At 50.1% G+C, this 70,248-nt stretch overlaps 2 protein-coding genes and 1 pseudogene across 2 annotated transcripts in view; 2 read left to right on the top strand and 1 right to left on the bottom strand.

Annotated features, from left to right (window-relative positions):
* LOC128067002 (liprin-alpha-1-like) overlaps window positions 1–7,848 on the top strand; it is a 21,021-nt gene extending 13,173 nt beyond the window's left edge. Inside the window, exons 13-16 of the mRNA XM_052660130.1 lie at window positions 1,577–1,808; window positions 3,865–3,894; window positions 6,521–6,663; window positions 7,512–7,848. Of these exons, the coding sequence (XP_052516090.1) occupies window positions 1,577–1,808; window positions 3,865–3,894; window positions 6,521–6,663; window positions 7,512–7,848 (742 nt within the window). The remainder of the gene's footprint in view (window positions 1–1,576; window positions 1,809–3,864; window positions 3,895–6,520; window positions 6,664–7,511) is intronic.
* Window positions 7,849–27,552: 19,704 nt separating this feature from the next.
* Window positions 27,553–30,481, bottom strand: LOC128066828 (elongation factor 2-like; annotated as a pseudogene).
* Window positions 30,482–48,253: 17,772 nt separating this feature from the next.
* On the top strand, window positions 48,254–69,980 carry LOC128067001 (liprin-alpha-1-like). Its single transcript, XM_052660129.1, has 17 exons — window positions 48,254–48,370; window positions 48,511–48,621; window positions 49,466–49,567; window positions 50,038–50,208; window positions 50,767–50,782; window positions 51,105–51,153; window positions 51,865–51,967; window positions 52,189–52,392; window positions 54,296–54,442; window positions 55,836–55,952; window positions 57,161–57,265; window positions 61,002–61,225; window positions 63,025–63,256; window positions 65,315–65,344; window positions 67,970–68,112; window positions 68,964–69,136; window positions 69,952–69,980. Exons 1-17 carry the CDS (start codon window positions 48,254–48,256, stop codon window positions 69,978–69,980), a joined length of 2,073 nt encoding a protein of 690 aa, XP_052516089.1.
* Window positions 69,981–70,248: the final 268 nt, after the last annotated feature.

Below are 70,248 nucleotides of genomic sequence, written 5' to 3'. Positions count from 1 at the left end.
GCTCAGCTCTGGGCCCCAAGGTGGGTGAGGTGCCAAGGCGGTGTCCCCTGTGGCCCGTGTACCCTCCAGCACTGAGGGTTCGCCCTCGTGTGTCCCTCGGAGCCTTCTACGTTCTGGTGAAAAGCCACCTGGAACAGAAAAGCTGGGGTTCTGGGCTTGGCAAATTCCCACTCAGATCTGCATTTTCCTTTTGAACTTAATACATTGTGAAGATTGGCTTGTTGTAAGACAGTGATCCAAGGACATGTGTTTGAGTTTTTCTCATCTCATCAGTATATTTAAAATGTTTTCTTTAGACCCAGTCTTGGCAGTTAGAACAGTTTACAAAACAGGATAGAACCCAAAGGCCCGCCTCGTGGTGAGCAGGGGGCCCTGGGTCTGGGTGCAGCCGGGTGGCTGGGGCCCCGAGGCCTGCCTGGTGCCACACACGCACAGCTGTGCCTCCTGTCCCGAGTCCACGTTCAGAGTGGCCGCAGGCCGGTGACCCTGCACAGGACGGGGCAGAGCTGCTGCTCAGATTGTTCTCATCCCGTCACCCCTGGCGAGGTGCCCGTTCCTGCCGGTCGAGTGCAGGGGGCTCGGGGAAAAGGCACGGGTGAATGGCACAACCAGCAAACGCAGATGGTGCCGCCTGTACTTTTGACGCTGAGACAGACTGCTTTGTGGGCCGTGTTTGAGCACAGACAAGCTCAGAAAGATTGTCTTTCCTCATCCCCATAGGAAATTGGGAACACTTCTGTATTAATATTTTTATTTTTAGAGCAAGTTGTCAGGTAAAAATGATTTTTCCTTATGCAATAAGTTGACTTGATGTAAATGGTAAATTCTGTCCATCAACTTGTCAACAGTGAAAAACTTTCAAGATGTATAAGTAGAAGTGAAACTGGAGAGTTTACTACCTGTAAGAATCTTGTATTTTAATTGGAAAATCATTTTATTTGCATAATCATGCATTTAATCTGTATATAAAATCATCCATGACATATTAGGGGAGAAGAGCAGTAACTGTGAATTCTAGGTTAAGGCAGCACATTGACCTGAATCCAGAAACTCACACAAAGCTGGTGGAGAACTTCATCAAGTGATGCATTTGCACATACACAAGCTTAAAACAAAATGAAAAGTGCAACTCAGCACTTCAGCTGGTCTGGAGACGTGTTTAGAAACTCCAGCTTGCTCGTGAATCGCTGTTTTGGTTATACGGAGTTCCGGATTCCCAGTGGAAAAGATCTGAGGCACTGACGTGCATCTCTGCCCTGAGAGCAGGGAAGGTGAAGGTGGTCAGCTTCAGGTATCTCCTCACAGGGAGAGTCAGCACCCAGGCCCCATCAGAATGTTAGAGTAAATAAGTCAAATCAAACGTGAATGATGAGGGGCCACTTTGTAAGACTCAATGATAAGTTATTGTAAGTTTGAGACTATTCCAAAGAGGGAAAGCTGAACCTTTTTGCTGAGATGTTAATTGAGCAAGTCTTCCTGGAATTTGCTGATCGTGACACAGAATGCAAGCCCAAATTCGCTGTCCAGACATGTTCCTCTGCTGACAAAGGCAGGTGATGATTTTATTCTGTTTTAGGTTGAAACAAAAAGACAAGGAGAACACGGATCAGCGGGCGGAGGGGATTGAGAGCAGGGTGGGCAGTGAGAGCTTCAGCAACCTTCGGCGCTTTCAATCCTCGGACTCCCTCAACCTGGATCCCGCCTCCTCGCATGCCGGCTCCTTCCCGCCCAGCAGAGGGCGCTCCATGCCCGAAAGGAGGCAGCCCAGCCCTGAGCGAGAAGAAGACAAGCTGGGCTTCATGACTCTGGTATGTGTCTGCCTCCTCCCTGCCGCGTCCCTCCCCGAGCACACTGGTTTTCTTTTGTTTGTTTGTTTTTTCTCTTTTTACCCAGAAGAAAATCAGGTACGTTTGCTACGCTCAGAGGTCTAAGATTTTTAAAACTGCCTAGTCTTGAATCGGGCTTCCCTAGTGCCTCAGACGGTAAAGCGTCTGTGTGCAATGCAGGAGAGCCGGGTTCGATCCCTGGGTTGGGAAGATCCTCTGGAGAAGGAAATGGCAGCCCACTCCAGTATTCTTGCCTGGAAAATCCCATGGACCGCGAAGCCTGGTCGGCCACTGTCCATGGGGCCACAAAGAGTCGGACGCGACTGAGCGAAATCATTCCATAATCACACAGCGACAAATGAGTCTTGATATTTGGACCCCTGGCTTAGGAATCTCAACTGGTCTGCTGGCTGATGCGCCTGGCCACACGCTCAGGCCAGCTCTGCGTGTGAAACCAGGTTCAAAGCCCGGTGCCCCAGGGCTCTAGTGAAGAAGTCTGGCTTCCTCACTCTTCCGAGTCTGAAAACGGGATGACGACCTAGGGCTTTTGGTGACAGAGTGTGCGGCTCTAAAGCACATGTTCCAGCTTTCTTCCATGTTTAGCTTAGGTTTTGCGAGTGCATTGCTGTTTACCCCATGAACTCATGTTTACAACACTCTGCTTTGTAACTGCACTTGTATTTTCACTTTTTTTTGGTTACCACCCGTTTCGTGTTAGCTGCATTGTTAGTCGGCATATAATTAAATTAACTGTGAATCATTTAGCGGCATGTGAAGTGGTAACTAGTCCATTTTGTGGTCTTTGGAGACACTGTTTTTATAATTTGCTTCGTTGGCTTAATTAGTTGATATTTAAAATTCTTTGACGATTTCTCTGTAGTTTCACGATTGATTTCTTTCCGAGTGTTTGTAAAAGAACAGTTCTGTATATTTTGTCCTGCTGTTGGAGTTCTCTGACGGTGTGTCTGCTTTCATCATTGGTTTTGATTTCCTGGCTCATCCTGTTGTCTGCTCAGCGGTTGTCAATCCAGACCCCAGCTTCCCACCACTGCCCCGCCTCGCCCCCGAGGCTGCCGTTGACCCATCCATCTCCCCTTCCCCGTCCTCCCACCTGCTCTGGTCATAGCAGTGCTGTGGTCCACAGCAGGCGTCCCCTTAGTCGGGTTTGTGCTTTGTCTTCATGTCTCATCAAATGGTGTTTTTCCCCATAGCAGTAAGTTTGAATTAGCGTATCACTATGCAGTTACAAGCATAATGTAGATGGATCCTAAACCGCATATCATGTGTCATTCATAAATGAGATTATCCTTACCTAAAGAAATGATCTTCTTAAGTGTAGAGTTAATGGACTTTTGACACAATATCCTTTCTGTGTTGGTGCTTGTTTTTAAGACTATAAATCTCATCAGCTTTTGCACAGTGAATGTCTCTATTAGACTCTTTAAAAAAGCATCTTGTATGGTTAACAAAATATAAAGACTGCACCTGCTATTATGCTAGCTTTCTTTCTTACATATTTTCACCGGGAACCTGCTTTAATACATTTATTTTGAGAACTTTTAAATCAAATTCTAGGTAAGCATTTTATGTTCATGTCCAATAGATGGTTCGATTTGTTCAGTGTTCAAATAGGTATTATGGTAACTTCCTCATCAGTTAAATTACTATTTTAAAGTATAACATGTTTTTTATGAAGAGAAACTAACTTATAGAGAAGTTTGGCTGAGCATAGACAACTGTTAGGGGCCTTTATTGTACAGAATGCTGTGCTTTAATAGATCATGATGTTGTAATAGAACTGTATCTTCCTGAGTAATAATTTATAGTGTTTCTCTAGTAAATCTTGAATAGCTTATTTAATTTCTGTGGTCAAAAGAAATGTTCTGTTTCCAGTTGCATGTTCTCTAAATGTTCATCTCACTTATATGTTTGCCATCATTTTTGCTATACTGTGTTTGTCTGTACTGATTCTTGAATTTTTAGCTTCAAAGTCGCAAGATATCTGGTTTCTCTTCATTTCTTTGCATGCATCTATCAGCCTAGTGATTTAAGGAAGCATTGTCGAAAGGTAAACTATTTAGTAATTTAGCATGCCTCTGTTTCTCTGTGAAGTATTAGAGAGTCCTTATCATTTTACATGAATGAACACTGTGTGGTTATGTACTGGTGAATAATTGACATTTTCATGGAAGTAATGAAACTCACCCACCACTGGGTGCTGATGGTTCTGTTGGAAATAGGTCATTTGTTGGGACAATTGTAACAGTGTGCCTATCTCCCACTTGTTTGCCTTCTAATCATCTCATGCTTATTTATAATAGAGATAGTATTATTTATTATTTTAAAATTTTTCTTTACTTATTTTTTGGCCATGCTGCACAGCTTATGGGATCTTAATTCCCCAACCAGGGATCAGACCAGTGTCCGGGCAGTGAAAGTGCCAAGTCCTAACATCTGGACCACCGTGGAATTTCCGCTTAGAGTTTTTTTTTAAACAAATGACTGAATCAGAGCCATAGAAGTTAGATTTGGGGGAAGCCAATTTAATGACAGTGGGTAGCAGTGTGCAGGAGACTCTGTGCGCCAGGCACCGTGTCGAGTGCTTTCCGAGTCTGTCATCTAATCCCGCAGATGCCAGGTGAGGTCCAGGCTGCTGTTATCCCCATTCAGCAGACAGGGACACTGAGGCTTAGAGAGGCCGAGCACCGTGCCCAGGCCCCCACACCCAGCAGTGTGGTTCGGACTGGTCTGATCAGAGCCTGGACACTTCCTGTGGTGCCGTCCAGCCCGCTTTGCTCCAGAGGCTCTCGTGTCCATCACGGCATCCCTGATGGAGGGAGCATCAGGAGGAAGCTCGCTGCCTCTCCCGTTTGGTCACTTGGTTGAGCCCCTGTTGTTGGAGTCCAGTGCCCCGAGGGCTGGCCTTCCTTGTCCCTCTCCCACTCCCAGCCCGCCGATGGAGCACTCCTGGGGCCTTCCTGCAGGACTCGGGCAGCCGTGCTCCAGTTCAGGCAGCTCAGTGCCCGGGAGCCCTTCTGCTGGGCACAGCAGAGCAGCGCCATCACCCTGGGGTTGGTGCCCTGGGAGTGCCGCTCGTCCGCTCTGTGGCCTGCTTTGCCCTCCTGGTAAGTGAGGACACGGCACTGCCCATCCTAGTCATGTGGGCACCAGTGGGGCGGCTCCCATCCTGGGGGAGGGCGGCCAGGCTGCGGACCCAGAGCCTTCCTTAGGAGGAGGCCCGGGGGAAGGGGCTGGCCGTGGTCCCTGACTCTAAGGCAGGTGTTTGTCTCCACTGAGTCCATAGTCAACCCAGGTGTGTCACTTCCCTGCTCTGTTCTTTGTTGTTTTCTGATTTTTATAAGTGCTTATTTTAACTTGAATTTGAGATTGATCCCTGTTCAGTTCCATGTGGATAATTTCTAGCCTTTGTAGCCTTCTGTTGTCTGAGGTTTCTTGGTAGAGGTCAGGGGAGGGTGCCCAGTTTATCCAGCTGCTGTTAAATGAGTTCAGCTGTATTTTGCACTAAGTCACTTTGTTGTCACCAAGCTCCTGTGGGGCTGCACGGGACCAGTATTCTTTACAGAATCCCATTAAAAAAGGACTGGTTAGTTGGTTAAAACAACACACTCATTGTTTATAAAAATACTTGCCATGCATGTTTCCTCAAACCTCCCCTGCTTAACCACACACCCAAATGTATAAGTGAGACCTGTCTGGACCCCGAGTGGTTCATCTGTTCCCCACACTGTTGCCACCAGTGTCTTTCCTATCTTCAGACCCAGGACTAGCGGAAGAGCTGGGAGTCCAGGCGAGATCATCTTTTTCCTTTTTTAAATTAGTTTATTTTTTAATGGAAGGATAATTGCTTTACAGAATTTTGTTCTTTTCTGTCAAACCTCAACATGAACCATCCATAGGTACACATGCATCCCTTCCCTTTCGAACCTCCCTCCCATCTCCCTCCCCATCCCACCCCTCTAGGTTGATACAAGATTATTTCTTAGTGAAGACCTAGGAGAGCTTCATGTAAACCCCAGGGAGCAAATGACACTCAAACTGGGTGTAAGCACTTCAGTGTGTAGCCCCCGGTCTGTATGTTACTGAGAAATACAAGCCAGACACATGGTGGTCGCATGGAGGGCTTAGGTACCTTTTCTGTGTTTCACTTGTTGTCCTGGGCTCAGTAACCTGCATCATCACTACAGATGATCTTGGGTGGTGGTACAAGCTGTTTCCTTTCCTCCTTCAAATCGAAAGGTCTGGACGGCTTTGCTGAGAGGTTTCTTACTCTTGCTAGTGGTGCTTCTGAGCAGCATCTGGCGATGAGCACAGTCCTTTCATCAGGGCAGTTCATGCCATGCAGGGTTCTCGGTGCTGGCGTGGCTCTGCTGTCCTGCCTGGCAGGGCCATCTGTTCACTGGATTTCAGGGAGTGCAGAGCCCGGCTGCAGGGAGGCTCCTGTCCATGGTCTCGGCAGTCAGTGGGGTGCTCTCGCTGCTCCACGGCCCCGCTTCTCTTGAACAAACAGTCCTTTAAGATGGCATTAAGCTAGAACAAGGCATTTTTTGTACTTGGCGGATAGCATTGCTAATATATTTTCAAGTAAGTTTCTGGTTATAATGTAAAGCCTGTGTGATTGCCTTTTTCGACACAGTCTATTGTTAGCCAATTTTACACTTACCTCACTCCCTCAGCTGCCAGCCATACAGGAAGAGGTAGAAGATGACACCATCAAATGTGAAACCTCGACCTCCGCCTCGCTGCGGTCCTTTCGGCTGGACCGGATCACGGGCTCACTGCGCACAGCCAGCGATGAGGATATCAGGGACGCCCGCAAGTAAGGGGCCTGCTCGCCTCGTCGTCAGTTTCAGGAGCCCTGTGGCTCTTGTCTTGAAAGAGTTGCAAGGATGGTTGTAAAGGAATCCCACTGGATTCGGTGCCTGTGTTTAGTGGTGAACTTCAGGTGCTGGGGTAGAAGAGCTCAGTGACCTCAGTGATTTTAGAGAACATCTGTCTCTACGTGTTGACTCCTGTGGGAGGTCTCTTCCTGCTCTAGCTACAGGTCTGCCAGGCCTGGGGCGCGTTCCTGATGGTCACGGCTCCGTGCCTCTCGGCTTTGCTCTTGAGGGTCCCTCCCTTTTCCTCAGGGGTCTCCTCTCAGGAGACTGTCTGTCCCCTCCTGTGACTGACACTGTCCTCATTCAGACCCCCACCTGCTGAGCTCCCGTCGTGAGCCAGGCAGCACTCGATGGAGGGCACATGCGGTCACCTGCCCAGCAGCCCTGCACAGTGACCGTCGCTCTCCTGCCACGGCTGAGGACGGTCACCCTGCAGGAGGCGGGGGGAACTGCCCAGAACTGGGGAGCTCGCCTTCTCTGGGAGCGTCGTCACCTGCCGAGCAGAGACCCTGAGGGAGGGTCGGGGTGCCTTCTGCACCAGCTCGTCTGGAGTGAAGACCTCCCTCCTTGGGGGAGGGCTCCAGTCAGAGAATCTCAGCTTCCTGGGGCCATTGGTTGTGGCTTCCTGCATCGCTCGTGTGGAGTGTGGTTGGTGAAGGAGACTCCACTATCTGCTGCGAGGTTGAGGCGTGGGTGTTGCTAGGTGTCCGGTTCTATCAGTAGGTCTTATGGAGGGGTGTGTGTTTGTACAAGGGTGCCAGTTAAAGGTCATTTTCTCTCCCCGAAGCGCGACAGGCTCTCAGGACGGTCTCGGGAGCAACCCCAGCAACAGCAACAGCAGCCAGGACTCGCTGCAGAAAGCCCCAAAGAAGAAGGGCATCAAGTCCTCCATCGGTCGTTGGTTTGGCAAGAAGGGAAAGGGCCGGCCTGGACACACCAGCAAGGAGGCGTTAGGACCAGGTGGGTGCTTCACCGTTCAGAGGGAGGAGGGTCTGCGTGTATGTCCCTTCTGTGTCTCCCCCACTGTCCCCACGAGGCTGCTGTCACTCACGCTGGGTGTCCTCCTGGGAGGAGCGGAGGAGGCGTCTGTCTTCTCTAGGGTCCGAGATGATCAGATCAGTTGATGAGTAGATGGGTGGACGGGTGGATGAACAGATGGCTGGCTGGATGGGTGGATGAATGGAGCATGGAATGAGTAAAGCAGATGCTTACTCCAATGAGAAACGTATTCTACGAAATGGGTTGAGTAGGAGCCGGGCAATGACTGTTTCCTCCAGAACAGTGACAAGTGTTTGGAAACGGCCTAAGTGCTCATCAGAGAGGAGTGAGGTACAATCTGTGGGCACCCCACAAGGAACAGCATCCCCTCCTTCCTGCCACTTTCCCCATCCCCAGGGGCTCATGAGGGGTTCTGCCCATGCCCCCACCCCAGCCCACAGCCACGCAGGTCCTCCTGGGCTCTCCTCATCACACAGTGTTATCATCAGGCCCCCGTCTCGCTCGGCTTCATCTCCTTAAGGACAGGGTATGTTCCTGCCTCTTCAGCCAGATATTTGTTGAGTGTCTTCTTTTTGCTGGGTGTGGGATTTACAGGGTGAGTAAAACAGATGTGGTCTGGAGCACAGTGAAGGGAGAAGAGAGAAAAAGGAGCAGATTGTTCAGTGCTATCCCTCTTGTTAGTGAATACAACACTGAGCTGGATAGTGCATTGATTATATACCAGATGCTGTGTGTGCCCCTTACCAAGCAGGTGCTGCCACCTGCTGATTTACAGGGGAGCAGACGGTGATGGTCACGCGGTGAGGCAGTGGTGAGGGCAGGTTCACATCCACGCAGTGGGACCATGCACTTTGCCGAGCCCCAGCCACCTCTCTGGTGGATGCAGCAGGAATGAGATGGTTCTATGGCATCACAGATTCGATGGACATGAGTTTGAGCACACTCCAGGAGACAGTGAATTACAACAAAGCCAGGAGTGCTGCAGTCCACGGAGCGGCAAAGAGTTGGACACAACTGAGTGACTGAACTAAAAGCTGAGTGTGTGCTCAACTGCTTCAGTCGTGTCTGACTCTTTGTGACCCCAGGGACTGTAGCCCAGTAGCTCCTCTGTCCGTGGGATTCTCCAGGCAAGAATACTGGAGTGGGTTGCCATGCCCTTCTCCAGGGCATCTTCTCAACCCAGGGATCGACCCCACATGTCTCATTATCTCTTGCAGTGGCAGGCAGGATGTTTACCGCTAGCGCCACCTGGAAAGCCCCAGGGAACGCTGACAACTAGGAAATGCAGAAAATCAGGGGGCTGCTCCTAAGTTAAACTGGAAGAGCAGCAAGCACAGGATGAAAAGAGGAAAACACACGAAGAGCGACAACAGTGCCGACAGAGACAAGCCGGGATGTGTTCACCCACGAAGAAAATATCTGTGCCATTTGGAGGAGGAGCCCGCCAGCCCTTGGATGGACAGTCGGAACTGGAATGAAAACCGAGGCCATGGTCAGCAGTGCCCACCCACACGGCCAGGGTGGCGTGGTGTCACTCACCGGCTTCCTGTGTCCCCAGAGCTGCTGGGGTGACATCTGAGTGCTGAGGCCAGGCAACGTCCCCAAGTGAGCTAAGGCATCCCTGCTCTCCTTCCAGTGCTGCTGTGGGGCTCTCTGTGGGCGGCCACCCTCATCGCCTGCTCTGCCACCTGCTGGGGCCCGGCTGTGCCCCTGGGATCCTTTCAGCCCTTGAGCTTGGATGTTCCCAGCCCTCTGCCACGCCGGACTGGGACGCAACTCAGGACTTGGGCTTGAGATATCAAGGAGACCGTGAATCTGGAAGGACACAGCCCTGGGGCCCTGGAGTGAGCATGTGAGAAGAGCAGGAGAGCAAAGCCCCCTCGGGGAGGCAGCAGAGCTGGGGAACGTGCCCACACCCACCGCTGCCTCCGGCAGAAGTGCCTCTTCTTTGCCTCTCCTTGGCCTGAAACAGACCCCAGCTGCTGCTGCTCCGCAGGTGATTCCTAAAGATGCACATCCTGCAAGAGCTATTGTCCTGCTGCTCTGGGGCTGCCTAAGTGTGCTCAGGAGCGTCAGACAAGTGGGGCTGCCACGCCTGATGCTGGGGGAGGGCCTGATGCTGGACTAGGGTCTGATGCTGGGGGAAGGTCTGATGCTGGACTAAGGCCTGATGATGAAGGAGGGCCTGACGCTGGGGTAGGGCCTGATGCTGGGGGAGGGTCTGATGCTGGATGAGGGCCTGATGCTGGGGGACGGCCTGATGCTGTGGGAGGGCCTTATGCTGGTGGAGGGCTTGATGCTGGGGGAAGGCTTGATGCTGGGGGAGGGCTTGTTGCTGGGGGAGGGCTTGATGCTGGGGGAGGGCCTGTTGCTGAGGGAGGGCCTGATGCTGGAGGAGGGCCTTATGCTGGGGGAGGCCCTGCTGCTGGGGGTGGAACATCTGATGCTGGGGGAGGTCCTGATGCTGGACTAAGGCCTGATGCTGGAGGAGGGCCTTATGCTGGGGGAGGGCCCTGATGCTGGGGCGGGAACATCTGATGCTGGACTAGGGTCTGAGCTGGGGGAGGTCCTGATGCTCGACTAAGGCCTGATGCTGGGGGTTAAACGTCTGATGCTGGTGGGAAGGTCTGATGGTGGTGGGCAGCCTGCTCCCAGATGTACACAGAGTTGTGATTATAAATCTCTATGAGAAATCTTTTTTCCATACTTTCCTGACCACCTTGCTATGTTCTTTTTTTCTGAAGCATAACTGCTGTGCAGTATCGGTTTGATTTCTGCCGTACAGCAACATGCATTTGCCATAGGTGTGCGTGTGTCCCCTCCCTCTTGAATCTCCCTCCCACCTCCCCCTGCTACATTCTTGTTTCTGTGGATATATGAATAACAAAGACTGTTGACCAAAATAACATGAAAAGCTCCCACACACAAGCGTGCACACGTACACTCCCTAGTGCATCATTCGCGTCCACGTCAGGGTTGCCCTCGGCCACCCCACCCTGGGATCCACGGTGAGCCTCGACACCTGCACTTTGTTCCCACCCTCGGCCCGCTGCCCACGCCTCAGCAGCAGAGGGGCCCCGTCCCCGCAGGTGCTGAAGTGATGGAGTCCCTTGCCTCCAGATCCAAGGACATGAATTCCAGGTTGGTTGTCCTTTGGGGACACCTATACTTCCGCCTTCTAGCCTTTCCATTGTATCCATCCGTTTCTCTTAACAGAATGTCCGTGTGATGACACGGGCTCCCATTACCAGCTGTGGTCTGTTCTCATTGAGAATACAGCTTACCCTCGGCACTCTTTATTGGCAGTGGGAAATTTTGCTTCAGTACTTTATTGAAAGAAAGCAATAAATAATACTGTGATAAAAAATAGTTCAAAAGTAGACTGTACATACTTTGTCACATATTCAGGAAGTTCACAAAAGATAGAAAATTAGAATGTTAACAATGAATTGTACAAGGAAAGTAGAACACACATGTAAAGAGACATGCCGTCTGTGTCTGCTGAGATATCAGCTGCATAATAAGGCACCATGACCTGAATGCATCTCTTGCTGGCTGCTTTAATGTGCTGCTGAAGAAGTAAAAGTTACATTTGCTACTTATACTATCCAAAATGGTTATGTCATCAAAATCTAGAAATGTATGCCTAGGTCCATTCTTTAAACATGTTTACAAACAGATGTAAAAAGATGATTTCCATCAGAAAAATAAGGTCTTTGTCAGAGCTGCACTATGCTGTCTGTCTGTCAGGGATGTGGCGTCCTCACTGTCCAGCTCGATGGCTCCACAGCGGGTGCAGGGCATCGCGATTGGTCCTCGAAGAGTCTCACCGGAGAGGAGGGATTTGGGTCCACAGAGACTGGGTTACAGGAGAGATTTTCATAGTCGTCTCCTAGTTATCCTTTCAGCCCAAATTTCATTAGAAGCTCACAGTTAACACCCAGTACTTTTAAATGGCTTCACGCTGCAGACAAAAAGCAGTTCTTCCCAGAAACAAAGTACAGTTTAGGTCAGTTGTTAAAATACAACAATTGGTTGAAATTCAGTTTGCTCATTTCAGAGTGATTGTTGGAGAGCTTGGTTACATTCTGGAAGGATAATGCACACCGTGTCATGATGATTTTACAATCGCAGTAAAACCCCTTCTCTCATGGCTTAACATTTAAAAATTAAACAAGAATAATGACAATAAATGCATCATTTGCAAAAGCCCTATATTTGTTCATAGGATTTATACAGACAAGTATTACAGTACAATCATTTGAAAGACTAAAATCAGGTATCAGAACATGAACTGATCTGAAAGGATATTCATAGCCTGGATAGACAAGAAAAAGGAAGTATATAAATGAAGTCATAAGTTTACATAAATATAAGAAACATTAAATTTTAAAATATTTTCTCTATGGTATTCATGAATTTTTCCCTAATGAAAAACTCTAATAAAATATCTTATGGTCCATATAACAAGTATTGACAGATTAAAGATTGCATCACGTTCAAAATGTAGCCTTTGTCGTCTTCTGGACGCTGTATAATCACCTACAGAAGTAGTGCGGGTAAACTGGAAACAAACACATAGACGAGTCAGTCCTGGGACGGCAGCTGGTGCCCGAGCCCCTCCTCTCCAGACACCCCGCCCCACCCCATTCTGGGCTTCAGCTGCTTTGAGAATTCAGAGAAATGTGAAGGACCAAGCAGATCAAGGAGAGAACTCTGTGGCTGACTTTATTCTGACATATAGCTAAAAGCTGCTGGTAAAAAAACTTAAAACCCAATCCAGCTTTCTAGCTGAGACGTGAACAGGACAGAGCAGACAGCCTCCTGCTCTCAGAGTGGCTCGAGCAGGGCTGGGCTCCCGGGCTGGACCCACCAGAGGACCGCCCAGAGCCTGCAAGGGAGGGTGGCCCCTCAGCGGTGGCTGACCCCCAGATGCCAGGGCACTTCTGTGTTAAACACTGGCCTCTGGATGAAGAGGCCCAGGGCAGGGCAGCCCTGTGAACCCTGATGCTCTGGGCCCTGTTCCCTCCGAGAACGTGCACGCAGGGCATGGCCAGCAGCACTGCTGCTGTGGGAGGGACACCCGTGTGCACGGACGCCAGGGAGACTCGGGCCATGTTTTACAGGATAGGTAAGAGCACGTATTAGTGGAAATTACCCTAAAACTTGGTGTTTTAAAACTACAGCCTTATTCTTGTTGTCCAGTCACTCAGTCGTGTCTGACTCTTGGTGACCCCGTGGACGGCAGCATGCCAGACCTCCCTGTCCTTCCCCCTCTCTCAGAGTCTGCTCTAACTCACGTCCACTGAGTCGGTGATGCCATCCAACCATCTCATCCTGTCGACCCCTTCTTTTCATGCCTTCAATCTTTCAAGCATCAGAGTCTTTTCAAGTGAGTCGGCTCTTCCCATCAGGTGGCCAAAGTATTGGAGCTTCAGCTTCAGCATCAGTCCTTCCAATGAATACTCAGGGTTGATTTGCTTCAAGATTGACTGGTTTGCTCTCCTTGCTATCCAAGGGACTCTCACGAGTCTTCTCCAGCACCACAGTTAAACAAAGCATCAGTTCCTCGGTGCTCAGCCTTCTTGATGGTCCTACTTTCACATCCGTACTTGACTACTGGAAATACTATAGCGTTGACCAGACGGATCTTTGTCAGCAAAGTGATGTCTCTGTTTCTAATACGGCATCTAGGTGTGTCACAGCCTTTATTACATCACCATTTCTCATGGTTCAGTGTAGATTGATTCTCTGATACTGAGTCTCACCAGATTGGGGCTGTGGTCCCTTCAAGGTCTGAATGGAAAGGACGTGCTTCCAAGCGTACACATGAGGTGGGGGCTGGATTCAGTTCTTGGGGGCAGTTGGCAGGAGGCTGTCCTTTGTCCTTGTGACGTGGGCCTCTCCGTTTATTGTTTATTGTGATGTGGGCCTCTCCATTTATTGTTTGTTAGTCACTCAGTCACGTCAGACTCTTTGCAACCCCATGGACTGTAGCCTACCAGGCCCCTATGTCCGTGGAGTTCTCCAGGCAAGAATACTGGAGTGGGTTGCTATTTCCTTCTCCAGGAGATCTTCCCAACCCAGGGATCAAAGCCAAGTCTCCTGCATTAGCGGGCGGAGTCTTCACGGCTGAGCCACCAGGGAAGCCCAGTCCTCTCCATATGTGTGTATGTACATGCTAAGTCGCCTCAGCTGTGTCCGACCCTTGGCAACCCTGTGCAAGGCTCCCTCTGTCCATGGGATTCTCCAGGCAAGAATACTGGAGTGGATTGCCATGCCCTCCTCCAGGGGATCTTTCCAATTCGGGGACTGAACTGGCCTCTCTTGGGTCTCTAGCAATGGCAAGCAGGTTCTTTACCCCCAGTGCCACCAGGGAAGCCCGGGCCTCTCCATAGGGCTGCACAAAACATGGCAGCTTGTTTCATCAGAGCAAGTGAGCGACTGGAGGTGGGGGAAGTCACCATCCTTTTACCCTGATCTTGAGACATCCCACTGCTTCTGTTGATCCATTTCTCGGTATTTTGTCTGAAATTCTGACAGGTCTGAGATCCTACTTCTGAGTTAACGAGTTACCTTACCACAGTTATTTATATGAGTCTTTATGAGTGTGCACGTATACCTGGGTGGCATGTATTTATACCAGTATGCAAGTGTATATGTATGCATACAAACATACATGCTAGCCAACTGTATACACACCAGCCCGACATGAGATCTCTGGATCAAGCATCAGACTGTTTCATTGCCGAATAAACTTAGCCCTGGTTCCCCCCAGGGGGAGAGGGTAGAGGCATGTGTACCTGTGTGTGCAATGGGGTTTATGCATAAATTCCAGGTTATGAAACTCAGAGCTTAAATAGATGGCTGACACATCTGCTCCTGCTCTCCTCCTCAGTAGGAAAGATCCTGTATTTTCTTCTGGAATAGAAACAAAGCCTCTTTCGGAGGAAAGAAGCCTAGAATGTGAGTACATGGCCCTGATCGGCAGGGGACAACCTCTAGCCCCTACAAGGCAGTAGCCAACCTCTCCCTTCTAAGGCGTGTCAACCATTTGTGCTTGTTGCATGCTAAGTCGCTTCAGTCATGTCTAACTCTTTGCAACCTATGGACCTTAGCCCACCAGGCTTCTTTGTTCATGGGATTCGCCAGGCAAGAATACTGGAGTGGGTTGCCATGCTCTCTTACAGAGGCTCTTCTTGGCCCGGAGATGCAACCAGCATCTCTTAGGTCCCCTACATTGACAGGGAGGGTTCTTTACCACTAGCACCACCTGAAAAGTCCTGTTAACCCTTCAAACAGCCTTTAAGCAAAGTTGGCCACAATCTTTGCTCAAAGAACTTAAACTTTAAGCAAATCTGAAAAATGTCATGTCCATTTTATAAATTGAAAAGAATAGGATTAAAGGCCAGAAATTTGTCCCCAGTAGTAAAGATAAGCAGGGTGCACACAGTCTCTCTGCCTGGATATTAAACATTCACTCTATAGAATTTCATTAAATACATATAAACTTTTAAAGATTCTTTGACATCCCCCAATAGTTTGAGTTGGACAAATAGAAAATACAAAACTCAGTGTTTGGAATAGATGCCACAAAATCGTGAAGTGACTTTTCACCCATCCCTTTCCTGGGTCCTGAGTCATCTTGGCCTTTTTTTTTCTTGACTCCTCAGACTCGGGTTCTACCGTGTCTCAGCACTTGAGTGTCTTCCTCTGGATTCTTTTGTCTGTTCTGTCCTCTTGGGCACACCTCATGCTCTCCCTGCTGAATCACAGCGAAAGGTCTCTGGCTTTGACAGCTGTTTCTGTCCTCCATTATGCTACCATCCCACAGGAGTCTGGAATCTTCCTGATGCAAACCACTTCCCAGGATTTCCACCTCTCCCTCCCTGGAGAGTGTCCAGACAGTGTCTTATGAAGCACTTGGCTTTTGCTCCATTCTCTGAGTTGCTGAAACCATTTCCACACAAACGATCATTTTAGTCTACCTCTTAGCCTTGTTCAATAATCATGGATTTGAGAGACATTTGGGCTTCCTCGGTGGCTCAGATGATGAGGAATCTGCCTGCAATGCAGGAGACCTGGGTTCAACCCCTGGGTTGGGAAGATCCCGTGGAGAAGGGAATGGCAACCCATTCCATTGTTCTTGTCTGGAGAATCCTCTGGACAGAGGAGCCTGGCAGGCTACAGCTCGTGGGTGGCAAAGAGTTGGACACAACTGAGTGACTAACACGCATATAGACATTTATGTGACAAAACGTTTTTGTAGTATTATTCAAATGTCAAAAACTTCAAAATAATCAAAATGTTCCCAGTGGGATTCTGGTTAAGTTACTGGTGTTAGACCCATACAGTATGTTAGGGAGTTATCAAAAGTAACATTGTAGCAAAATAATTAGTGAAATGAAAAAATGTTTAAAAAAAGGTGTTTAAGAATGTTTAGAGGGAAAAGCAGGATTATTAATAGTAGTTACCTGTGGTGGTTTCAAGGCAGGTGCGCAAATTCTTTGATCTTTTTCTTTCAAGATACATAGCTGAACATGGGGTGCAATTAGTGACCCATCTGTAATCATGAGGACATGGCAGAGGTGGCTATCCATGAGCAGCTGCTAAAACTAGGATCTTTCTTCCAGATCGAAGGGCCAGCAACAAGCCATCACAGCAAACAGTTCCTCAGGACAGTGCGGTAACCGTCTTTTAGGGCACGCAGCCATGTCAAAGGGGTCCCTGTCCACGTAGGGCATTAGGCCCAGAGTCAAAAGCTAGCTCCCACAGCCTCCCTCTGAAGGCGCACAGGTCACTGGCACTGGAGAACTCGTTATTAACCAGACTTTCAAGGGCCATCCACCAAACCCGCCTGTTCTCATTGTCCCCCAGGCAATGATAGAGTCCATGGGGAACACGTCTCTGCAGACAGCATTGTCTGCAATCTTCACTTGAAGTGTGTCCTCAGCGACACGGTTCCTAACAGCCACATCTTGGTGGATGACTTCCCTGCTGGACAGATGGCTCATTCCTCAGGCAATCTGAACAGTCATGTGAACCAAGCCTTGTTGAGACACCGCCCGTGGATTATGGGCCTCTACTAATTGGCGCTGCCATGAAAACAATCTAAGATTCCCCCAGTTCATGTAAGCCAATATCCCCAAGGGCTTTTCTCCTTCTATACACACCCTGCTGACAGGAAGAAGATTTCTGTGATGAAGACCGCACAGCTTACAGCTCTCAGTGAGCATCACTGTCACCCGAATTTCAGAAGCTTGATCTTTATCCGTCTTTACAAATACTTTCTTTTCTTTATCTGGATCTTTTCCTTTTTTTCCTTTAGCCACAGACTTTATTGCTTGAATATTTGCAACTATTATTCTATACACTTTTAATTTCTTCCAAAACTCTATGCTCCATATTTGCTAGGTCACTTCACTCTCCGTTTTATTCTACATTTCCATCAAGCAGTGTTTCCCCGAATCACAATCTGCCTGGTTGTGTATTGTTGCTGTTCAGTTGCTAAGCTGTGTCTGTCTCTTTGTGATGCCATGGACTGTAGGCCACCAGGCTCCTCTGTCCCAGGCAAGAATTTCCCAGGCAAGAACACTGGAGTGGGTGCCATCCCTTCTCCATATTTGGATCTTTTTCATCTACTAAGATCCCATGGAAAATATGCTCAAAATACCTTATTGAAGTCCATCTTTTAGAATTATCCTCTCCCTGAATATTGCAATATCCTTCACCTGAGCGCTGGCCTCCGAAAGAGTGACACTTCTCAGGTCGTTCTTCTGTCTTCTACCCAGCTTGAGTGAAAATAAACACAAAACACCAAACTCTGTCGCTATGTCAGATACGATATCGTCAACACGGTTCAGAAGTGACAATGCAAAACAATTTTTTAAACAAAAGCATGTTCATTATGCAATCTGAGACAAAGTGCAATCAGGAGGGAGCCCGATTATACTTTAAAAGAAAATGCAGTCAGGAGTGAGTCTGGAATCAGAAGCAGCTTTGGTATTTGTTGGACTGTGATCCTCAGCCACTTTTGCCTAAACAGACAGAATGGATGGGTCTGGTGCCCTGTGTGCTGGGCTGCAGGCCCAATTTCTTCACACAGGTCAGATGAACTGGGCCCACCACCCCTGTGCTCAGTGGGCAAAGCTGAGTCGCTCTCTTGTCCTCATGGGGCTAGCGGGAGGGACTGACTGAAGACAAAGTGCCATGGGTTACACTGCGGAGGGGTGTGATGCAGGAGAAGGGTGCCGATTTTATTGATGGCAGCCCCATCCACTTCTTCTTCCATCTTCCTGGCTTCCTCCAATTCTCCTGGATTTAATACCAATTAACCTCAACTTCAACCCCTTACCTAGATTTCTCAAGAATTTCATCTGTGTATAAATAGGAGGAGGAAAAAAAAATAAAACAATGAACCTTTTTTGCTGTGCTCAAAGACTCAGCATAAAAATCCTGTTTTTAAAACAGAGTATAGCACCAGAACACTACACCTTATTCCCTTTCATTTCCTTTTATAATAGTTGAAAATAACACGAGGTGCTTTGACCGAAAGTCAAGCTTGTTCTAGACCTGTTCAGTTCAGTTTAGTCGCTCAGTCGTGTCCGACTCTTTGCGACCCCATGAATCGCAGCACGCCAGGCCTCCCTGTCCATCACCATCTCCCGGAGTTCACTCAAACTCACATCCATCGAGTCCGTGATGCCATCCAGCCATCTCATCCTCTGTCGTCCCCTTCTCCTCCTGCCCCCAATCCCTCCCAGCATCAGGGTCTTTTCCAATGAGTCAACTCTTCTCATGAGGTGGTCAAAATACTGGAGCTTCAGCTTTAGCATCATTCCTTCCAAAGAACACCCAGGGCTGATCTCCTTTAGAATGGACTAGTTGGATCTCCTTGCAGTCCAAGGGACTCTCAAGAGTCTTCTCCAACACCACAGTTCAAAAGCATCAGTTCTTCAAGGCTCAGCTTTCCTCAAGGTCCAATTCTCACATCCATACATGACTACTGGAAAAACCATAGCCTTGACTAGATGGACCTTTGTTGGCTAAGTAATGTCTCTGCTTTTGAATATGATGTCTACGTTGCTCATAAATTTTCTTCCAAGGAGTTAGCATCTTTTAATTTCATGTCTGCAGTCACCACTTGCAGTGATTTTGGAACCCCCCAAAATAAAGTCTGACACTGTTTCCACTGTTTCTCCATCTATGTGCCATGAAGTGATGGGACCAGATGCCACGATCTTAGCTTTCTGAATGTTGACCTTTAAGCCAACTTTTTCACTCTCCTCTTTCACTTTCATCAAGAGGCTTTCTAGTTCCTCTTCACTTTCTGCCATAAGGGTGGTGTCATCTGCATATCTGAGTTATTGATATTTCTCCCGGAAATCTTGATTCCAGCTTGTGCCTCTTCCAGCCCAGCGTTTCTCACGATGTACTCTGCATAGAAGGTAAATAAGCAGGGTGACGATACACAGCCTTGACGTACTCCTTTTCCTATTTGGAACCAGTCTGTTGTTCCATGTCCTGTTACTTCCTGACCTGCATATAGGTTTCTCAAGAGGCAGGTCAGGTGGTCTGGGATTCCCATCTCTTTCAGAATTTTCCACAGTTTATTGTGGTCCACACAGTCAAAGGCTTTGGCATAGTCAATGAAGCCGAAATAGATGGGTTTTTTTGGAACTCTCTTGCTTTTTCCATGATCCAGAGGATGTTGGCAATTTGATCTCTGGTTCCTCTGCCTTTTCTAAAGCCAGCTTGAACATCTGGAACTTCATGGTTCACATAGTGCTGAAGCCTGGCTTGGAGAATTTAAGCATTACTTTACTAGCGTGTGAGATGAGTGCAATTGTGCGGTAGTTTGAGTATTCTTTTCCTTGTCTTTCTTTGGGATTGGAATCAAACTAACCTATTCCAGTCCTGTGGCCACTGCTGAGTTTTCCAAATTTGCTGGCAAATTGAGTGCAGCACTTTCACAGCATTGTCTTTCAGGATTTGAGATAGCTCAACTGGAATTCCATCACCTCCGCTAGCTTTGTTCGTAGTGATGCTTTCTAAGGCCCACTTGACTTCACATTCCAGGATGTCTGGCTCTAGGTGAGTGATCACACCATCGTTTTTATCTTGGTCGTGAAGCTCTTTTTTGTACAGTTCTTCTGTGTATTGTTGCCACCTCTTCTTAATATCTTCTGCTTCTGTTAGGTCCATACCATTTCTGTCCTTTATTGAGCCCATCTTTGCATGAAATATTCCCTTGGTATCTTTAATTTTCTTGAAGAGACCTCTAGTGTTTCCCATTTTATTGCTTTCCTTTATTTATTTGCATGAATCACTGAGGAAGGCTTTCTTATCTCTCTTTGCTCTTCTTTGGAACTCTGCATTCAGATGCTTATATCTTTCCTTGCAGATGGTGATTGCAGACATGAAATGAAAAGATGCTTACTCCTTGGAAGGAAAGTTATGACCAACCTAGACAGCATATTCAAAAGCAGAGACATTGCTTTGTCAACAAAGTCTGTCTAGTCAAGGCTAAGATTTTTCTAGTAGTCATGTATGGATGTAAGAGTCAGACTATAAAAACAGCTGAGCAGAGAATTGATGCTTTTGAACTGTGGTGTTGGAAAAGACTCTTGAGAGTCCCCTGGACTGCAAGAGATTCAACCAGTCCATCCTAAAGGAAATCAGTCCTGGGTGTCCATTGGAAGGACTGATGTTGAAGCTGAAACTCCAATATTTTGGCCACATGATGATGAAGAGCTGACTGATTTGAACAGACCCTGATGTTGGGAAAGATTGAAGGCAGGAGGAGAAGAGGATGACAGAGGATGAGAAGGGGATGACAGAGGATGAGATGGTTAGGTGGCATCACCGACTCAATGCACATGAGTTTGGGTAAACCCCGGGAGTTAGTGATGGACAGGGAGGCCTGGTGTGCTAGGGTTCATGGGGTTGTAAAGAGTCAGACACGACTGAGCCACTGAACTGAACTGAATAGATGCACAGATGTAGAGGAAGGACTTGTGAACTCAGCTGGAGAAGAGGGGGGGACAAATTGAGAGAGTAGCATTGAAACATAGCCACTACCATATGCAAACTAGCTAGCTAGTGGGAAGTTGCTATATAACATAGGGAGCCCAGCAGGGAGCTCTGTGACGACCTAGAGGGTGGGATGGTGGGATGTTGGGAAGTGGGAGGCAGGCTCACCGAAGAGTGGATAATATACTTAGGGCTTACTTGTGTTGTTGTATGAGGAAAACCAACCAAGCATTGTAAAGCAGTTATTCTTCAATTAAAAATAAATAAATACAGTCTGAAAACTATCATTCAACACATATGCAATGTCATTAAACCTATATGGGATCATCTTCTCTTCCTAGTTGTTTTTCCACTATAAGTACTTATAAATGTCATTAAAGGTTTTGAAAATATGATTTTAATATCCACACAGTATTGCTTAATACATATACATAAATAATGAAATTTCAGTCTCGACATAGAAACATAATACCAAAAAAGTTTCCATTCTAAACTAAAGCTTGCATTTTAATTCAGCTTAATGAGAATTCCTCTGAAGATCTAAAATTCTTATGAAAAGTAAATTATGTGGAGTCCTTTTTGCTTTCATCTGTTATACCTTATTGTCATTTATTTCTAAGGACTCTTTGACTTTTGACATTTTGTATTTGACTGTAATTTTTGACTGAGAGAAAATCTTAAATTTAGATATTAAGAATGTCAAGAAGTAGTCTTGTAAGTGTGAATCGTTCAGTCATGTCCAGTTATTTGTGACCCATGGACTGTAGCCCACCAGGTCCTCTGTCCAGAGAATTTTCCAGGCAAGAATATTGGAGTGGGTAGCCATTCCTTTCTCGAGGGGATCTTCCTGACCTAGGGGTCAAACCTAGGTCTCCTGGGTTGCAGGCAGATTCTTTACCATATGAACCACCAGAGAACCCTGACTCTGCTGTACATGGATGTAAAAATCCTTAAAAGTATATTAGCAAACCAAATTGATGAATACATTAAAAGAATCATACACTGTGATCAAATGTAAGTTATTCTGTGCCTGCAAGCATGATTTATGATCTGCACATCAATCACTGTGATACACAATATAAGCAAAATTAAGAATAAAATCACATGATCTTCTCAATAATTGCAGAAAAAGCTTTCGACAAAGGCTAACATCAATTTTCATACAATCTCTCAGTACAGTGGCTATACATGGAACATACTAAAGGGTATATAAGACAAGCCCACTGCTAACATCCAACTCAGTGGTAAAGAGGTAAAAAGTGACAGTGAAGTCTGTCGGTTGTGCCCGACTCTTGCCGACCCCGTGGACTGTAGCCTACCAGGCTCCTCCGTCTATGGGATTTTCCAGGCAAGCGTACTGGAGTGGGTTCCCATTTCCTTCTCCAGGGGATCTTCCCAGCCCAGGGATCCAACCTGGGTCTCCCACACTGTAGGCAGATGCTTTACCATCTGAGCCACCAGAGGTTTTCCTGAAAGATCAGGAAAGAACAAGGATGTCCAATCTCACCTACCTTGCTCATCATAGCAGTGGAAGTGTCCTTCCCAGAGTAACTAGGCAAGAAAAGGAAATTAAAGGCATCCCCATCAGAACAGATGAAGTTGCACTGTCACTATTCGATTACAACAGGATTTATATGTAACCTTAAAAACTCCACCAAGTAACAACTATTAAAACTAATAAACTCGGCAACATAGCAAGATATGAACCATCAGAAAGAGAACAGAACAGTCCCATATACAAATGCATCCAAAAAAAACAAAAAAAAAACAAAAAACAAACCCTGAAATAAATTTAACTGAGGGGCAGAAATACCTGTACAGTCACGGGCTCCAAGACCTAGAGTCTGGGTTCAAATCCCAGCTCACCCACTGACCTGCAGAGTGACCCAGGGCAAATCACACAATGATCTGAGGCTCAACATATTCAACTGTAAAGTGAACACAAAACCAGTGTCTCCTCCCAGGGCTGTGAAACTCCAAGGAAATGCTTATTTAGGCCGAGGGGTTGGAGTGTCTCCAGGAGCCTCTCCTTGTATGAAACTCCTCTAGAACTGGGCTCTCCTGATCCTGTGGGCGAGGGTCAAGGGTAGAGCCTGGGAGCGGAACGGGACTGGACAAGGACGAGGACAAACAAATACTAGTTCTGTGTCAATGAGGGAAGCCACCTCCTTTCCAGATCTCAGAGTGGGGCCTGCACCGAGGGCCATGCACAATCAGAAGTGATAACTCCGAACCCCCCACAGCAGGGATGGAGCCTTCCTGGCAAGAACCTTCTCTCTGGTCCAGGCTCCAGTGTGATGTAGTGTTGCTCCCTGAGTTCTCCATGTCTCCACCAGGCAAAGAGCTCTTGGGAGCTGGAGGTCTATTAAACCACAGGGGCCTGAGGGTCAGAATGACACAAGGACGGATAACATTGAAAACTAGCTAAATTTTTAAAAAATGACAGAAGTACAGGCGAGGCAGGGGATGAGAAGCAGAAAGACTGACGACCTCTCAAGCTTTTAGCAGAAATATCTCCACACCAGCTCAGCAGAGCCTACAGGAGGAAAATATAATGGAAAAGCAGGCTATGGATATATCTCTACACTGCTGGACCCAGAGATCCAAGTCCCAATCCACCGACATCGTTCTGCATATCCAGACACCGAGAGGACGAAACACAGACCTTGCCTTAGGAGGTCTCAGCCAGACTTAATATTGGGGTTGCTGAGCATGGTCACATGGTCACTATGGACTCAGACCCTCCTCCATGCTCACATCCTCTGTTCTCACAGAAACATACACGGTTCACTACAGAGAACCCTCTGAGGGTACTTGTGTATACCAGAAAATGGCAATGATGAAATGCAAAGAAAAGACACAGAAAAGGAAACATGCCTCTGGGGAGCTCTACAAATTAGAAAAGATCTGAAGCGCTTGATACTTGGCATTTTTAAAAAAGCTTTTTAGTATGCAAACCCAGAAAGGACATTTCCAGGAGAAAGGAGAAAAGAATCATCCCATTGGGGCAATTTGGTATCCATATGGGAAAGTAAGTTGGATCCCTACCTCACAAAACACCACCAAACCAATTAGAAACATACTAACAACCAAATAGATTTAAGGGACTAGATCTGATAGATAGAGTGCCTGATGAACTCTGGACTGAGGTTCGTGACATTGTACAGGAGACAGGGCTCAAGACCATCCCCGTGGAAAAGAAGTGCAAAAAAGCAAAATGGCTGTCTGGGGAGGACTTAGAAATAGCTGTGAAAAGAAGAGAAGTGAAAAGCAAAGGAGAAAAGGAAAGATATAAGCATCTGAATGCAGAGTTCCAAAGAATAGCAAAAAGAGATAAGAAAGTCTTCCTCAGTGATCAATGCAAAGAAATAGAGGAAAACAACAGAATGGGAAAGACTAGAGATCTCTTCAAAAAAATTAGAGACACCAAGGGAATATTTCATGCAAAGATGGGCTCGAAAAACGACAGAAATTGTATGGACCTAACAGAAGCAGAAGATATTAAGAAGAGGTGGCAGGAATACACAGAAGAAGTGTACAAAAAAGAGCTTCACGACCAAGATAATCACGATGGTGTGATCACTCACCTAGAGCCAAACATCCTGGAATGAAGTCAAGTGGGCCTTAGAAAGCATCATTATGAACAAAGCTAGTGGAGGCGATGGAATTCCAGTTGAGCTATCTCAAATCCTGAAAGACAATGCTGTGAAAGTGCTGCACTCAATTTGCCAGCAAATTTGGAAAACTCAGCAGTGGCCACAGGACTGGAAAAGGTTAGTTTTCATTCCAGTCCCAAAGAAAGGCAAGGAAAAGAATGCTCAAAGTACCACACAATTGCACTCATCTCACACACAACTTAAGCAATGCTCAAAATTCTCCAAACCAGGCTTCAGCACTACGTGAACCGTGAACTTTCAGATGTTCAAGTTGGTTTTAGAAAAGGCAGAGGAACCAGAGATCAAATTGCCAACATCTGCTGAATCTTCAAAAAAGAAGAGTTCCAAAATAACCCATCTATTTCTGCTTTATTGACTATGCCAAAGCCTTTGACTGTGTGGACCAGAATAAACCATGGAAAATTCTTCAAGAGATGAGAATCCCAGACCACCTGACCTGCCTCTTGAGAAACTTATATGCAGGTCAGGAAGCAACAGACTGGACAGGGACAACACACTGGTTCCAAATAGGAAAAGGAGAACGTCAAGGCTGTATATTGACACCCTGCTTATTTGACTTCTATGCAGAGTACATCATGAGAAACGCTGGGCTGGAAGAAGCACAAGCTGGAATCAAGATTGCTGGGAGAAATATCATAACCTCAGATATGCAGATGACACCACCCTTATGGCAGAAAGTGAAGAGGAACTAGAAAGCCTCTTGATGAAAGTGAAAGAGGAGAGTGAAAAAGTTGGCTTAAAGCTCAACATTCAGAAAACAAAGATCATGGCATCTTGTCCCATCACTTCATGGGAAATAGATGGGGAAACACTTTCAGACTTAATTTTTCGGGTTCCAAAATCACTGCAGATGTTGACTGCAGCCATGAAATTAAAAGACGCTTACTCCCTGGAAGAAAATTTATGAGCAACGTAGATATCATATTCAAAAGCAGAGACATTACTTAGCCAACAAAGGTCGGTCTAGTCAAGGCTATGGCTTTTCCAGTAGTCATGTATGGGTGAGAGAGTTGGACTGTAAAGAAAGCTGAGCACTGAAGAATTGATGCTTTTGAACTGTGGTGTTGGAGAAGACTCTTGAGAGTCCCTTGGACTGCAAGGAGATCCAACTAGTCCATTCCAAAGGAGATCAGCCCTGGGTGTTCTTTGGAAGGAATGATGCTAAAGCTGAAGCTCCAGTATTTTGGCCACCTCATGCAAAGAGTTGATTCTTTGGAAAAGACCCTTATAGTGGGAGGGATTGGGGGCAGGAGGAGAAGGGGACGACGGAGGATGAGATGGCTGGATGGCATCACTGACTAGATGGATGTGAGTTTGAGTGAACTCCGGGAGATGGTGATGGACAGGGAGGCCTGGCGTGCTGCAGTTCATGGGGTCGCAGAGTTGGACACGACTGAGCGACTGAACTGAAATGAACTGAAATGAACTGAACTGAATTGAACTGAAGAACCAACGACTGAAAGAAAAACTTTACAGAATTTTGAACAATTTTGGATGAAGGAATATCTTTTAAGTTCAGGTATTGTTAATTTACAATAATTAGTTTGTTTAAGGTGTATAGCAAAGTGATTCAGTGATTCAGCCTCTCAGGTGCTTCCTTGGACAAAATTCATTCCCTTTGGGAGGCCCGTGGGCCATGCCCTCAACTCAGAACAGCTAAGAATCCTGAATACGCAAAGCTGCATGTGGTGGTGCTTGTGGGGGTTTTTAGACCGAATAAATTATTCTAACATGATACAAGTACCAAGCCCAGAGGTCAAGAGAGGATCTCATAACCTATCTTCAAACAGAAGGCCCTGCTCCCTTGAATGTGGGTGCGTGAAACAGCGCTTCGGAAGGAAAGAGGTGTGTCATGAATATTTTGCCTGCAGAGGACAAAGTGGTGTGTAGAGAGAATGCGCAGGCACGTCCCAGGACACTGAGCACACGGACACAGTGACTGGACTCTCAGCCCTGCTCTTGGGCATCGCACTGTCTCCACCGCTGACACAGGGGGAGCAACTCACCCGTGTCCTGGAGAGTATGGTCACATGACCTGAACCTGGCCGATCGGTGTGTTCTATCCCTCCTGGCCACTGTGATTGGCTCAGGACTGGTGCGGTGACCAATCGGGGCCCAGGGCCGGGCCTCTCGCTGGAAGCAAGGGAAGAGGAGCTCGCCTTCTGCCAGAAGGGGTGGGGCTGGGTGAGGTCAGGCTCCAGCAGTGGGAGGGGCGTGAGGTCAGCCTGGGGCAGTTGGTGACCTTCCTGAGCCCATGAGGGCAGAGCTGCTGGCCTGAGAATGAGGCCGTTGCTGAGCCCAGGGGTTGAGAGCGCCGGTTCCTGCTGTGGTCCCGGAGCTCCACCTGAAACCGGAGGGAAGCGGTCTGCCTGTGAGTCCTCTCCTGCTTGCCTGTCAGCTTGTTTGAACCATGTTGGGTTTTCTGTCCAGCTGGCTAAGTGGAGACCCTGGAAATGCAGCTGTGTGGGTTTTGGCTGGCTTCAGGGAAGAAATGCCAGATGACACTTGGAGACGCCAGTTTAATCTGGATTCAGGTCGTATCTCTTGAAAATGAAGTGAAAGTCCCTCATTCGTGTATGATTCTTGCGACCCCATAGGCTATACAGTTCATGGAATTCTCCAGGCCAGAATACTGGAGTGGGTAGCCTTTCCCTTCTCCAGGGGATCTTCCCAGTCCAGGGATTGAACCCAGGTCTCCTGCATTGCAGGCAGATTCTTTACCAGCTGAGCCGCAAGAGAAGCCCATGACTACTGGAGTGGGTAGCCTGTCCCTTCTGCAGTGGATCAGGATTCCCAACCCAGGAATCAGACCTGGGACTCCTGCATGGCAAGAGGATTCTTTACCAGCTGAGCTATCAGGGAAGCCCAGTATCTCTCTCTTTTTTTCTTTTTTTTTTTTCCCACCATGTTGAGTTTATTATTCCAATGGCACTAATACAGCTGGAGGTGCTCAGTGACACTGTGCAGGCGGGGTTTCCTGCCTTCTAGCTTCTGTCCAAAGAGAACATCTACCCGCTTGTTTCTTGCCCCTTCTGGAGGAAAATCCACTAGGGGCCATTTACCCAAATAAACCTCTTAATGCGTTTATTTTTAACTTCTTGACATTAAGTTTCCCTCTCAACAAAAAAGTATTGGTTGTCCCATCCCCTCCCCCATTCCCACCGGCCAGATAAGTCCCTGCTCCGAGGGCACTTGTTGCCCCTAAAATCTGGAAAGAAATATCGAAAGAAACAGCATCAAGTGTTCATGTTGAGTGATGGCACGAAGTGGGCCCCAGAAACCTGTCAGGCAGAGCATTACTGGGTCTGGACAGCCTCGAGGTGTTGTGGAGAATGTGGGGGCTTGTTGCTGTGGTCACTTGTCCCTGGGCGCAGGGGCCGCGCCAAGTCCCACCCAGTGGCAGGCTAAGCAGAGGCCGCCTACAACTTGTCCAGGAAGTTGTCCAAGGCTGGGATCCCTTCCTTCAGGCCTTTGCGCTTGCGTGTCTCCGCCACCACCTGACTGGGGCGGCTGGTGTTGTCAAAGGGGTCACCGGGCAGGATCTGCCAGTGGTCGAACACACACTGGGGGAAGGCCTGGCCACCCGTGTTGGACCTCAGGTCAGCGGTGAAGCCAAAGGACTCATTGACAGGGAGGTAGGCCTTCACAACAAACATGGGAGTGCCGGCCACCTGGGTCTCCTCAAAGACGTGGTCCCGCTTTCTGTTCAGGACACCGTAGATACCACCAACCACTTGTTCCGGACACTGGATCTCCACAAGATAGATGGGCTCCATGAGCCGGGGCTGGGCAGTCAGCACACTGGCATACAGGCAGCGCCAAGCTGTGGGGATGATCTGGCCACCCCCACGGTGGATGGCATCAGCGTGCAAGCGTCACATCATGGACGTCAAAGCGCATGCCCCGCATATTCTCCTCGCACAGCGCCCCCTCCTTGGTGGCCCACTGGAAGCCAGCCACCACACTGTCCTTGATTTCGCTGAGGTACTGTACACCCTTGGTGATGTCCGTGAGGATGTTGGGGCCCGTGCCATCAGGGCCGAAGCACCAGATCTTACGGGCCTCAGCCACGTCCCACTCGTACTTCTCAGCCAGGTAGCGGGCCCGCTGCTTGAGCTCCTGGCGTGCGGACACCTCGCCCTTGTCGATGTCCTCAGCCCGGCCATCAGGGAAGGGCCGCGCCTTCATGTAAAGCCTATTGTGCTTGTTGGGGGACTTGGACAGGCAGAGCACGTTCGACTCCTCACTGACAGTCTCCCGGTACGAGACAACTGGGTCAGATTTCTTGATGGGGATGCAAGCAGGATCCTCCTCCAGGTCCTTGAGGCAGATCTCCAAGTGCAGCTCCCCAGCCCCCGCGATAATGTGCTCCCCGGACTCCTCGATGATGCACTGCACCATGGGGTCCGACTTGGCCAGCCGCTTCAGACCTTCCACCAGCTTGGGCAGGTCGGCCGGGTTCTTGGCCTCCACAGCGACCCTGACAACAGGGCTCACGCTGAACTTCATCACCCGTATGTTGTGGGCATGCTCGAAGGTGGTGATGGTGCCAGTCTTCACCAGGAACTGGTCCACGCCCACCAGACCCACAGTGTTGCCACAAGGCACATCCTCGATGGGCTCCACGTAACGGCCCATCATCAGGATTGTCCTCTGGATCGGCTTCAGGTACAGGTCCTCCTTCTTCCCAGGAGTATAGTTGGGTCCCATGATGCGGACCTTCAGGCCAGTAGACACCAGCCCTGAGAAGACCCGGCCGAAGGCATAGAACCGACCTTTGTCAGAGGTCGGCACCATTTTGGAAATGTCCATCATGAGAGGGCCTTTGGGATCACAGCTTTTAATGCCCATGGCTGCCTCATCGTCTGGGGGACCCTCATACAGGAGCTCACAGCGGTACTTCTGGGCTGTCACAGGGGAAGGCAGGTGGATGGTGATCATCTGCAGCAGGGCGTCCCCAGCAGGCAGCCAGCGGCGCATCACAGCCTTCAGAAGTGGTTTGCCCTCCTTGTCCTTATCTTCACTGTCCAACTTGATGTCCAGTTTTTCAATTAGTTTTGCCGTCTCCTCTTTCTTGAAGTTCATGATTGCATCAAACACCTTGAAGACTGGGTCCAGGATGAGCTGGCAGAACGTCCGTGGCAGCTTCTTGCCATCAGGGCTATTGGCTGACTTGCTGAACTTGCCAGTGGCTGGATCAAAGCACCGGTCTCCCCACAGCTTTTTCATCATGTCCTCCACCTTCTTGGCCCGCTCAGCAGGCCCTAGCTGTCCCTCGCCCTTGGCGGCAAACTTGGCCACATACATCTCTGCAAACTGCTTCAGGGTAAAGGCCCAACCATGGAGACCAGATCCAAAGCCAACAGTACCAAGGACGGGGTCAGTCATGATGTTGCCCATGGGGCCGCTCTCGCCCTCGCCGTAGGTAGAGATAATGACGTTGACATTCTCCACGATACGCTGGAAGGTTTGGTAGAGCTCCTCAGGCTCCAGCTGCAGCTCAAGCAGGGCCCGGTCCATCTTGTTCATCATCAGCACTGGCTTGATGTGCTCAGCGATGGCCTGGCGCAGCACCGTCTCTGTCTGCACACACACACCAGACACACAGTCCACCACCACCAAGGCACCGTCAGTGACACGGAGTGCGGCTGTCACCTCTGAGGAAAAGTCGACGTGCCCAGGGGAATCAATGAGGTTGATGAGGAAGCCAGAGCCATCCTTGCTCTGCTTGATGAAATTCAAGTCGTTCTCTGAAAGCTCGTAGAAAAGGGAGATGGCCGTTGACTTGATGGTGATGCAACGCTCCTGCTCGTCCTTCCGGGTGTCAGTGAAGCGGGTCTCCCCAGCCCGGGCAGAGGCGATGATACCCGCCTTACACACCAGGGAGTCTGTCAGAGTGGACTTGCCATGGTCCACGTGGGCGATGACAGACATGTTCCGGACGTTGGCCTTCTTGTCCATGATGGCCCGGATCTGGTCTACTGTGAAGTTCACCATGGTGGCGGATGGCGGTGGATTCTCTCAAGCAGATCCGAGCGAGCTGGGTCGCGCCGAGCAGCCCAGTATCTCTTAAGGCCAGCTATTCATTGATATCTCTTAAGGCCAGCTATTAATTGTAGGATTCCCCTAATTAGTCTTCACAGGATTAAGGTGGCAACCTGCTAAGGTAGCAATCGATGTCTTTTTTCTAGAGGACAAAACTGGGGCTCAGAGAAGCGGGTAACAGGTAACACAGCTACAGCAAGGAAGTGTGCACCTAGACAAACTCCCCAGATCCTGCTGTTAGAACCCAGGGAAGCCATATGGTGTGGCTTGTCCATGTGACAGGGGCTAAGGCACCCAGCCCACACTGGATACTGTGGGGACCTGACTTGGTAACTGCCGTCTGGAAGCTCTGAGACTCACAAAAGCAATTTGCACTGAAGAGAGGAAGGACACCTCCCTTCATCCGCCCCACCACACCCTCCGGGTTCTCCCATACCCTGCCCCCTTTCTCTTGCTTTGTGAGGGAATAAGAGTCACACTCATGTGACCACATTGGCTGTCCACTGTTCACGAGCTACCAAGTGGAGCTGCTACAGGAGAGGCCATGAGCCTTTGCCCCTGAGTACCTCTCTTTCCTTTGCACCGTGGGAGCCCTCCTCCACACCTGCACACCAGAGGCCTTTTCTGAGACACGTAGGGACCCTCCCTCAGTTTGCAACAGGTTGCCTCCATCGCTGTCCTTTCAATGCCTCCCTTGAAACTCAGCGCATGAGCTCCTTTGTCTGCATCGCGGCCCACCTGGCTGCCACGGGAGGGACAGAGCTGACAATGAATCCAAAGCTCGAATCTCACAGCCAGGAATCTGTGTATAAAGGACCTGATCATTCACGCTGTAGAGGCTGTAGTAGGTTGCAGGGATCCGTAACCAGGGCTTAGGCTAAAGTGACTCCACAGCTGTTTTAATGCCTGGGGAGGGTTCTGGCTATAGTGTGGGTGGGGTGAGTCTCCTGAGGTTCTGAAGGCCCCCTAGTGCAGGTTCATGGTGCAGAGAGAAGAGAAGGTGGAGTCCTTCCCTGGAGGTGGTCACAGCTCATGGATGAGCCAGACAGGCAGGCAGGGCTCGATAGCACCTGAGCTGCCTTCATGAGTGAATGGTGTGGGGGCAGAGGAAGAGAATCAGGTCTGCTCCCTTATGTGGTGCCCAGGGCAGGTTGTCACCAGACTAAACACTTACTATGGTGATGACCATCACTGCCGTCTGCAGAGGGTTTACATTGGTGTGTGTCTACATCTGAGCAGTCAGGCCGTTGCTAAACCACACTGGCCATGGGCATTGCCTCTCCTTAGAACTTGATATGTTTCGGCTCTTCCTTACTGGACATTCGTTGCCAAGAGGGTTTTGGGGCCACACGGATGTTGGCTTTTTCTCTAGCTTTGTCTCATGAGGGATGAGTTTCTGGTTGTTGGTGTGGTTTGTTTTTCCAGCTCCCTTGCTTGGCTTATTTTGTGACTTTGTTTCTGCCAGAGGAAGGGCTTAGGATCTGGCTTCTGGCTGAGATGTGACACTTACCACAGCAATGCCGACCTGGAGATCATGACCACATTTGCCAAAAGGGCTTTGTTTTGCAGAATACATCTCGAAAGTACCTACACTGTCCTTTCAGATACGCAAAGGCTATTTGAAATGAAATAAAAAACAAGAATTCTCAAGTTGACTCTTAGAATATGTGGGGAATCAGAAAAATCCCCTGGAGAAGGGAAACACTACCCACTCCAGTATTCTGGCCTAGACAATTCCTTGGAGTGTATAGTCCATGGGGTCACAAAGAATCAGACAAAATCGGATGACTGAACAACAACAGCGATGATGTCTCACCATTTGTCAAACAGAGAAACCAGCAGTATTTGCACGACTGTGTGCATGTTCAGGTGCTCATTCGTGTCCAACTCTTTGCAGCCCTGTGGCCTGTAGCACCCAAGATCCTCTATCCGTGGAATTTTTCAGGCAAGAATACGGAAATGGATTGCCATTTCCACCTCCAGGGGATCTTCCCCACCCAGGGACTGAACCCAGGTCTCCTGCATTTCACAATCTACACTGGCTGGCGGGTTCTTTTCTGCTGAACCGTCTGGGAAACAACTCATTACATCACTGGGTTATTCTAAAGTACTTCACTTAGAGTCTGGCACTCGGGAAGTTCTCACTGGTGATGTGAATATTCAGTCATGTATCATCATTGCTCATATGATAATGGAATGGCCACGCTCACAAAGGAGAAAGAAGAGCCTTTCCAAGTCCAGTTAAATCCTTCACCACACATATCTTCTTTAAATCTTCTGACTTTGAAATAAACATCAGGCATAAAGACATTGGTTATGGCCACCAGGAAAGATCGAGTTCTACTAGTAAGTGACGAGGCTTCTTCCAGTTCCAACATGCATGTGTTGTTTCCCCGGCATCACCCAGCACTTCTGTGACAACAGCTGGGGGTCCTGCAACCTAACTCAGTGTGGACCCTGCCTATCTGGGGGTAGTTCCAGACCCCACAGGTTAAAGGCCCAGCCCTACAAGACTCTCCCCCGACTCCAGCCATCATTTGCAAGCCCAGATTGTCACCTGCGCTCTGACCCGCTGGCTACCCGTTCCGAGGTTCTAATGACTTTGGGTTCTATTAATTTTTGGAGTGGTCGCGGAACTCAGAGAAACATGTTGCCTAGTAGATCACAGCCTTATTGTAAAAGGTAATAAACTCAGGAACAGCAGATGGAGGGGGATACATAGGACAGGGTGTGTGTGGGGGAGGCACGGAACTTCACGTTCTCCGAGCCTCACTTTCCCCAAATCTGCATGTGTTCCTCAACCCAGAAGCTGTCCAGACCCTGTTTGGGGATTTTTATGGAGGAGTCATCACACAAGCACAATTGATTAAATCAGTGGCTGTTGGTGATCGCTTCAACCAGAAGCCCTTTTGGCTTTCCCAGACATGGTCAGGGGAGGAGCGGGGCAGAGGAGGGACCGGAAATTCCAATCCTTAACCATGTGCTTAGTTGCCCTGGCAAGCAGCGCCCCCCTTTGGAAAGGAGGCACTCTCCGAAAAGCCACCTCATTCACCTAACAAGAGACACCTTGACTGCTCTCCCCACTTCGGTAATTGCCAGAGTTTTAGGAGCTCTGTGCCAGGACCAGGGGCAAAGACCAAAAATGTATTTCTTATTATTAAAACAAATCACAAGGTCACGGTGACCCCAAACATCAGTGATAATTTGGTTCTATAGCCTTAAAAGTTTTTCAGCAGTTGAGTGGGCTTTTTTAAACAAAATTTGGGGGCCACACCTCGAGGCATGCGGTGATCTTAGTTCCCCAACCAGGGATTGAACCCACTGTCCCTGCATTGGAAGGCAGAGTGTTAACCGCTGGACCACCAGGGAAGTCTCTGATTGGGCCCTTTTTAGGTGAAACTGTTATTGGCATAAACTAAATGGTTCAAGATTTCAAAAAGCTGGAGCTGAGCATGAGCCATCTTCCTGTGGTGTCTTCAGATCATTACCGACTTTTCCATGGCCCCTGCAACCCTCAGCTTTCCCCTGAGATGAATCAGTCCCCAGGAAGCCTGTTGCCTGCCCCTGCTCGAGACCAGAGTCTATTCAGCGGCCACTGGGCACAGGCAGCGTGCGGGGTGTGTGCGGGTCCACACCAACCTGAGTAGTGGAGAGATGTCAGGGAAGACTCATTCCCGGGTGTGCTCTGATTACAAGAAGTGAGAAGGTTTGGGGAACAAAATAGCCTCGGAGAGAGCCCAGTCACACTACCTTGCCCACTGTGAAACAAAACTGGGGCTTCTGCATGCTTCCCCAGGGAGAAAGAAATCCATGGACTCCATTGGATACTCAAGCAATGACCTCCAAAAGATGAAGAGTCTTCAAGTGGGATTTCTCAGCCTTGGTGTTGTTGGCATTTAATATCTTGCAGCATTCATAAATGCAACTGAAAATGTCCCCAGATGTCACCAGTGTCCCCCGGGCCCAAACACGAGGGCCAGCTGGACAGGCTGGACCAGGAGCAAGGATGAAGGAAATGAAAGTCGCTCAGTCATGTCTAACTCTTGGCGACCCCATGGGCTATACAGTCGATGAAATTCTCCAGGCCAGAACACTGGACTGGGTAGCCTTTCCCAGGAGACCGAACCCAGGTCTCCCGCATCGCAGGCAGATTCTTTACCCGCTGAGCTCCAAGGGAGGCCCAAGGGAAGCCCAGAAGCAGGGGTGGGGGGATGCAAAAGGACAGGGAAGCAAGAGCAGTGGGGGCAGATAAGCAAGTCTGCCCTCCTGAAATGTCTGCTGGCCCGGTCGTCTGCAGTTATGACTGGGCGGGGTGTGGAGGGCACAGGGGCTCAGAGGTGTGTGACCCCCTTTGCTCCCCCTGGGCCAGCAGGTGTGTGAGGCTGAGCCGCTCTGAGGCAACATGGGCTTTGAGCCCCACACAGATGGGGCCCCTGTGTGCAGCGTGAGCCTTTCTCCCGAGTCAGGAGGTTTATTGTTGAGAAGACATCCCGTGATGACCGGGGGAAGACTGGCCTGGCTGAGGTAGCGGTCGATTGGTGGATCTTAGGGACACAGAACATTGAGTGTCCCAGGTGGGGCTTCTGATACCGACGACCACAAACTGGGGTGGTGGGGAGGCTTAAAACAATACTAATCGACAGTCTCCCAGTTCTGGGGGCCAGAAGTCTAAAGTCAAGGGTCAGCAGGACCGGGCCCCCCGACCTGGGCTCTGGAGGAGCGTCACTCCCAGCTCTTCCAGTTTCTGGGGCTCCAGGTGTTCCTGGGTTTGTGACCACATCCCCTCAGCCTCGGCTTCCTCCTCACATGGCCTCCTCCTCTCTGTGTGTCTCTTCTCTTCTTATAAAGACACCCATCATTCTGCATAAGGCCCACCTAATCCACTGTAACCTTATCTAACTTGATTTCCTCTGCAATGACCCGATTTACGAATAAAGGCCCCCTGGCAAATATGGGGAGTTGGGATGTGGGTGTCTCTTTTGGAGGGCACCATTCACCCCGCTACAAAGCTGAGTCTTTACACACAAGCAGTTATCCCAGGAATGGGGGGAGCTCACGCAGGACCCCTCGAGTACAGCCATGGATGGGTGTGGTTGGAGAGCTGAGCAGGGCAGGTGGTCTGGTGGGGACCAAGCCTTGGCCTGGCTGCCTCGGTGCAGGGTCCCGGGGTGTGCACGGAAGCCCCTGAGGTCGTCAAGATGCAGGTTCTGACTTTTAGCAGGTCTAGGAGTGCCCCACAGTGCACCTCTCACCTGCTCCCAGGGTGTATAAACTGCTGACCCTGGTCCATGCTTAGAGGTGCGAGGAGCGTGCAGGCCTGTTTCCCAGGAACTGTCAGAAACTTCCCCAAGGAAGGCCCCCCCCTCCAGTGTCTACGCAAGTCCCCAATCCCCTGTCCAGTGCCCCAGATGTACCCCAGACAGAGACCCATACACAGCACTGGGTGCCTGGGTCAGGAACCCAGTGGAGGGGGAAGTGGTGGGTCTGGAAGAAACATGCTCATAACTTTGCGTATAGGATGGATGGAGCCTGAGCCTGGCCAACTGGCTGTGACCACAGGTGACCCACTTGCCCCCCGACCCTCCGCCAGGCACCGTGGGCCCAGAGGACCTCAGCTTAAAACTTGCTTCCCCAGCCACCCACGAGAGGGGCCCTCATTGTCAAATCAGGATCTGACCCCTTAATCCAGAGACGACCCCCGAAGTCAGTTTCACACATGAGGGTCCAGGAGGGATGTCATGTCAGAGACCCCTGGGACAGCAGACAGGAGGGAAATGGTAGGAAAAGGTCCTGGAGGCAGGTGGCCCAGGCCTGCCTTCTGCAGGAGTGCCTCTTCTGCCCATTCCCCACTGCTCTGTCCCTCCGATGGCTGTGGGGTTAGCAGCCAGGGTTCCCAGGAAATGGACAAGAGCAGCTTGTGGGCCAACATGTTTCCTTGTAACTGAAACCCATCAGCATTTTTCAAGGGCAGACTCAAAGCCAGGGCATTATGTATGTCCACTGGTAACTGCTGAAAAGCCACACAGGAAAATCCCGACTATGCCCTGGGGGTGACCGAGGCCCACACCTCCCTGATGTTGAACTTGACTCCGGATTCGGCCAATTGTTAAGGCCGCAGACATGTGAACCCTACAAGGTCAGTTTGCTTTCAAGCTGCCGTTCAGGGCTCGCCACCGCACCCCATGGCTGGCAGGCTGTAGTTTCTCCTCATTCCTTCCCGGAGTTGGTGTGGGCCATGGCGGTATCTGTTTCCCGTCTTTTGGATATTGCTTTTTTGAAAAGCAAGCGAGCAACTGCCTACTGGAGGACGGGAGCCACCTCCACACCAGACTCCAGGATGGCTGGTCAGGCGGTAAGGGTACCTGAGCTCCCAGAGGGGCTCAGACCCCACACAGCCCGTGTGGCCATGTGTGCAGGTCCAGACCCAGCCCGGCCACTTCCTGAAGGCTGAGCAGCCTCAGGCAAGTGGCTTCCCCACTCGGGACCTTGTTTTTTCCACCTTAGAATGGAGGGGCTTTCACCTGCTGGGGGGTGGGCAGGGTTGCCATGGACACGGGACAGGGGAGAGGGGCATGTTTCTTGCAGTTTCCAGCTGAGGCTTTGTGGGCATGAGCTGGTGTCTGAGACAGTTCACAGACTTGGCTAAGTGTGGTGATGAGCATGGAGTTGGGAGTGGGGGTCCCTCCTCATAGCCTGGACATTGGGTTGGGGGTTCTCGACTTAGGGGCACCTCAGGTCTAATTTCAACAACTCCGTATGTAAGGATAATGCAGCAACAGATGTTCTCAGGGACTTGTCAGCCTGGATGCAAAGCCCCATCCCCACCCCACCTTCTGTGGGCATCCTGACCTGGCTTGTGGTAAAAGGGTCAGATCACTTTACCACAGGAAGGAACTGAGGCTCTGAGAGGTGGGGCAAGGAGATCAAGGCCACTGGGCCCGACAGGGGCAGTTGAACGTGGGTGCTGGGTTCTCACGTCAGACTCTTTGCCCTGAACCGAGAGAACTGGACTGTCGGGAGGGCTGAGTGCCAAAGAATTGATGCTTTTGAACTGTGGAGTTGGAGAAGACTCTTAAGAGTCCCTTGGACTGCAAGGACATCAAAGCAGTCAATCCTAAAGGAAATCAACCCTGAATATTCATTGGAAGGACTGATGCTGAAGCTGAAGCTCCAATACTTTGGCCAACCCGTGTGAAGAGCTGACTCATTGGAAAAGACCCTGATGCTGGGAAAGATTGAGAGCAGGAGGAAAAGAGGGCATCAGAGGATGAGATGGTTTGATGCCAAGAATGCACCCGGTCATTAGGGACAGACCAGCCATCACGTGCCTTGAACACATTCGAGGAGAACACGGCCTCTCCCACAGAGCGGCCCTGGCATCAGAGGCCCTCCGAGTGGTGGTATTATCCTTAGAGCTGAGGAAGCCGAGGGCACAGCGGGGAGGTTGACCAGTCCCCTGTGGTGGTCAGAAGTCCGACCCAGGCTTCCCACCGGGGCTCTGCGGCTTCCTGGCCCGGCGGTGCTCGGAAGCCGTCCTGTGTGTCCCTGCCATGTACACACGCTCCCCACAGCTCCTGCTGGACCATGAGCCAGTTGGGGTTCACACACAAGATGGCGTGGAGGTGCGCCCACCACCCTCAGGCCTGAGACGTGGCACCCCTAATTCCTTGATGGCAGTGACGGGGCCCTCTGGGGTGGGTGGCAGCTGTGGGGTCAGGGTGGGTTGGGGAGATGTGCTGCCCGGGAGCCCTCTGGGGGGAGCTAAGGACCCCAGGCTTGGCCTCATTGAGGCCAACCTTCCAACAACCTAGGAGGCTGCCCTTCAGCGAAGATGGGTGGCTGTGACATATAACACGGCGGCTCAGGCAGCCGTGGGGACGAATAGGGGCCCTTGGCATCCTCGACCACAAGGAATCCCCCCGGGGACGTTTTTGCTTGTTCTGTGATTCCCTTCTTCCTTCTAAAAGGAAAGTGCCGGGAACAACTATGGTGAGGTCGCTGTTCCTGTGAGTTGAGCCGGGAGTGGAGGTTTAAACCAGTCCAGTCTGTGCTAGGCGAGCCTCCCCTTCCCCTCCCACACCTCGGACGGCACAGACCTGGTCACTCTCCTGGGCCTTCTTGGCTCTTTAGGAACTTTAAAGTATGACATTTGTTATTTCTTGTCTTTGTCCAGCATTTGGCGGCAGTCCACTGCAAGGGCCCTGACCCTGTCCTCTCCCCGAGCCCCTTGGCCCTTCCCATGCCCACGCCAAGGCTCAAGGCCCCTGCAGTTCTGTGGCCTCCAGACTCCCCACCCGAGGGGCCAGTCCGGCCAGAAGCCACCGCTCTGGGGCGTCCTGCTGGCGGAGGGGACCAGCATCTTATGGTTTCTTCCTGCCGGGAGCAGACTGCTGTCAGGCCAGGCACCAGGGTTTAAAACATCCTATATGTGTAAGAACGAGGACATCCCACACGTCCACCGAGTCCCACGACCCTTTCCCAATCCTGCCAGATGTTTTACTTGGAGGGACCCTGTCGCTTACATAAACAGCTGAGCGTGTTTTCCCAGGGATGTGGCCCGGGCACTGCTTCTTGACCAGCATCGAGAGAAATCTCCATGGACTCGGAGGAATATATTTTGGGTCTTTGCATGTGGCTGAACAGAACGCATAGAAATAAACGGGAGCTGTAACAGCAAAGACGGGGTTGGCCGTATGGGGCCATCCGTGGTCATTCCCGCTGCCCCATGTGGTCAACCCCGCGCCCGGGAGCCCCCAGGCTAGAGGCGTTGCTGCCTCTTGGGTCTCGGTGCCTCACGGCTTCCTATGGTAGGGGAAGCGGCTTCCAGCTTCTTTGCAAAGAGAGTCTGTGCAGGGGTGGACTTAGCGGCTTCAAGGTCGTGGAGATATGGCATAGCCCCAGCCACGGGGTTGGGCGGGGATGCTGAGAGCACCAAGATCTCCCCTCAACTGTGAAGCAAGTCACATATGGCAAAGATTTGCAGAGGAGCAATAGATGGTCTCAGAGAGGCTGAGTCACTCGCCAGAGACAACCCAGCAGCAGACCGGGACTGCGATCCCTGTCGTTTAAACCGCGGCTCCCTCCAGTGCCCATCTGACCTGCCCCTTGAGGGCAGCGGGAAGATCTGGGCTTCCCCGGCCTGAGCGCCCATGCCTGCCTCCCCTCGTCTGTGCTGGGATGTGTCCATTCCCAAACCCATGCGCTATGTCCCCTGGCCCTGGGCTGTCATGTCAGGCTCCAGATTCCCTGCAGGAGAGCCCCACGCCCACCAGCACACCTTGGGGCCCTGCTCACCTGTTCTCTGTGCCCAAATGTCCTGATCCTAACTGTCTTCTTGAGGCAGCCTTAGGACTGAAGTCCTGGAGCCCTGCTTCTTCGAAGCTCCCTGCACCAAGCCCAGGGAGGCTCTGACCGGCGGCCTCATGACCAGTATGGTGGTTTGAGTGGTGGCCCCAAAAGCCATCCATCCTTCCACAGCCTGCAAACGTGACCTTATTCCTATGAATGGTCTCGGCAGATGGAAATAATTTACTGACCTCTGCACCAAATCACCCGGGATGCATGTGGACCCTAAATCCAATGGCAGGTGTGCTTGGAAGAGAAGAGGGGGTGATCTGAAGCGCAGAGCCACCCAGGGGAGAAGGTTTGGCACATGGACGCAGAGATCGGGGTGATGTGGCCACAAGCCCAGGGAGGCCTGGGGTCCCCCAAGAGCTGGACCAGGCCAGAGGGACCCTCCCCTGGAGCCTCTGGAGGGAGCTGAGCCCTGCCCGCACCTTGATCACAGGTTTCTGACTCCAGAACTGGGGGCGAATGAGTTTGTGTTAAAGCTGTCCAGTCTGTGGCCAGTGGCTGCAGCCACCCCTGGACACTGAGAGTGAACTTGCCGGCTCCAAGGTGAGAACAGTGGCAGGACCGGCCCCTGCCCCCCACACACAGACACACAACCTTGTCATGAGGTTAAATGAGTTAATATGCACAGATGCCTGAATCAGGGACTGATACTTGGACCTCCGCCCCCTTCACCTCTTCCTCCTCGTCGTCATCACTGTCATTGTTAGGGGCCCTCATCCACTCATTCAGTGGCCCCACAGTGCTCCTGCACGGCCCTGATGTGGCAGCGAGGCCAACGAGCTGGGAGGCTCCACACACGACTCACCCTGCCTGCTGGGGCCACATGGACAAGGCCTGTGCCGTGACACGGAGGCCCCGGGAGAGGCTGGATCCTCTGGTCGTGGGAGTCACGGGGGCCTCAGCATCAGAAGTGGACGAGTGAGCTGGGTTCATCCACCGGGTAGCAGCCCTTCATTCAAAGCGAGGGAAGAACGCCATGTGTCACCCTGTGTCCGGGAGGCTGCCCTTGCCCTGGTGGGCTGCGGGCACAGCCTAGGATGACCAGGAGTCTGCATCTCAGTAGGGGCTGAGGCTGGCGCTGAGTGAATCTCCAGTGAGGTTTTTTCCTTAAAAACCACGCCAAGTGACTTTGGCTCCATTGCTTTTTGCCAGATACCCAGAATGACCCCAAGAACTTTGTACACTCCAAGGGTGGTGACTGGGTGTGGAGCCCAGCACAGACCCGAGTCAGTCCCGCCCTGTGTCCCACACCATCCCCCTTCCATGGCCTGGCTTTCTTCTGCCAGGACCTTCAGAATGGTGGAAAGGCAAGTGTGGCCTCAAGCTGGGGGCCCCAGCGTGGGCTCCTAGCCCCTGGGGGTCCCCTTGGGACACCTGGGGGACCATAGTCCCCACTGCCGTCGGGCAGCTCTGTCTCGGGAATGTCGAGTTTCTTTGCTTTTCTGTGTGATGCAGCACCCAGGGGTGATTGGGAAGTCTGCTGGTGTTACACGCTCCTGCCTTAAACGGGGAAACATTCTTGCTGCATTGACGCTGCTCACTCAATGCTGGGAATCTGTTAAACACAAATGGCAAGGGGAACAGAGAAAAACAGAAAAAGAAAAATGGAGAGTTGCCTGGTTGCTTCAGGTCTCACCTGTGATTAAGAGTGTGTACAGCCTGCACATGAACCCGAGTTCCCACACCTGCCAGCTATAAGGTGCCAGGCCCTGATTTTAGAACCCTAGCTTCACTAAGCAGTCAGTGACAGATACAGTTTTTGTTATTTCAGGTTTACACTGTGATGACTTGATGCCCATAGACATCATGGAATGATTGCTCAACATACGCATCACCTCACACAGTGAACTCTGTGTGTGTGTGTGTGTGTATGTGTGTGTGTGTGTGTGTATCTTTAATGTGTGTGTGTGTGTGTGTGTATCTTTAATGTTCCTACAATCCATGGAGAAGGCAATGGCAACCCACTCCAGTACTCTTGCCGGGAAACTCCCATGGACGGAGGAGCCTGGTGGGCTGCACTCCATGGGATGGCTAAGAGTGTGACAGGACTGATCGACTTCCCTTTCACTTTTCACTTTCATGCATTGGAGATGGAAATGGCATCCCACTCCAGTGTTCTTGCCTGGAGAATCCCAGGGACAGGGGAGCCTGGTGGGCTGCCGTCTGTGGGGTCACACAGAGTCGGACACGACTGAAGTGACTTAGCAGCAGTAGCAGTATGCCAGTCTTCGAAAACAAGGTGGAGAGTGTTCCTTGTTTACCCTGAGAGTTCCTGTGAGATTGCTGTTTTCTTCCCTAGATTTTTGGAAGCATTGATTGACAAAACAAGTTGGTTTCATTGTGGGGAGGCTTTTAATTTCAGATTTAGTTTTTTTCATGCAAATAACATTTTCTGATTTTGTATGTCTTCCTGGGTATGTTTAGGTAAGGCATTTCCCCTTTGCTAGGCCCGTAGACTCTCCTATGAGTAAGGGAACTGTGGTTCACACTATCTTTCTTTTCTGTGAGATGTGTTGTGCCCCGTTTTAAAGATCCTTGATACTGGTGATTTGTGCTCTGTCTCTTTCTCTAACCAGTCTCCCTAGGGGTTTATCAGGTTTATCGGGCCTTTCAAAGAGCCGACATCCAGCTTGTTTAAACAATTCCCTGTTTGCCCTGTGTTCCCTCATTTCCTGCTCCTTTTCTCCCATCCACCTTGTGCTCCACTCGCTGTGCTTTCTGTCTGGATTTTTGGGAGGAGGCTCAGCTGATTTCGGCCTTCCTTCTTTTCCAGTATATGTGTTAAAGGCTTTAGGTTAGCATCTAAACACAGTTGGCTGGGTCCCACAAGTTTGAATAAGCCAAATTTTCATTATCTTGTATGTAAAAGTATTTTCTAATTTACACTGTGCTTTTTAAAATTCTTATTCATGAAAGTCTACAAGAAGTCTGTGATTTATCTTCCCAATGTTTGGGGAGGTTTTTCTGGCGACCCTTTTTGACCTCTGTTAATTCCATGAAGAGCCCCGTCTCGGTCTTTAGGGGCTACTGTTATGAATACCGTAGACCAGCTGATAAACAACAGAAAGTTGGTTCTTATAGTACCGGAGCCTGGGAAGTCCCAAGATCACCAGCAGGTGCCGCGTCTGGTGAGGCCTGTTTCCTGGTTCCTAGACTGCCTGCTTCTTCTCCCTGTCCTGGCAGCACGGCAGCCCATTCCCTCCTGACCTGAGCCCTCCCAGAGTCCCTGCCTCCTGGTATCATCACCACGTGCAGGGTGAAGTTTGAGGGCACATAAGCCATCAGCCCATTGCAATCCGTAAGTATACCCTGCATTATCTCAGTCCTCTGAAATAATTTGAGCTTTCCTAAGGACCCAATATATATTCATTTTGTTATATGTTCCTTGGGCTCTTGAAAATAATATCTATCAGTGGGAATGCAGTGTTACGTGCGTATCAGTTAGATCAGATTTGTCAATCATAATTCAGATTTCGGTAGCCACGTTGAGTAAAGCAGAAGTAGGTGAAGTTACCTGTAATATATTTTATTTTAACATTCCCAAAATATTGTCATTTCAGTGTGTAATCAACCTGATAAAACCTAATGAAATATTTTACATTCGTTTTCTCATGCTAAGTCTTTAAAATCCAGTGTGTGTTTCAGGCTTGCAGCACATCTCATTGTAGAGCCAGCCGCATTTCAGGTACTTCGTGGCTGCAGGTGACGACGTCCCAGGGAGCCCAGTTCCCCGAGAGATGTGTCTTTAACGTCTCCCACTGCCATTGTGAACTTGGCTGTGACTGCTCTTCTATTTCTGTCCGTTTGTATGTATTGATGTTTTGAGGTTATGTTATCAGGGACATTCAGATTTAGAATCCTCATCGTCTTGGCAGACTGGACTTGCGTGAGCAGGAGATGCTCCTCTTTATCGCTAGTGATGCTTCTTACCTTAGACTCTCTCTGACAGTGATGTTGCCGCGTCAGGTTTCTGCCCTTGTTCGCCTGGGCATCTTTGACTCTCACCTGTCTGTGGTCTTCCATCTTAACATGTGCCTCTGGGAACAGTGTGTGGCTCTAATCTTAATCAGGGTGACGCTTTTATCTTTTAATGAGGACATTTGCTCTGTTTATAACTTTGATGTTTCCGTCTGTAGATACCGTGTTGCTGTGTGTTTTCTGTTTGTCCCACCTGTTCCGTGTTCTTTTCTCTTGCCTTCTTTTAGAAGGATGAGGTGTTTCTCTAGTTCTGTGCTCCTCTGCCAGGTTGGTGGGTGCACATTCGCAGACACAGCCTGTGTTTTACATTGAAGTCTAACTTAGTACTTTTACTGCCTCCCTGACACGACTGCTTCCTCCTTGTCACTGTTATCCTTTAAAATTTTAGATATATTGTCGGCGTTATCATCACTGTAGCATTAATATTTACCCTGACAGTTCCCTCATTGTTGGTCTTTACTTGTTTTTTATATTTCAGTCAGAGACGACTTTTCTTTCTCCCAAAGCACTGCCTTAATATTTTTTTAGTCATGTCTGTGGTTGATGAATTGTCTCATTTCCATTTGCCCTACAAGTCTTTATTTTGCTTGCACTTTCGAAGAGTGTTTTTGTTGGGTATCGAATTCCAGGTTGGTGGTTATTTGTTTTTCAGCATTTTACAGATGCCAGTCCATTATCTTCTGACTTCCTTTTTCTTGAAAAGTCAGCTCTCAGTGTTGCTGTGCCATTAAAAGCCACAGCTTTTTTCCTCTGAGAGCTTGAACATTTTCTTCTTGCCTTAGGCACCTGCAGAGCTGCTGAAACCAATGTGTGGTTTTCATTTTTGAGTCAGTGCTCTGATTCTTGAACCAACTCTTGCCACTGTCCCTGTCAGTCAGTTCAGTTGCTGAATGTCTGACCCACTGTGACCCCATGGACTGCAGCCCGCCAGGCTTCTCTGTCCATCACCGATTCCCGGAGCTTGCTCAAACTCATGTCCATCGAGTCGGTGATGCCATCCAAGCATCTCATCCTCTGTCTTCCCCTTCTCCTCCTGCCTTCAGTCTTCCCCAGCATCAGGTTCTTTTCCAAAGAGGCAGTTCTTCGCATCAGGTGGCCAAAGTATTGGAGCTTCAGCATCAGTCTTTCCAATGAATATTCAGGACTGATTTGCTTTAGGATTGACTGGTTGGATCTCTTTGCAGTCCACGGGGCTCTCAAGAGTCTTTTCCAACACCACAGGTCAGAAGCATCGATTCTTTGGCGTTCAGCCTTCTTCGTGCGCCAACTCTCACATCCATACATGACTACTGGAAAAACCATAGCTTTGACTGAATGAACCTTTGTCAGCAAAGGAATGTCTCTGCTTTTTAATGTGCTGTCTAGGTTTGTCATAGCTTTCCTTCCAAGGAGCAAGCGTCTTTTCATTTCACCGTCTGCAGTAATTTTGGAGCCCAAGAAAATAAAGACTATCACTGTTTCCGTTGTTTCCCCATTTATTTGCCATGAAGTGATGGGGCCGGCTGCCATGATCTTCATTGTTTGAATGTTGAGTTTTATGCCAGCCTTTTCACTCTCCTCTTTCACTTTCATTAAGAGGCTCTTTAGTTTCAGGCCCTGGAGGCATTTCTTATTCCCCTGACTGTCTTTTCTCCACCATGAGGGGCCCCATTTATAGTTTTTCACAATGTAGTTGAACAACGGGTTCCTTCGCTATATTCTATACTTTTTTCCCTCATATATATATTTTTTAACCGATCTATTCCTCAGTTCACTGATCCTCTCTTCAGCTACATCCAACTTGATGTGAAGCCCAGAGCCTGAGTTCTTCAATTCAGTCACTGTTATTTGAAAGTTCTAGAATCGGTTTTGAGTCTCAGAAAGTTTTCCTTTTGTCAAGTATATTTTTGAACTGGTGAAGTTTGCATCTGATTCCTCTAGCATACCTCTGATATGCTGATACACATCAGATACCTCTGGACCTGTTTCCATTCTTTTTCTCTTGGTCTTATTTGTTGTTACACCCGTATTTGCTTTTTTGGTTGCATGGTGGACATTATCTATGGAAACCCCTAGAGTTTCTGGTGATGCTGTCTTCTCCAGAGGTTCCTCTGATGCAGACCTCTAGTGAGGACAGAGCTGTCTGTTCACTCAGGGTCTGAGTGACTTGAGGCTGGGGTGTCTTTGTAAGCTGAGTCTCAGCAGCCTTCACCCACCTTCCCCCCCTGACCCCAGGGAGGAGCCCTCCAGCATCTCCATCTGGAAGCCTGGGGTGCCTCCCATGGCCCCCTCCCTTCTCGGCCGGTCCTGAAGCCCACCGTCTGTCTCCCGAGCACCACAAGGTGATTGATACTCAGCGCTCAGCCGGTTTGGGCAGAGTGCTGGGTATGTTTTCTGTGCCTCCCGTTTCTTGAGGAGCTTAGTGTCTACCATCCGGACTGACTTGTCAGGCCTGTGGTTGGATTTTTGTCTTCCCAGCCCAAGGAAGTGTCCAGAGCTGTTAGCCAGTCCCCTCTGCTTGACTTTTTCCCTGCCTTTTCTTCCCAGAGTCAGCTTTGTTCTGATGCCCCGAGGGAAGGAGCGGCCCTCTCAGTCTCCAGCTCCCTCACTGGGCTTTTGTTTGAAATCTTGGATTGTGGCTGCCTAAGGACCTCTTTTGAAATGTATTTAGCTTCTCTAGCTCTTGGTAGGCTGACCCACAAGCTGCTTGCATCTATAACTGGTAGTGGGGAAGCCCCGGGTGTCCTCTCTCATCTGAAGCCACATGTAAAATTCACAGTAATTATATTGATCATCTTTGGTACTGGGGTAAACAAGAACCAGGGGCCCTTGCTCATTACCCACGGTTGTGTTTCTGATCAGAATCCCCTGCTTGCCTGGGCTGTTTCAGTGCCCCTTGAACTTGGGAAGAAGGTGGGGCAAGCGGCCCATGCGGCCTGGGGACAGAGGAGCCAGTCTGCCCTCTTCCCTTGCCCCTGCCGGCCCAGGGCAGGCCTTGTGATGACAGGCGGCTGGTAGTGGAGGAGAAGGCTGAGGAGGAAGGGGCTGCGTGAACTGTATTCTGTGATGTGGTCAGGTGCGGGTTTTCTTTTTCTGTGTGAAAAAATGACTGCTTTGACTCTTCTCTCCAGTTTCACTTGAAGGTTGAAAATGAAGATTTTATCCTTAAAGTTGAGCACAGTGATTTTACAGTCTTTTTGAAAGCAACAGTTGAGGTTTTCGAAAGACATCTCAGAGAACTCTCGCAGATAAAGCGAAAAAAAGAGAATGTGTTCAGGGTGAACTGCGGGCGGGACCCCAAACCGTACTCTGTATCTTGCAGAGTCTGTAACTGCTGAGATGGGTGGATATGGGGCCTCAAGCCCCCGGGGGACGGAGGTCCTCAAGTGACAGCAGAGGCCCCGGCTGAGCCAGGAGCCGTATGGCCTGTGCCCTGGCGAGTGGAGAGCCGCGAGGCTGGGAGTGGGGCCAGGAGAGGGGGTGGGAGACTCGGGCGTGGAGGGAGGGGCAGCACCTGGCGGGGTCTGGGAGGCGCTGGCTGTCGCGGCTCAAGGCAGGGACACCCCTGAACCTCCACCGTGCAGCCCCCACGGGGCAGAGTTGTCTGGCAGCCCAGGGTCAAAGTGAAGAGGGCGAGTTCGCAGCAGATTGACCGAAGCCCTGTACCCACTGTGAATTCATTTTAAGTGCCTGGAGCGAGGTTGGTCAAGCCCTTGCTGAGCTCGAGTGAGGGAGTCAGTCAGGGAGGACGGAGCTCAGGGTGAGCGAGGGGCAGCTAGTGCGGTGAGTCCTTGTCACCCGGGTGGGTTCCGGGGACAGCCTTGAGTTCAGTGGTGCCCTTTCAGTAGCCTCCCTGGAGGCTTGTTTGGGGGCTAGAGGAAGCAGAAGCCCACTTAGAAGACGTGCTCATTCCTAGTGGTGGTGGTTTCTGAAGCAGTTGCTACTATTTGGTTCGACTGTGAACCAGTATCCTTGCAGGGTCATGTTTGGTGGTGGGCCTGAGCTGTGGGCACAGCCTTCCTTCTCCTGCACCCCACACTCATCTGTCATCTTTTGGGCAGCCCCTCCCCCCTCTCTGCACCCTTGATGGTGGGCCTGAGCCCAGCCCCCCTGTTACCATGGAGCCCCTTATGACCCAGTGGGTTCCAGGTGCCAGGCTCCTGGGAGACGTGCTGGAGGCAGAGCCTTCGTGCCATTTCTTCTAGAGACAGCAGCGCTGACGGTCGTAGTGTGAGAGCGGTGGTCCTAGTGTGAGAGCAGTGTGTCTGAGAGTGGTGTGTGAGAGTGTCGTGTGTGAGAGTAGTGTGTGAGAGTGGTGTGTGAGAGCGGTGTGTGTGAGAGCGGTGGTCATAGTGTGAATAGTGGTGGTCGTAGTGTGAGATCGGTGGTGATAGCTCGGGTGCTGAGGTATCTAGCCGTGAAACAGCAGTTGCCCCTGAGTGGGGGGCTGCCCCCATCCGCGAGGATGGGTCGCAGGAGGGCCCGCCTGTGGGCGCTTTTCCAGTGCTGCATCCCCAAGGCAAAGGCCAAGACAAGGAAGAACTTGGCCTCGGCCCAAGTCCTGGAAGCAGAGCGGCCTGAGGTGAGAGCAGCCGGGGGCTGGGCCCGTCGGATTGGCCTTCACGCGGGGAAGCGTTGGAGCTGTGTTTCATTTTGTTAGCATGGCTGTGGGCCCTGCCGGCCAGGGCGTTTTGGCCTTCTGGGCAAGATCGACCCCAGCAGGTTGACCTTGTAAGTGGTTGTGCAGGGGCTGCGTGGAGGACGGGCGGGGGCCCCACAAGAAGGGAAACACTGTCTGGAGGAGTCACTGGGGCACGTGGATGGAGCTATAGAGTCAGTCCTTGAAGCAGAAAGGCTAAGCCCCTTAACGTCTCCCATCTTACAAAGCACAAAACAGTGTGTCCAGTATCTTAATGGCGGGTACCTGCTGCTTATGTGTATAACATACACCCTCATAGCTTCACATGTCTACTACATGCCTCTTAACAAGTGTTGGGCAGTGTTCTAGGTGCTGAATACTCAGTATGTAGTAGGGGAATATGTAGCCCAGGATTTTTTTATTTGTGTAAAGAAAACTAGAAGAATGAAAGACTCCGTGTGGTTCAGTTTGAGCAAGTTCACCACGTGGACGGCACCGCGTGCGTGAAAATTGTGATAAAATACATAAAACATGAATTTAACATTTTCTCCAGTTTATTGAATGACTGGGTGACTTCAATGGAGTCAGGCTAACAGATGGCCTTGGGGTGCCATCAGCCTTTTTCCCAGAGGAACACTCCAAAGCCTGATGGCCTTGTAGATCTTACCTTTCTTCCTCACTCTTCCCAGCGATTCTAGGTCACTTGTCTGTGTGTCGTTTAAGAATCTCTTTATCCACTTTGTTGTTAGGTTTATGTTTAGGGAAGTTTCTCAGACGTCCCTGGGTCTTGAGAAGACAGGCTTGGATTCCGGGTTCTCCCCTGCCGCATGCCTGCCAGGTCGAGGTGGAGGCTGAAGGCCGGTCTGAGTTGTGGTGGTCTGTGTGGTCTTGGGGTCAGTGGCCCCCCTCTTCTCTGGAGGGGCAGGGAGACCCTTTGTGTGGAGCCTGGAGAGACTTGACAGGGTCAGTCTTCAGAGTCTCGCTCTCTTTTTAATTTGTGTTTGCATTTAGTTACTTACTCATTTCACTGTTTTCTAGGAGTTGGCAACATCTACGGAAGAACTCAATATATGCCGGGAACAGCTTCTTGCAAGAGAAGAAGAAATAGCTCTGCTGAAAGCAGAGAGGAATAACATCATGGTCAGTAGGGGAATTCTCACATGTTGACATTTGCCCCGCGGGGTCACCGCTGGGCTCCGTGTTGCTGTCTTTAAACTCTGTCTGGTTTTCAAGTCATTTTTCACATCTTCCCACTGAGCAGACCAGGGTGGATCAGTTTGGAGTTCTCATACTTTGCTTCAAATTTATGATGAGAGCTACTATAATTTTCGTACATTTGAGGGGGGAGTTCTCTTAACCTACAATTTTGTCCATGCTACAGTTTGTGTGGGGTCTTAGTTCCCTGACCAGGGATTAAAACCCATGACCCCTGCAGAAGTGTGGAGTCTTAACTACTGGGCCACTGGGGAAGTCCACTCTAAATTTAGACTGAAGTGGCGGGATTCCGACTTGCCTTAGCATGTTTCCGGCTGTAGCATGAGGCTGAGAGGGGTTGTCGGCCCTGAATTCAAGCATGAGGTTGACGGTGCTCCTTTGGCCCTGCCCTGCAGCTGCTGCTGGAGCACCTGGAGTGCCTGGTTTCCCAGTATATACCGTCCCTCCAGACGACGGCGGGCAAGTGGCAGGCGCAGTCCCCAGAGGGCATGACCAGCGAGCTGGAGGTGCTCCAGGCGCTGAAGTCACTCTTTGAGCACCACAAGGCCCTGGACAAGAAGGTACCAGCCACCCGGCCATCCTGGATTTGTACACTTGCAGCCTTGTTAGGTGGATGATGCACGTATTTATGTAACTAGTTGACTTTTGAGCTTCTTGAATTCTTGTAAATACTTTTCTTCTGTAAGAAGTCAGAGTTTTATATGGTTAAAAAGTGTTGCCTGCATACATGCTCAGTCATGTCCGAGTCTTTGCGACCCTGTGGACTGTAGCCCACCATGCTTCTCTTTTCCTGGGACTTCCCAGGCAAGAATACTGCAGTGGGTGGCCATCTTCTACTCCAGGGGATCTTCCCGACCCAAGGATTGAACCTGCCCTCTTGCATTGGCAGGTGGATTCTTTAACATTGGTCCACCTGGGAAGCCGCCAGTTAAAAAGTATTAGTTGGTATAAATGTCTCAAGATTTATTATATTCTGTATATCAATTTGCAATTAAAAACTAAGTAATAGAATTATTTTAGGAAACAGTTTTTTTCCTCTCAAACTTAGAATTTAAAGCTGTTAATAAGCAGATTTTTTGATGTTAAGATCAATGAGATACATTAAATGTATTCTGTTATAGTAGCCGCGTATTAGGGTGAGTATACAATGGCAACCCACTCCAGTACTCCTGCCTGGACAATCCCATGGGTGGAGGAGCCTGGTAGGCTTCCGTCCATGGGGTCGCGAAGAGTCGGACACTGCTGAGCGACTTCACTTTCACTTTTCCCTTTCATGCACTGGAGAAGGAAATGGCAACCCACTCCAGTGTTCTTGCCTGGAGAATCCCAGGGACAGGGAAGCCTGGTGGGCTGCCATCTATGGGGTCGCACAGAGTCAGACACGACTGGAGCGACTTAGCAGCAGCAGCAGCATACACTAAGAAGTGCACTCACGTATATACACACATCAACACACGAGGAGCACTTGAAAGGTGTAGTTTGTTGGAAGAATTAGGTGCCACACATAACAAGGTAAGTTGGATCATTCATCGTGTAATTTCAGTTAGTTCAGTTCAGTTCAGTTCAGTTCAGTCACTCAGTCGTGTCCGACTCTTTGCGACCCCATGAATTGCAGCACGCCAGGCCTCCCTGTGCATCACCATCTCCCGGCGTTCACTCAAACTCACGTCCATCGAGTCGGTGATGCCATCCAGCCATCTCATCCTCGGTCGTCCCCTTCTCCTCCTGCCCCCAATCCCTCCCAGCATCAGTCTTTTCCAGTGAGTCAACTCTTCGCATGAGGTGGCCAGAGTACTGGAGTTTCAGCTTTCGCATCATTCCTTCCAAAGAAATCCCAGGCCTCATCTCCTTCAGAATGGACTGGTTGGATCTCCTTGCAGTCCAAGGGTTTGTCATTTGTATCCTTTCATTTTAAGAAAGTATGAAGGCTGTAGTGGTGGACATCAGATGTTCTTTATCTTTCTGATTGAGGACCAGCCCACCTGGGTTATTTTAATGACCAGTAAACTAGACTTGTGGCTCAGAGCTGCAGGATCTCTTAAGCACCCCTTTGTCCAGGAGGAGACAAATTCTGACTCGAATCACCTGGTTCTATTCGAGATGGATAGCATCACCATGTATTTTCTTTTTATGCTGTATTTTCAGTTTTGAGTTGAGTTTTTCCAAATGGAGTTTTGCTGTCTTTACTTATTTCTTTATTCTGATTCAATGTTTTGGTTTTCGCTGATGATTCTTAAAGAGAAGAATAACCCAAAAAAGATACTAATGGACAGAGTGCTTGATGTAAATCACAAGCAAGAAAACATGCCAAGCGCCAATGGAAAGGCATGTCCTCGGTCTCACTCTCTGTCTGGTTCTCGTCTTACTATCCAGTCTGTGCGGGGCTGTTGAGACCTTTCACCAATGCATCATGTAGGTCTGAGTGGCCGTAAGGGACATGTGAGCTCCAGAGCGCAGAAGGCAGTTTTGACTTCACCGATTTCCCGGAAGTGCTGTGTTCCCTCCCTCCCAAAACCAGGCTGTCTAAGGTTTCCTTTCCCCCTTAGAGAACCCGCGACGAAGACCTGGCTCAGGTGATCGAGCTCCAGGAAATCATCGAGAAGAAGTCACGGGAGCAGAGAGAGATGAAGGACCGCCTGGCAGCCCTCTCTGCCCACGTAACAGAGCTGGAGAAGGACCTGGACACGGCCAGGAAGGACCTCCTCAAGTCTAAGGAAGTACACGTGAAATTACAGCAGGACGTCCGTGAAGTGAGTGACAGTGGACGTGTCTGTTGTCCTGAGGCGGAATGTGGGTCCCTTGTTCTCCCCGTGATCTCAGCCTTGGCATGGCTGCGTGAGCAAGAGCAGAGCACTGGCGAGACCGCCACTGGCTGCCTTCCCGCCTCTGCATCGAGGTCTCTGGGCTAGAAGAGGCCTGGTCCAGGCGGCCCGTTGGCAGTGGACCAACATGGCTGTGTTGCACCCTGGGTGTGGACTCCTCATTTCCACAAGTTCTAGGGGGCCTAGTGTGTTCCTTTTTAAAAAATTCATTCATCCACTCATTCATTTATTGGAGTATAGTTGCTTTACACTGCTGTGTCAATTTCTGCTGTACAGCAATGTGAACCAATCATATGTATATATACACACACACACACACACAAATCTCCCTGGTTTTTAGGTTTCCTACCCATTAACTTCACCACAGAGCACTGATAGAGTGCCCTGTGCTGTTCAGTAGGTCCTCACTCGTTGCTGACTTGATGCATAGTATCAGTAGTGTGTATATGTCAACCCCAGTCTCCCCGTTCATCCCCCTACCTGCCTGCTGAATATATTCCCGATGATGCTGAGATTTCCTTCTGATTCACTCAGGTGAGTCTGAACGTCTGTGGAGCCCGCTCTCCCGGAGAGATGGGAACATGCTGTGTGGGCTCTGCTGAGGCAGCTTGCCTGGCCATCTTCTCTAGTTTTCTGAGGTTCCGCTCCTTGAAAGGATGTGTGACAGTGATAACCAGCGGTCAGACAAGTCGAGTGGCGTTTGCTCACCCTCAGATCCTCAGGCCCGTGCTGTGTAACCATGCAGAATCAGGATGTTTCTGGCGGTCGTGTCTGCGGGTGTCGTGATTTATGAGAAGCTCCCTAACGGTCACTGTGAAAACAGAAGAGAGCTGGGGGCTCAGGCCTCCTCCCGTGAGCCTCGCCTCTCCTCTCTGTGCAAACAGACAGTGCCCACCCTGCCCCACCCCTCCCCCATGAGACCGTCTCAGAGTGCACCCCTCCAACATGTGGTACAGCAGGTGTACTGGTTTAGTAGCTCGGTGTGAGTAATTCCGTGTGAGAACTCAAAACAGAAATATTTGCACGTTTGTATAACGTGTTCACACTACTCTTTGGCAACAGGAGGAGATTAGGTGGCAGAGATTAATACACAGAGAATTCTGGAAAAAGCGTTTTTAAGACCTTGCACTTTTAATGTTAGGACAACCTCGGTTACTTAGTGAGCACGGAGGGACCTGAAATGGATTTTGAGCCGGCGGACAGGAGTCGCATCGGCAGCAAGCTCTGCTCCTGGTTTGAGCGTTTCCTACATGTGGTGTAACTGCTTGAGAAGAACTAGGCTTGAGAAGGCTGCTCCCAGTTGTGTAACACTGTGACTTCTGTTTCTACTCATTAATATTCTTATTGAATTTTGAGGAAATTGCATGAGATTTTACCAACTTTCACCTGAGGAAATGAGCCTCAGAGCTCCCTGTAGGATCTGTTGACAGTCCCTCCCTGTTCTGGGTCAAGCCCGCCTGTATAGTGTGGAGACAGAGATCCTCATTTCATGCCAGATACCTTCCCTCCTGGAATTCTTGCAATGACAGAGTAGTTTAGTGTACTTTTTGTTTGCTGGTTGGGTTTATGATGTAGACAAGAAGCTTGGTAAATCGAGTGGCCAGACAGACATTAAGACAGATGGGTGCCATCGTGGCAAATGTGACATTTGAGGTAGGCGCGTTTTTGCTCACATCTCAGAAAACTGCCATGTCTAGGACTTTAATTTTGAGGACGCTAATTTTATGTTTGATTTGAAACTTAGGATTTAGTCCAGCTTTTTTACTCTTAATTGTATCTGAGTATTCTATGATAATGACTTACCTTTTCTCCTCTGCAATGCCTGGTGTAGGCTATGGCCCAAAAGGAGGACATGGAGAAGAGAATCACTACACTTGAGAAACGCTACCTCGCTGCACAGCGCAAAGCCATCTCTGTGCACAACCTCGATGATAAACTTGAAAATGAAATCGCAAATAAGGATTCTATGCATCGACAGGTAATGGCTTTTCCTGAACTGTGTCTGACTTCTGTAGTAGTGAATACTGAGGAAGGAAGGTAAAGACCTTTTCATGTGACTCCCATGTTGGAAATCAAGTCCCAGTGTAAAGTTCTTATGACCCTAAAATACTGCGTTCAAAAGTGTGGATGTACATCATGATAAATCAGCTGTACTGAAAGGAAATACATTTTTTAAAAATTGAGGGTGACTGCAACTTAGAGGTTTGAATTATTTGGGATTTGGGTTGACCATTTTGTGGAATTCCTCTCCTGACTCTTGTTTTACTTGACTTGAATCTGTTGGCTTGTTAGCATTTTTCCTGAAAGAGCAGAGAGCAGCAGGGAACTTCACAGCAGCTGGCTGCCTGTTGGGAAGTGGGGTCACTGTGACAAAAGGCAGGGTTAGAGCTCCAGTCTGATTAAGGTTTGTACTTCCTGTGGTTTGGTGAGCTTTACTTGCTCCTGTTCCTGTATGGTCTCACATAATCAGGACTTAATCAGGAAAACCAAATCTGGCTTCTCCAAAACAAAGTGAGTCAGTCTGGTGTGTGGCAAAGTGTATCATTGGCCCCACTACAAAAATAAAATACTAGAAAGCCATTGAAATGTATGATGTGGAATGCTAATTAAGAGCATTCTGATATACAAAATAATGGCTGTAAAAGGCAGATCAGAAACTACTACGTACCATATGCTGTTGTTTTCTGAGGGTTTTAAAGCACATCTTATTGTTTATGTATCTACATAGAGTAATACACACATAGAAAAAATAAGAAAGCTGCTTAGAAATAAATGCTCACCTCTCAGGAACCCGAGCGTATAGATCATTTCATTTTTTTTCTTTTTCCAAAAAGAATCTGTCTAAATGTTCTACACTGAAAGTTTTCAGAGGAAGAAGATCTGTTAAAAGAATAATCATGCATTTACAAATATTAGTTGACTGGCATTTCCCCAGGCACACTCTGATCAGGTCTGTATTTCAGAGGAGATGAAAGCCATATTTTGGCTTACAAGCCCATGGCCGTCTGGGTTGGTAGGGTTCCCTTCAAATGATGATTCTGGTGATGTTTTAAGAAGGGTCAGTACTGACCCTTAACTTGTCAATAGGAATGCATAAGCTTCTACAGAAACCTGATCTTCTTTAATATATAAGAACTTTTTTTTTTTTAAAGACTTCTTTGGAGACGTTTAGGAAGAGCAAATACTCTGGCAGGAGGTGTTCTGCCCACTGAGACCAAGCCCAGGAACACTGAGAGAAAAATTACCGTGACGCGGCTTCCGAAACAGAACTAATCCTGTAGACACACGCATTTAGGTTTTGTCTCAGCTTACTAACAATGGCAGAGGCTGCACCACTTGGCCCATTTTGATGTTCTGCTCTCCCTTTGTAGAAGGAGGATAAAGACCGACAGCTGCAGCTGTGCCTGGAGCTGGCAGAGCAGAAGCTGCAGCAGATGCTGACAGAAGTGGTGGCTGAGCTGGCTCAGCGGGGAGCTGCACTCTCCAAGGTGCTGCTCTTGGTCCCCGGGGGGACGGGCACGGGGAGGGCCTGTTCCCTTGTTGTCCCACCGTGCCCCTCCCCGAGCTGCTCAGTCCACAAAGGAGCGCAGACACGGGGGTCATGCTGCCCGTCTGAGATGGGAGCGCTTCCTGAGTGTCGGACAGTCCCCGCTCCCGTGTCATCCCTAGGTTAATTTCCCTCCAGTTTTGTCCTGTGCTCTGTGTGTCCGCAGGATGCTTCAGCTCCGAGTCACTGCTGCTCAGAGTTCAGTCAGCAACTCAAAGCCTAGCAGGATAAAGAACGAGAAAAATCCCATTCTCGTTAAGAGATGGCCAAAATAGGTCTGTCATGAACACAGTTTTAAGTCTTTATTCATACATTGTTGAATAAGTCACAGCGGGGCACGGTGCAGACCCAGGGCCCCACTCCCAGCTTGCAGTCCCCGGGAGCCCACGGGTGAGAGGCCGCGTCCAGGAGCCGTGGCGCTGCTGGGGATATGGTGCCCAGAGCCAGCCAGCCACCCCGTCCTTCTGGTGGGAAAGGTGTTGCCTTGCACTGCTGGTGGGCACTGGCTGGGCATGGAGAGGCCGGCCGGGCCTGTGCTGGCCTGGCTGTTGGAGCATTGCCTGGAGCTCAGGGAGCGCCTGAGGGGCCGGCTGGTTTCCGGAGGCGGGTGGTGTCCTGTGCTCGCAAACCCTCCCCGAGCAGGGTCACGAACAGCCGCCAGGGGGCGGCCTTCTGCCTGTGATCTTCCCCTCAAGGGCTGGTTTCTTCTCTCCCCTGGCATCTTTGCTGTCTGTCCCCGGTCGGCCTTGTAGTCTGAACTTTTGTCTTCCGGAAGCTCTGCCACTAAGGAGGCGAAACTGTTCGAACTTACCTCCCAGCTTAGGAAGGAAGAACGTGTGCCCTCGTGTGTCCCGTGCTTGCCACTGCCTGCTGCCCGCGCTGGCTCGCCCCAGGCAGTCTGAGGAAGGGGCCTGGGGCCAGGGGGAGCACCTCTCCTCTCACGAGCCGGTCACCAGCACCCTCCGTCACCCACATGTCACACACGAAGCCGCGCTGGCTGCGTGAGCAGGCGTGCGGGTGTGCCCCCCGCGAACCCGGGGCCAGTGGTCCGCACAGAGCATGGCCCGCTTGCCGTCCCTGCGGTCACAGCCCGCGTGCCGTCAGGACAGGGTCGTTGCGAGCGGAGCTGACGCTGTTCTCGGCCGACAGGCGGGAGAGAGACACAGCAGCATGGAGGAGAGGGGCGTGTGGGCCGGAGACGCGGCTGGGCGGGCCGGCGCTGCCTTTCTCCGCCGCTCCTGTCTCTGCTGTCCAGTGTGCGTGTGTGGCCCTGTCTGCTGATCCAGGCACCCAACCTCGGGAGCAGGGCCAGATGTGGTCGCCCCTAGGTGGTGGGCAGGGGCCAGGGGATCCCCACGCTCAAGGAGGACGCTTGTTGCTCTGACCATCCAGGCCGGGGAGCTGCTCAGCATACAGTTGGACCTTACGAGTGGCCCTCAAACCTGAGGGAGCCAGCCCGAGGCCCGTGAAACGGAAGGCATGGTGCCCAGGTGTGGAGGTGCTTGCCTCGGACGTGGCGCTGGAGTCCCACATGCCAAACTGCTGGTCCAGACGTGGGGTGTGTGTGTAGGATGGCTGCTCCTAGGCAGGAGGAGAACCGAAGTTGCGCTGCGACAGAAGGCGCACCAGGAAAGGGCGATGGTGGAGGCTCGCATCAGAGAGCCCTGAGAGAGGTTTCCCGGAAGGGTTGGCCACACAGCGGTACCGACCATCCAGGAAATGGAGTGGGGATCCCAGGTCCAGCCTCAGGGGTCAGTACTGTCCCCACCATAGCTGTGTTCTTGGGCCTGGAGTGCAGAGCCTCACATGTGGGCTCCCAGGGGGCTGTGGTTCTGACTCCCATCATGAGACCTCGGTGAGGCTCCCTCTCTGCTTAAGCAGAGGGCTCAATGTCTCCCGATCAGGGGTGCACTTCCTTACTTTCAGAACTGCTGCTCAGAGGCTGTTGAGATTGGGATGCTGTTTATGACTAAGCCAATTCAAAGTAAACTTTTGTTTTGCTTTAAAAATATTTGAATGCTGATGCCTTATGCCTTCATGCTAGTCAATAAGCGTGACAGCATCCACAGGCAGTGTGTAAAGGAACAGACATAGATGTGTGCCCGCAACCCTTCCAGAAAGCATCAGTGAGGCGGAATCACCAGTGGCCCCGATGTTACCAGCCGCTGTGCTAGAACATTCTTCTAGGTCCACGCTCACCCCTTCATTTCTTTCTTAGCAGTTTATTTCTGGGGCTTTGCTGGCAGTCCAGTGGCTGGGAGCCTGCCTTGCAAGGTCAGGGACGCAGGTCCGATCCCTGGTTGGTGAGCTAAGATTCCACGTGCCACGTGGCAATCACATCAAAGGAATCGCACGTGATGCAGCTAAGGCCCGATGCAGCCAAATCAGTAAGTTTAGTTCAGGATCTTTTATATAATGTGATAGAAAAGATTGAAGTAAGTAAAAGCAAGCATTCTCATATTCCAACTCCAGCCATCTCTCTTTTTATTTGCTTTGGAAAATGTCTGAGAACCTCTATCAGAGCAGCTCAGTGGGCAACAGTCTGGTGGAGGTTCGGTGAAACCTGTCCCAGCTGCACCAGTGCCCTAAAGAGGAGGACAAGAACCTTCGCCGAGGTGGGCGCTTGGGCGACGCTTGTCTGAGAGAGACCCATGGTCACTACAAGTTCTGCGGCACATTTTTTCCCCCACAAAACCCAAGATGATACCCACACCTCACTAGAGAGCTCTCTTCACCCTGACCTGTGGGCTGGCCCTGAGGTGGGGATAGTTTTGTCTCAGGTTTGAATTTTACATGTGAAACCTGCTCCAGTTTCCTGAGTGACCACTGAACTGCAAAAGCTGAAAGCAAGTATAAAGCAGTTTCACTTACCCCAGGGACCTGGCCTCCTTGGATCTAGATCAGTCGGGGAAGGAGGAGTTTTTCTGTGTACAAGTTAGTGTTAACAGTTGTCATCCGGCTTCGTGCCGACACTTCGCTCTGGGCGCGAGGTCCGCCCCTCATCCCGAGGTGCTTTATGCTTTCAGACAGGAGAGTAGCCATTCCGCAGTCCACGCAACGTCTGTTAAGAATTGACTCTAAAGCACTGTATGTATCTTTTTCAGAATTCTCTCCTATGGGAAGTTGAAAATGCAAAAAAGCGTTGAGAAGAAATGCAAAACGACAAGGTCCTTAAATCTCTAAATCCTTTAGAAATGTGTTAAGAGCTGAACTGAGCCGGGTTCACTGTTACAGTTACTGCAGATGCTTCGCGGAAGTGGAGTTACATTTTCCTTATGGCTAGTCCACTGCTGTAACGTGTATAGCATTTCTGGTTTTGAACATTGAATGTGATTTGCATTATAGGCGGATTTAGAGCGTGTGGCCGTTGTGTGTGGTTCCGAATTCTAAGTAGTCCTTTCTGGGTTCACCCGAAAGCTGAGACAAAGCATGAGCCTGTCACGTGGACAGTGCTGTCCGTCAGAAAGACAATACGAGCCACATACACAGTCTAAAATTCCCTAAAAATGAGCGGGCTGCTTCTCGTGCTTTTTTCACTGCGAGTCTTGAAATCTGTGTGATTTCCACATCGAGCTTTGCACCGGCCTGCGTCACATCCTCAGTGTGCTGCACAAGGCGAGTGACTGCCGTGGCCGACAGCACAGAGCTGCCAGGTTGAGTCGAGTGACTCGGAAACTTGGCCCGTTTGACTTGTTTTACCCCGTGAGGAAGTGAAGTGGGGTGTAGAGGAATGAATGTGAGCAATGCCCAGGAATGAATGTGAGGTCCATGGAGACAGTCTAAAGCAATGAGAGGAGCGAGGGCAATAGAGTGAGTCCTGTCCCCCACCACCCGAACCCCGACCCCAAGTCCAGCTTCTCTCTATAGACTTCGTTGTCGTCAATGGCTGGCCATGTTTCCTCCAGAAGCTTTTCTACGCCTGAGATGTGACTTCTTATTCATTATGGTTTATAAGGGTTAGTATTGTTCTGAGTGTTTCTATTTGCTGTGGAACACTTAGAGTACAGTTTCTCAGAATGAAAATGTTCAAAAATGTGCGATTTTAAGGCGAGAGAATGGAGAGGATGTGCTGATCGGGCTGATGGGGGTGAACCCATAGGCATCTAGTTCGCCAGAGTGGAGCAGGAATGATGGCAGGTGGTCCTGGAGCCAGGAAAAGGGGTGGCCCAGCCCTGGGGAGGGGTCGTGACAAAGACAGAAAGCGAAGGTACTGGCCATGGGGGACAGGGAGCAGGCAAGCCAGCAGCTCGAGGCTGCCCCTCTGTTGCTTTGAGGTCATGTCTGGGAAAACAAGGCAGGACCTGGGTGAGAGTGGGGCAGGGGGGAGATTTGCGGAGAGAAGGGTGTGAGGTGTGAGAGCGGGAGGGTGGCACGGGGCCCAGCAGGCACTCTTGCATGCGTCTCAGATGACAGAGGCGCCCTTGCGGTGTGCGGGGCCATCCCCAGAACAGCCCGAGGGCCTGTGCCCTGAGAGGAGAGCCACGGGAGGCTGGCCCTCCCGTCCCCTGGCTGCCCCTGCTCACTCCTGTCTGTGCGTGTTCAGACCAGCCTGGAAAACGGAGGGCTGGGAACCCACGAGGACGGCACTCCTCGGCGAACTAGTACCAGTGATGAGCGATGGGGTGGACCCAGTGGCTGCGGAGCTGAAGGGTTTTTTTTTTTTCTAATTTTCCTTCAGCCTGGCTGATGGAAGCAAGGATATATTTTTGTAATTTTCGGTTTTTGTCTCTGACTCCATCAGCCCACCCTTGTGAATAACCTCATAGGATTGCCTTCCGTCCACGCTGAGACCTGAATGTCACCAGGCCATCTAGGAACTGGATTCTCCTCCTGCCGTTTCTTCAGTACTGCTCGCTTAAGAGATGGCAGTGTCTCATAAGCAGGGCCCATTTGTCCAAAGTCAGGGCTTCCATGTAAAATTGTGTTCAGTTCCTGATAGACTTGAGGTGCCAAGAATGTTGCTGACGAGAAATGGTCCTCTCGTGCCCAGGTGCAGCCCCTGAAAGATCAGGACCGGGAGCGCGGGCAGCAAGCCAGCGTGCTGGCCAACGTGGGCCAGGTGTTCAAGAGTGACAAGGGCGTGTCAGACGGCATGGGCGACCAGGTCACCCTCTTCAGCACGCCCGCTCTGCTGTCGCCCAGCGGCCAGGCCGATGCCAAGACTCCAGCCGGGAGGATTCAGAAGCAGCTGGACAGGATCAACGAAGAAAGCTGGTGGGTGCGCCTGAGCCCAGCTCCCCGGAGACTCGGCTTCTCTGAGGAGCTGTCTCCTGCTTAGAGAAGTCTGAGTGTTCCATAGTGAGAAAACTGACTTCAGGTCTGCTTCAGGAATTTTCAGTTCTGAGATTGCCCTTGATTATAGAGCTCAGTCAGCCAGGGCATTCTGTCCACAGTGTGGTGTCAGCACTCTGTGGGGGGGCGTTGTGGGGTGTCCCCCCCTCAGCTCTGGGCCCCAAGGTGGGTGAGGTGCCGAGGCGGTGTCCCCTGTGGCCCGTGCACCCTCCAGCACTGAGGGTTCATCCTCGTGTGTCCCTCGGAGCCTTCTACGTTCTGGTGAAAAGCCACCTGGAACAGAAAAGCTGGGGTTCTGGGCTTGGCAAATTCCCACTCAGATCTGCATTTCCCTTTGTAACTTAATACATTGTGAAGATTGGCTTGGTGTAAGACAGTGATCCAAGGACATGTGTTTGAGTTTTTCTCATCTCATCAGTATATTTAAAATGTTTTCTTTAGACCCAGTCTTGGCAGTTAGAACAGTTTACAAAACAGGATAGAACCCAAAGGCCCACCTCGTGGTGAGCAGGGGGCCCTGAGTCTGGGTGCAGCCGGGTGGCTGGGGCCCCGAGGCCTGCCTGGTGCCACACCCGCACAGCTGTGCCTCCTGTCCCGAGTCCACGTTCAGAGTGGCCGCAGGCCGGTGACCCTGCACAGGACGGGGCAGAGCTGCTGCTCAGATTGTTCTCATCCCGTCACCCCTGCCCGAGGTGCCCGTTCCTGCCGGTCGAGTGCGGGGGGCTCGGGGAAAAGGCAGGGGTGAATGGCACAACCAGCAAACGCAGATGGTGCCGCCTGTACTTTCGATGCTGAGACAGACTGCTTTGTGGGCCGTGTTTGAGCACAGACAAGCTCAGAAAGATTGTCTTTCCTCATCCCCGTAGGAAATTGGGAACAGTATGTGTTAATATTTTTATTTTTAGAGCAAGTTGTCAGGTAAAAATGATTTTTCCTTATGCAACAAGTGGACTTGATGTAAATGGTAAATTCTGTCCGTCAACTTGTCAACAGTGAAAAACTTTCAAGATGTATAAGTAGAAGTGAAACTGGAGAGTTTACTACGTGTAAGGATCTTGTATTTTAATTTGAAAATCATTTTATTTGCATAATCATGCATGTAATCTGTATATAAAATCATCCATGACACATAAGGGGAGAAGAGCAGTAACTGTGAATTCTAGGTTAAGGCAGCACATTGACCTGAATCCAGAAACTCACACAAAGCTGGTGGAGAAATTCATCAAGTGATGCGTTTGTACATACACAAGCTTAAAACAAAATGAAAAGTTCAACTCAGCACTTCATCTGGTCTGGAGACTTGTGTTTAGAAACTCCAGCATGCTCGTGAATCGCTGTTTTGGTTATACGGAGTTCCGGATTCCCAGTGGAAAAGATCTGAGGCACTGACGTGCATCTCTGCCCTGAGAGCAGGGAAGGAAAAGGTGGTCAGCTTCAGGTATCTCCTCACAGGGAGTAACCTCCCAGGCCCCATCAGAATGTTAGAGTAAATAAGTCAAATCAAACGTGAATGATGAGGGGCCACTTTGTAAGACTCAATGATAAGTTATTGTAAGTTTGAGACTATTCCAAAGAGGGAAAGCTGAACCTTTTTGCTGAGATGTTAATTGAGCAACTCTTCCTGGAATTTGCTAATCCTGACACAGAATGCAAGCCCACATTTGCTGTCCAGACATGTTCCTCTGCTGACAAAGGCAGGTGATGATTTTATTCCGTTTTAGGTTGATCCAAAAAGACAAGGAGAACACGGATCAGCGGGCGGAGGGGATTGAGAGCGGGGTGGGCAGTGGGAGCTTCAGCAACCTTCGGCGCTTTAAATCCTCCGACTCCCTCAACCTGGATTTCGCCTCCTCGCATGCCGGCTCCTTCCCGCCCAGCAGAGGGCGCTCCATGCCCGAAAGGAGGCAGCCCAGCCCTGAGCGAGAAGAAGACAAGCTGGGCTTCATGACTCTGGTATGTGTCTGCCTCCTCCCTGCCGCGTCCCTCCCCGAGCACACTGGTTTTCTTTTGTTTGTTTGTTTTTTCTCTTTTTACCCAGAAGAAAATCAGGTACGTTTGCTACGCTCAGAGGTCTAAGATTTTTAAAACGGCCTAGTCTTGAATCGGGCTTCCCTAGTGCCTCAGACGGTAAAGCGTCTGTGTGCAATGCAGGAGAGCCGGGTTCGATCCCTGGGTTGGGAAGATCCTCTGGAGAAGGAAATGGCAGCCCACTCCAGTATTCTTGCCTGGAAAATCCCATGGACCGCGAAGCCTGGTAGGCCACGGTCCATGGGGCCACAAAGAGTCGGACGCGACTGAGCGAAATCATTCCATAATCACACAGCGACAAATGAGTCTTGATATTTGGACCCCTGGCTTAGGAATCTCAACTGGTCTGCTGGCTGATGCGCCTGGCCGCACGCTCAGGCCAGCTCTGCGTGTGAAACCAGGTTCAAAGCCCGGTGCCCCAGGGCTCTAGTTGAAGAAGTCTGGCTTCCTCACTCTTCCGAGTCTGAAAACGGGATGACGACCTAGGGCTTTCGGTGACAGAGTGTGCAGCTCTAAAGCACATGTTCCAGCTTTCTTCCATGTTTAGCTTAGGTTTTGCGAGTGCATTGCTGTTTACCCCGTGAACTCACGTTTACAACACTCTGCTTTGTAACTGCACTTGTATTTTCACTTTTTTTTGGTTACCACCCGTTTCATGTTAGCTGCATTGTTAGTCGGCATATAATTAAATTAACTGTGAATCATTTAGCGGCATGTGAAGTGGTAACTAGTCCATTTTGTGGTCTTTGGAGACACTGTTTTTATAATTTGCATCGTTGGGTAATTAGTTGATATTTAAAATTCTTTGACGATTTCTCTGTAGTTTCACGATTGATTTCTTTCCGAGTGTTTGTAAAAGAACAACAGTTCTGTATATTTTGTCCTGCTGTTGGAGTTCTCTGACGGTGTGTCTGCTTTCATCATTGGTTTTGATTTCCTGGCTCATCCTGTTGCCTGCTCAGTGGTTGTCAATCCAGACCCCAGCTTCCCACCACTGCCCCGCCTCGCCCCGGAGGCTGCAGTTGACCCATCCATCTCCCCTTCCCCGCCCTCCCACCTACTCTGGTCATAGCAGTGCTGTGGTCCACAGCAGGCGTCCCCTTAGTCGAGTTTGTGCTTTGTCTTCATGTCTCATCAAATGGTGTTTTTCCCCATAGCAGTAAGTTTGAATTAGCGTATCACTATGCAGTTACAAGCATAATGTAGATGGATCCTAAATCGCATATGATGTGTCATTCATAATTGAGATTATCCTTACCTAAAGAAATGATCTTCTTAAGTGTAGAATTAATGGACTTTTGACACAATATCCTTTCTGTGTTGGTGCTTGTTTTTAAGACTATAAATCTCATCAGCTTTTGCACAGTGAATGTCTCTATTAGACTCTTTAAAAAAGCATCTTGTATGGTTAATAAAATATAAAGACTGCACCTGCTATTATGCTAGCTTTCTTTCTTACATATTTTCACAGGGAACCTGCTTTAATACATTTATTTTGAGAACTTTTAAATCAAATTCTAGGTAAGCATTTTATGTTCATGTCCAATAGATGGTTCGATTTGTTCAGTGTTCAAATAGGTATTATGGTAACTTCCTCATCAGTTAAATTACTATTTCAAAGTATAACATGTTTTTTATGAAGAGAAACTAACTTATAGAGAAGTTTGGCTGAGAATAGACAACTGTTAAGGGCCTTTATTGTACAGAATGCTGTGCTTTAATAGATCATGATGTTGTAATAGAACTGTATCTTCCTGAGTAATAATTTATAGTGTTTCTCTAGTAAATCTTGAATAGCTTATTTAATTTCTGTGGTCAAAAGAAATGTTCTGTTTCCAGTTACATGTTCTCTAAATGTTCATCTCACTTATATGTTTGCCATCATTTTTGCTATACTGTGTTTGTCTGTACTGATTCTTGAATTTTTAGCTTCAAAGTCGCAAGATATCTGGTTTCTCTTCATTTCTTTGCATCATCTATCAGCCTAGTGATTTAAGGAAGCATTGTCGAAAGGTAAACTATTTAGTAATTTAGCATGCCTCTGTTTCTCTGTGAAGTAGTAGAGAGTCCTTATCATTTTACATGAATGAACACTGTGTGGTTATGTACTGGTGAATAACTGACATTTTCATGGAAGTATGAAACTCACCCACCACTGGGTGCTGATGGTTCTGTTCGAAATAGGTCATTTGTTGGGACAATTGTAACAGTTTGCCTATCTCCCACTTGTTTGCCTTCTAATCATCTCATGCTTATTTATAATAGAGATAGTATTATTTATTATTTTAAAATTTTTCTTTACTTATTTTTTGGCCATGCTGCACAGCTTATGGGATCTTAATTCCCCAACCAGGGATCAGACCAGTGTCCGGGCAGTGAAAGTGGCAAGTCCTAACGTCTGGACCACCGTGGAATTTCCGCTTAGAGTTTTTTTTTAAACAAATGACTGAATCAGAGCCATAGAAGTTAGATTTGGGGGAAGCCAATTTAATGACGGTGGGTAGCAGTGTGCAGGAGACTCTGTGCGCCAGGCACCGTGTCGAGTGCTTTCCGAGTCTGTCATCTAATCCCGCAGACGTCAGGTGAGGTCCAGGCTGCTGTTATCCCCATTCAGCAGACAGGGACACTGAGGCTTAGAGAGGCCAAGCACCGTGCCCAGGCCCCCACACCCAGCAGTGTGGTTCGGACTGGTCTGATCAGAGCCTGGACACTTCCTGTGGTGCCGTCCAGCCCGCTTTGCTCCAGAGGCTCTCGTGTCCATCACGGCATCCCTGATGGAGGGAGCATCAGGAGGGAGCTCGCTGCCTCTCCCGTTTGGTCACTTGGTTGAGCCCCTGTTGTTGGAGTCCAGTGCCCCGAGGGCTGGCCTTCCTTGTCCCTCTCCCACTCCCAGCCCGCCGATGGAGCACTCCTGGGGCCTTCCTGCAGGACTCGGGCAGCCGTGCTCCAGTTCAGGCAGCTCAGTGCCCGGGAGCCCTTCTGCTGGGCACAGCAGAGCAGCGCCATCACCATGGGGTTGGTGCCCTGGGTGTGCTGCTCGCCCGCTCTGTGGCCTGCTTTGCCCTCCTGGTAAGTGAGGACACGGCACTGCCCATCCTAGTCACGTGGGCACCAGTGGGGCGGCTCCCATCCTGGGGGAGGGCGGCCAGGCTGCGGACCCAGAGCCTTCCTTAGGAGGAGGCCCGGGGGAAGGGGCTGGCCGTGGTCCCTGACTCTAAGGCAGGTGTTTGTCTCCACTGAGTCCATAGTCAACCCAGGTGTGTCACTTCCCTGCTCTGTTCTTTGTTGTTTTCTGATTTTTATAAGTGCTTATTTTAACTTGAATTTGAGATTGATCCCTGTTCAGTTCCATGTGGATAATTTCTAGCCTTTGTAGCCTTCTGTTGCCTGAGGTTTCTTGGTAGAGGTCAGGGGAGGGTGCCCAGTTTATCCAGCTGCTGTTAAATGAGTTCAGCTGTATTTTGCACTAAGTCACTTTGTTGTCACCAAGCTCCTGTGGGGCTGCACGGGACCAGTATTCTTTACAGAATCCCATTAAAAAAGGACTGGTTAGTTGGTTAAAACAACACACTCATTGTTTATAAAAATACTTGCCATGCATGTTTCCTCAAACCTCCCCTGCTTAACCACACACCCAAATGTATAAGTGAGACCTGTCTGGACCCCGAGGGGTTCATCTGTTCCCCACACTGTTGCCACCAGTGTCTTTCCTATCTTCAGACCCAGGACTAGCGGAAGAGCTGGGAGTCCAGGCGAGATCATCTTTTTCCTTTTTTTAATTAGTTTATTTTTTAATGGAAGGATAATTGCTTTACAGAATTTTGTTCTTTTCTATCAAACCTCAACATGAACCATCCATAGGTACACATACATCCCTTCCCTTTCGAACCTCCCTCCCATCTCCCTCCCCATCCCACCCCTCTAGGTTGATACAAGATTATTTCTTAGTGAAGACCTAGGAGAGCTTCATGTAAACCCCAGGGAGCAAATGACACTCAAACTGGGCGTAAGCACTTCAGTGTGTAGCCCCCGGTCTGTATGTTACTGAGAAATACAAGCCAGACACATGGTGTTCGCATGGAGGGCTTAGGTACCTTTTCTGTGTTTCACTTGTTGTCCTGGGCTCAGTAACCTGCATCATCACTACAGATGATCTTGGGTGGTGGTACAAGCTGTTTCCTTTCCTCCTTCAAATCGAAAGGTCTGGACGGCTTTGCTGAGAGGTTTCTTACTCTTGCTAGTGGTGCTTCTGAGCAGCATCTGGCGATGAGCACAGTCCTTTCATCAGGGCAGTTCATGCCATGCAGGGTTCTCGGTGCTGGCGTGGCTCTGCTGTCCTGCCTGGCAGGGCCATCTGTTCACTGGATTTCAGGGAGTGCAGAGCCCGGCTGCAGGGAGGCTCCCGTCCGGGGTCTCGGCAGTCAGTGGGGTGCTCTCGCTGCTCCACGGCCCTGCTTCTCTTGAACAAACAGTCCTTTAAGATGGCATTAAGCTAGAACAAGGCATTTTTTGTACTTGGCGGATAGCATAGCTAATATATTTTCAAGTAAGTTTCTGGTTATAATGTAAAGCCTGTGTGATTGCCTTTTTCGACACAGTCTATTGTTAGCCAATTTTACACTTACCTCACTCCCTCAGCTGCCAGCCATACAGGAAGAGGTAGAAGATGACACCATCAAATGTGAAACCTCGACCTCCGCCTCGAGGCGGTCCTTTCGGCTGGACCGGCTCACGGGCTCACTGCACACAGCCAGCGATGAGGATATCAGGGACGCCCGCAAGTAAGGGGCCTGCTCGCCTCGTCGTCAGTTTCAGGAGCCCTGTGGCTCTTGTCTTGAAAGAGTTGCAAGGATGGTTGTAAAGGAATCCCACTGGATTCGGTGCCTGTGTTTAGTGGTGAACTTCAGGTGCTGGGGTAGAAGAGCTCAGTGACCTCAGTGATTTTAGAGAACATCTGTCTCTGCGTGTTGACACCTGTGGGAGGTCTCTTCCTGCTCTAGCTAGAGGTCTGCCAGGCAGGGGCGCGTTCCTGATGGTTACGGCTCTGAGCCTCTCGGCTTTGCTCTTGAGGGTCCCTCCCTTTTCCTCAGGGGTCTCCTCTCAGGAGACTGTCTGTCCCCTCCTGTGACTGACACTGTCCTCATTCAGACCCCCACCTGCTGAGCTCCCGTCGTGAGCCAGGCAGCACTCGATGGAGGGCACATGCGGTCACCTGCCCAGCAGCCCTGCACAGTGACCGTCGCTCTCCTGCCACGGCCGAGGATGGTCACCCTGCAGGAGGCGGGGCGAACTGCCCAGAACTGGGGAGCTCGCCTTCTCTGGGAGCGTCGTCACCTGCCGAGCAGAGACCCTGAGGGAGGGTCGGGGCGCCCTCTGCACCAGCTCGTCTGGAGTGAAGACCTCCCTCCTTGGGGGAGGGCTCCAGTCAGAGAATCTCAGCTTCCTGGGGCCATTGGTTGTGGCTGGAAGCCTGCATCGCTCGTGTGGAGTGTGGTTGGTGAAGGAGACTCCACTATCTGCTGCGAGGTTGAGGCGTGGGTGTTGCTAGGTGTCCGGTTCTATCCGTAGGTCTTATGGAGGGGTGTGTGTTTGCACAAGGGTGCCAGTTAAAGGTCATTTTCTCTCCCCGAAGCGCGACAGGCTCTCAGGACGGTCTCGGGAGCAACCCCAGCAACAGCAACAGCAGCCAGGACTCGCTGCAGAAAGCCCCAAAGAAGAAGGGCATCAAGTCCTCCATCGGTCGTTGGTTTGGCAAGAAGGAAAAGGGCCGGCCTGGACACACCAGCAAGGAGGCGTTAGGACCAGGTGGGTGCTTCACCGTTCAGAGGGAGGAGGGTCTGCGTGTATGTCCCTTCTGTGTCTCCCCCACTGTCCCCACGAGGCTCCTGTCACTCACGCTGGGTGTCCTCCTGGGAGGAGCGGAGGAGGCATCTGTCTTCTCTAGGGTCCGAGATGATCAGATCAGTTGATGAGTGGATGGGTGGACGGGTGGATGAACAGATGGCTCGCTGGATGGGTGGGTGAACGGAGCATGGAATGAGTCAAGCAGATGCTTACTCCGATGAGAAACGTATTCTACGAATTGGGTTGAGTAGGAGCCGGGCAATGACTGTTTCCTCCAGAACAGTGACAAGTGTTTGGAAACGGCCTAAGTGCTCATCAGAGAGGAGTGAGGTACAATCTGTGGGCACCCCACAAGGAACAGCATCCCCTCCTTCCTGCCACTTTCCCCATCCCCAGGAGCTCATGAGGGATTCTGCCCATGCCCCCCACCCCAGCCCACAGCCACGCAGGTCCTCCTGGGGTCTCCTCATCACACAGTGTTATCATCAGGCCCCCGTCTCGCTCGGCTTCATCTCCTTAAGGACAGGGTATGTTCCTGCCTCTTCAGCCAGATATTTGTTGAGTGTCTTCTTTTTGCTGGGTGTGGGATTTACAGGGTGAGTAAAACAGATGTGGTCTGGAGCACAGTGAAGGGAGAAGAGAGAAAAAGGAGCGGATTACTCAATGCTATCCCTCTTGTTAGTAAATACAACACTGAGCTGGATGGTGCATTGATTGTATACCAGATGCTGTGTGTGCCCCTTACCAAGCAGGTGCTGCCACCTCCCGATTTACAGGGGAGCAGACAGTGATGGTCACGCGGTGAGGCAGTGGTGAGGGCAGGTTCACATCCACGCAGTGGGACCATGCACTTTGCCGAGCCCCAGCCACCTCTCTGGTGGATGCAGCAGGAATGAGATGGTTCTATGGCATCACTGATTCGATGGACATGAGTTTGAGCACACTCCAGGAGACTGAATTACAGCAAAGCCTGGAGTGCTGCAGTCCACGGAGCGGCAAAGAGTTGGACACAACTGAGTGACTGAACTAAAAGCTGAGTGTGTGCTCAACTGCTTCAGTCGTGTCTGACTCTT

Source organism: Budorcas taxicolor, chromosome 21 (genome assembly GCF_023091745.1).
Source record: "Budorcas taxicolor isolate Tak-1 chromosome 21, Takin1.1, whole genome shotgun sequence".
NCBI classification, from domain to species: domain Eukaryota; kingdom Metazoa; phylum Chordata; class Mammalia; order Artiodactyla; family Bovidae; genus Budorcas; species Budorcas taxicolor.
Note: the sequence above shows the minus strand (reverse complement) of the source record. Positions and strands in the feature narration are given on the sequence as shown.

Bases quoted from the DNA above. Each gene is read 5' to 3' on its own strand.
- LOC128067001 (XM_052660129.1), top strand. From the start codon at position 48,254: ATGGGTCGCAGGAGGGCCCGCCTGTGGGCGCTTTTCCAGTGCTGCATC. The intron at 51,154-51,864 runs GGTAAGTTGGAT...GTTTTGGTTTTC, and splicing joins TTAGGTGCCACACATAACAA to GCTGATGATTCTTAAAGAGA. The intron at 54,443-55,835 runs GTAATGGCTTTT...CTCCCTTTGTAG, and splicing joins AGGATTCTATGCATCGACAG to AAGGAGGATAAAGACCGACA.